This window comes from Vitis vinifera, chromosome 14 (assembly GCF_030704535.1).
Source record: "Vitis vinifera cultivar Pinot Noir 40024 chromosome 14, ASM3070453v1".
Lineage (NCBI taxonomy): Eukaryota > Viridiplantae > Streptophyta > Magnoliopsida > Vitales > Vitaceae > Vitis > Vitis vinifera.
The window spans coordinates 26,687,815-26,755,724 of record NC_081818.1 but is presented as its reverse complement, the minus strand read 5'-3'; the positions used below and the strand labels follow the sequence as shown (position 1 = coordinate 26,755,724).

Sequence of the window (67,910 nt, the reverse complement as noted above, 5' to 3'; positions counted from 1 at the left end):
CATGCGTGCATGCTCAATTGCCATGCCAAGGTGCCTTCTTGGTGCGGTCAAGGCTCGCTCTAGGCGCGGTCAAGGCTCGCTCTTGGTGCTCATCCCCCTTGAGACACCCACCCCCCCCTTAAAGAGCAATACGGGCCGTTTTCAAAGTTTCTGGAGGAGACATCAATATGTCTGAGGAGACATAATGAAATATTTAAATAAATACAAATTAATTTAAATTCCCAAAATATCCCTCTGCACCACTCCTTAGCCCAAGTGCCTTCAAGGTGCGCATGGTGCCTGTCTGGCTTGCCCTTGGTGCGCGCCTGGCTCATCCGTGGTGCGCGCGCGGTGCGTGTCTGGCTCGCCCACGGTGCGCGCGCGGTGCTCGCCTGGCTCGCTCACGGTGCGCGCGCGGTGCGCGTCTGGCTCGCCCACGGTGCGCGCGCGGTGCTCGTGTGGCTCGCCCGCGGTGCGCGTGTGGCTCGCCCGCGGTGCGCGCGCGGTGCGCGTCTGGCTCGCCCGCGGTGCGCGCGCGGTGCTTGTCTGGCTCGCCCGCGGTGCGCGCCTGGCTCGTCCGCGGTGCGCGTCTGACTCCTTTGTGATTCTCACACTAAGCTTCAAGGATTCGAACCACCAACCCTCTAGGCTTCCCTTGCTTTCAACCCAGGTTCTCATGGGTGCAAGGCCTACCCATGAGGCCTGTTCATCCCGGTCTAGATCAAGTGGCTAAGGGGCTGACAAACCCACCCCCACCTGCTGAAGTCGACGCCCTCGTCGACTTAGACCGCCAATAAGCCTGGACCTCCTTCTCAAATTGCCACAATGTAACATCTCTTTCCCATGAAGCTTCAGCTTCTGAAATCCCCTTCCACTGAACCAAGAAATCAGTTCGCCGGTTCTTTTTGCTATGTCCCATGGTCCTATGATCCAATATCTTTTCTAACTCTCTATCAAATTGTTTCATGACCAAGGGAGGTGCTCGCTTTGTCTGCACCCTCTCTGCATCCAGATCCTCATGGTATGGCTTCAGAAAGCTCACATGGAAGGTCGGGTGAAGCTTGAGCCTCTCGGGCAGCTTCAACATATAGGCCACCTGGCCAATCCGCTTTATCACCTCAAAGGGTCCATCATATTTGGGAATAAGGCCCCTCTGCCTTGTCTTACTGCTGATCTTCTTCCATATCTGGGGAGTCAATTTCAGGAGGACCCTGTCCCCAACCTGAAATTCTAAGGATCTTCTATCCCGGTCTGCATACTTCTTCATGCGTCTGGCTGCCTTCTCAAGGCTGTCCCGAGCTTCATCAAGCATCTCTTGCCGGGACTGCGCCATTTTATAAGCTGCAGGGCTGTTACCTCCTACCTTCTGCTTTGCCACTTCTAGAGGCATCCGAGGTTGTACCCCAATGGCTAACTCAAAGGGACTCATCCCTGTTGCTGAGCTTCTCTGCAAGTTGTAACACAACTGTGCAGTGTCCATCAAGTCCACCCAATTCTTCTGAGTTGCAGTGACATAGTGCCTGAGGTATTCCTCTAGTAATGCATTGATCCTTTCTGTCTGCCCATCTGTCTGAGGGTGGTTGGCTGTGGAGAACTTTAACTCTGAGCCTAAGAGTTTGAACAGCTCAACCCAGAACTTTCCGGTGAATCTTGCATCACGATCACTTACTATATCCCGCGGTAACCCAAAGTGTTTAACAACATTGCTGAAAAACAACTTAGCTGCTTCCTCCGCCGGGCAAGTATCAGGAGCAGGGATAAAAACAGCATATTTTGAAAATCTATCCACAACAACAAAGACAGATTTAAAGTCACGAACCTTTGGAAATCCAGAAATAAAGTCCATAGAGATACTCTCCCAAGGTTTCTCTGGAATGGGGAGGGGCTGCAGCAGCCCAGCAGCCTTCTTCCTTTCAGTCTTGTCCATCTGACAAACTAGGCAAGTCTTTACATAGGCTTGCACTTCCTCACCCATCTTAGGCCAATAATAGGATCTGGCTAGTAGTGCCAGTGTCCTTTCTTCTCCGGGATGGCCTGCCCACTTCGCATCATGAGTCTCCCGTAGTAGTTCCTTTCTCAAGCCGCCTGCAGGTACATACCACCTTCCTCCTTTTGCCACAAGGAGGTCACCTTCTAGCCAATATCTCCTGATCACACCCTCCTTTACTTGCTGCCTCAGCCTGCCATATGCAGCGTCCTGCTCTGCAGCATGTTTGATCCTCTCATTGAAGTCAGAGATGACTTCTGAGAGGGCTGTGATGTAAGTGATCAATTCCTTCCTACTCAAGACATCAGCCACAGTGTTATGTCTCCCTGGTCGATGCAGCCATTCAAAATTGAAGTCAGCCAGGAACTCCTGCCACCGTGCTTGTCTAGGGCTCAGCTTCTTCTGGGTTTTGAAGAAAGTGTTGGCCACATTGTCAGTGACCACAGTGAAGATGCTCCCCAGCAAGTAGTGTCTCCACTGCCGCAGGCAATGCACCACAGCAGTCATCTCCTTCTCGTGAGTGGAGTATCTTTGCTCAGCATTGTTCAACTTCCTGCTCTCAAATGCCACGGGGTGCCCTTCCTGCACCAAGACTCCACCCAAGGCTCTATCAGAGGCATCCGTTTGGACTTCAAAGGGTAAGTCCAAATCTGGCAACCGCAGCACAGGCTCAGTGGACATGGCTTCCTTCAGGCTTTCAAAAGCCATCTGACACTGTCTGCTCCAATCCCACTGGTTGTCCTTCTTCAATAGGTCAGTAAGGGGAGACACCGTCTTTGAATATCCCTTGATGAACCTTCTGTAATAGTTGGCCAAGCCAAGGAATGACCGCAGTTCTGTCACTTTGGAAGGCACTGTCCACTCCATGATGGCCTGCACCTTACCCTTATCCATTCTGATCAGGCCTGCACTGATCTTGTGTCCTAGAAATGTGATCTCCTCCTGAGCAAATTCACATTTCTCTGGCTTTACATAAAGCCTATTCTCCCTCAATCTCTGGAACACCAATCTCAGGTGTTTCTCATGTTCTGTTAGTGTCTTGCTATAAACAACAATGTCATCTAGATACACTACTACAAACGTATCCAAATAATCAAACAGAACATCATTCATTAAGTTGCAGAATGTAGCAGGGGCATTGGTTAATCCAAAAGGCATTACCAGAAACTCGTATGAGCCATACCGAGTTACACAAGTTGTTTTCCCCTCATCTCCTGCTGCAACCCGTACTTGCCAATAGCCCGATCTCAGATCCAACTTGGTGAAGTAAGAAGCCTTTGATAGTCGGTCAAAGAGCTCTGCAGCCAAGGGGATCGGATACTTGTTTTTGATGGTCACCTTGTTGAGTGCTCTATAGTCCACGCACATGCGGAGAGAGCCATCATGCTTCTTTTGGAAGAGCACTGGTGCACCATATGGAGCCCTTGAGGGCTGGATCAGGCCTGCATCCAACAACTCCTTCAGTTGCTTACGCAATTCCAGCAACTCTGCAGGGGACATTCTGTAAGGAGCTTGTGCAGGGGCCTTTGTTCCAGGTAGCAATTCTATCTTGTGATCAATAGGTCGCCGGGGTGGCAGCTCCTTGGGGAGTTCTGCAGGCATAACATCACTGAACTCCTTAAGGATTTTGACCACAGAATCAGGGACCTCCATAGTCTGTCCCTCCTTGATCTCGATCAAGGCTGCAACGTAAGTCTCCTGGCCCCTCTTCAATCCCTTCTTCAATTGGATGGCAGACAACATCTCTGGTTGGCCCTTGCCACCATCCTTTGCCCTCAATGCTTGCACAAAGCAGGGCTGCTTTTCTTCCAACACCATCAACCCACCAAGGTGGGGAATCAGGGCCACCTTAGCCCTCAGGAGGAAATCCACACCCAAGATCAAATCAAAATCATCTAAAGGTACGCAAAGTAGGCTACACATACCTTCCCAGTCACCAATTTTCATGGGGACATTCTTGGCTACCCCTTGGATTTTCTGAGCTTTACTGTTCACAGCTTTGATCCTGCTAGTGTCCTCTTCCAACCTTAGTCCCAACCTAGCTGCTTCCTTGGTGGCCACGAAATTATGAGTGGCACCACTATCCACCAATGCCTTCACTTTCACACCGTTCACAATTGCATGTATATGCATTAAGGACTTCTGGACAGGGGTCTCACCATGAATCACGTTCAGAAGTTGCAGGGGGTTGACTCTGGGAGGAGTCTCTGGGTCAGAATCTCCCTTGTCCTCTGCAGTCACCAAGGCTGAGAGCTTCTCTCTTTTGGGGCAGTCCTTGGCTCGATGAGGGCCATTGCAGATGAAGCATCCCATCATCCGGGTGGTCTGTTGCACAACCTTTGTGGTTTTCTCCACTGGTTTTCCTCCTACAGCGGGCTTTTTGCCCTGTTTCTTCCACCCCGACTTCTGAGAAGTCTTGCCCTCAAACTTAGCCTTCTTGCCTCCTTCGGACTTGGGTCTCTGTGTGGTGGAGCTGGCGCCACCCATCTTGTAGTCCACCAAGCAATCTGCTGCAGCCATGGCGGCAGGGAGATCACGAACTCCTTGTCTCCTGAGTTCCGTCTGAGCCCACCCTTGCAATCCCGACATGAAGTTGAACAGCTTGTCCTCCTCTGACATATTCTTAATATCCAGCATCAAGGAACTGAACTCCTTGACATATTCCCTCACAGATCCGGTGTGCCTGAGTCTTTTTAGTGCCTCCCTGGCCACCCATGCCGTGTTGGTGGGGAGGAACTGATCCTTCAGTTCCTTCTTCAGAGTCTCCCAAGTGGTGATTTGGGGCCTTCCAGACTCTGCATCATCTTCCATCCTCGTTCGCCACCACAGTTTGGCATCACCAGTCAAATACATACTGGTGATGGAAACCTTCTCGCCATCAGGAACATGAGCAGCCTTAAAGAACTGCTCGATGTCCCATAAGAAGTTTTCCAATTCCTTCGCGTTTCTGTTGCCGTTGAAGCCTTTGGGCTCAGGGACTCGAACTTTGGAAGGGGCTTTAGGGCCTGAGGTAGATCCCTGCAACACCGCCTTCTTCAGAACAGCGATGTCTTCCCCATAGGTCTGCAGGGTCACCTTGAACTCATCAATCCGAGACTGCATCTCGGTTTTGAATTCAGCCATTTTCTCCTCAACGAAATTGTCATGGGACTCCAACATGTTCCTCTGTAATTGGATTTCTCCCATGGTGTTTTCTGCCCATGAAGCCACAGTGCCATCATCACGTGGCCATTCTCCCAGCGCCTCCTCTAATTGAGTCATCCTCTCCCGTAAGGCCTCCATTGCACTGCCACCAGCCATCTCTGGTGCTTGCTCTGATACCAACTGTCACACCCTCGAAAATCACCCTAAATTTTTCACCTGGTGTGCGGTGCTAAGGACCCCTCCTTAGCCAACCTTCCTTCCCAGTCTTCACAACACTCACACACACAAGCAACAGCAAACCAAAGAGAGACAAGGACACACGAGGTTACAGGAATGTCTTCCCAACTTGTATTAGTTCTCAACCTACAAGATACAAAATTGTTCCTTGAGCCAGAGGATGATGCTTACAACCCAAGCATTCAGAGATCCTCTTCCTCTCCTTCCTCTCTCTCCTCTCAAGGCTGCAGGAGTCCTATTTAAAAGACTAGCCCTGCAGTTTCTCCTCAGGTGGTGGTGCAACTGCTCAGAACCGCTCTGAACTGCTGGTATAACCACCCACCACCCAGATGGTGGCCTGCTGAGAAACCACCCACTTGCATCAGCATTGCCTCAGCCCCCTGTCAGTCTATGCAGCTCCTTGACTTGCTCACTAGCTGTCCAAGCTGTATCAGTGTGCCTCCCCCACACTGATGAGTGAGCCCAAGCCATGTCGAGGTGCCCATGGTCTGGGCCTGTTGCTTTCCCTTCCTGTGTCAGGTTGCGCTTCAACGAGCCATGGCATTGCGCCCATGGCTGTTCCCTCTTGGTGCACAGGGCATTGCGCCCCTGTGCTGTGCATAGGCACTCGGGTGCTAGTCGGTTGTTTGTCTGATGCCCCATCTGGCCATGGCATTGCGCCCATGGTCTTCTTGGCTGGTTCGCTTGCACAAGGTTTAGGCGCCCTCGTGCTGGCGCGGGGAGGGGCTAGGCCGCATCATGCCCCGTGCTGCTGCAGCCACGGGTTGCATGCCACACATGTCGTGGAGCCCATGCGTGCATGCTCAATTGCCATGCCAAGGTGCCTTCTTGGTGCGGTCAAGGCTCGCTCTAGGCGCGGTCAAGGCTCGCTCTTGGTGCTCATCCCCCTTGAGACACCCACCCCCCCCTTAAAGAGCAATACGGGCCGTTTTCAAAGTTTCTGGAGGAGACATCAATATGTCTGAGGAGACATAATGAAATATTTAAATAAATACAAATTAATTTAAATTCCCAAAATATCCCTCTGCACCACTCCTTAGCCCAAGTGCCTTCAAGGTGCGCATGGTGCCTGTCTGGCTTGCCCTTGGTGCGCGCCTGGCTCATCCGTGGTGCGCGCGCGGTGCGTGTCTGGCTCGCCCACGGTGCGCGCGCGGTGCTCGCCTGGCTCGCTCACGGTGCGCGCGCGGTGCGCGTCTGGCTCGCCCACGGTGCGCGCGCGGTGCTCGTCTGGCTCGCCCGCGGTGCGCGTGTGGCTCGCCCGCGGTGCGCGCGCGGTGCGCGTCTGGCTCACCCGCGGTGCGCGCGCGGTGCTTGTCTGGCTCGCCCGCGGTGCGCGCCTGGCTCGTCCGCGGTGCGCGTCTGACTCCTTTGTGATTCTCACACTAAGCTTCAAGGATTCGAACCACCAACCCTCTAAGCTTCCCTTGCTTTCAACCCAGGTTCTCATGGGTGCAAGGCCTACCCATGAGGCCTGTTCATCCCGGTCTAGATCAAGTGGCTAAGGGGCTGACACTAGTCCTCTTCTTGTTCGTCAACGGGTGCACTTGTAATATCCCCCATTGGGAGAAAAAGTTTTTAAAACTAGGTGTAAGTATTGGTCCCTCTTAATCTTGTATATGCGTTTTAAAACTGTGAAAGCCTCTTTGAGTTCAGAGCAAATGATATCTACACGATTGGGGGTTTGTCAAGTCCTGTGAAGAGTATTTGTCTGTTTGGTTCAGTAATTGCATTAGACACAATGAGAACATTGTATCACCATAGGGATGTTTGTGATATTCATATTGGATAAAGGAGAAAGTTTTTTGGGCTCAAAGAATAATATTTATATGATTGGATGTGGGTTATTAAAACACTCGACATATCAAAGAGGACTAGGAAGTGTGAATTTTACAAAGAATTTAAAGGTCCTAATTTTTTCCTTTGTACAATAATTAGGAAGATAAAATATAGATAGACTGATTTGGTTTGATTTTGGTAAATCTATTTTACAGCCATCATTTTATTCATTTTATTTTCTCTAATTTTACAAGGTAGTAGTCAATTATTTTCTGAAGTAAAGACTTCATCAGTTTAATGGTTGCTTCTACCTTCTACTACCAAATAGTATTAGTGGTGGCAAGTTTTGTCTTTTGTCTTTCCTTCAGTCTTTATTTCTCTATTTTCCTTTTGAAATTTCAAGAATTTGGATTGCCTTCTTTTGCTTTGGATTTTTCTTAGAAAAGCAACTAATTTTTGTGTCTTTAGTTATAAATAGCAATACCTCACGTTTTGCATTTGGGTGAAGGCAAATGGGAATCATGGCATTGTGGAGCTTCTCTTATATGGAGAGTGTTTTCCTTGCGTTGGTATAACCTTTCTATCCTTCTTGAAAACAGAACATATATGAGCACTAATTAAGGAGCTTGGACCGGAAGCACCTTAATTCAGTAGGATTTTTTACAGGCAGCTAAGAGATTTCAATCTAATTTTTATGGTCTTTTATGAGGGACATGAAGTAAAGATTAGTGGCTGCTTGAAGCTATTGAACAAAGTTGGGTGCAGCAGTCCTAGGATCCTATTTTTGGAGAGAGGGTAGCATTGAGCTCAAGAAAGGATAGCGAATTGTGAAGGCTGGCATCCTGAGGGGAGTGGTAATAGTAGGAAAAGCAGGTTACCAGAGGGGGGAGAAAGAAAAACCCACTAAACGAAGTAGGGAAAAACTTCAAAAACTGGAAAGAATCCCGTGAAGGTGAAGGAAGTGTTAGCCAGAAGGACCCTAAAACCACCTTTCTCATTCAAGAAAGCATGAGATAGAAATGAAAACTTGTCGGATTTCATAACTACAATGGAGTATATGGAAGAAAACTTATGCGAAGAAGGAGACAATGGAAGCTTTTGAATGGCGGTGGCAGCATTGAATGGCGACAACAGCACTGAATGTGGTACAATCAAGAGTTTTTTCAATTTTGGGAGATAGGGCTTTTTACTCTATTGAAGAATGGAAAACCAGAAGGAGTTTTTTTTTTTTTTTTTTTTTGTTTCAAGCTCGGGTTACCAAGGCATTGGACCAAGCCCAACCCAAATTTAAATCTGATTGAAAAAAATGAACCCAAGCCCAATCTCAATTACATAAAAGGGAACCCAAATCCGCTCAAACATTTAGTTGAATTCGGGTTAAGTCAGTTAGCCCACCCAAATTACAGCCCTACCCGTCATAAGAAGTGCATAAAGAAAGAATAAAAGACTGGGATCAACAATCCGAAAGAACTTCAAATCATATAGAAGCTAGAAGTATGAAGCAAGATATGTTTTCCTCTTCATATTTTAAAACTATATTTGGTTCATAAGGTATCAAGAAAAAAGAAAAAAGAAAAAAAAAATCATTTTCTTATATTTGATTTTATTATAAAAAATACAAAATAAAACAAAATAATTAAAATTAATTAATAATTTATTTATTTTTAAATTATTTTATCTTTAAATAATAGAGAGAAATAAGTTAAATATGTTTGAAGAAACATATAAAAATAATCTACTGACTTTAAACATATTTTTTATTTTTTTATTTTATTTTTCGTTTATATTTTATTTCCTTCATATTTTTAAAATCGAACTGATCATTGAATCGAAAAAGTTATCGATTTATTGTTCACTAGTAAGATCAACGATCGAACCGTGACATCTTAAATATATAATTTATATATTATTAAAATTAAAAATAATTAATTTTAAAATTTTATTTGAAAATCATAAAATTAGTTTCAAATTACAAATTTAAATTAAAATCAAAATTTTAAATTTATTTTTAAATCAAAAACTTATTTTAAAATCAGAAATTTATTTAAAATTATAATGTTTTCATTAATTTAAATTAAAAGCAGAAGTTTTAAAAATCATAAAGTGAAAAAAATAAAAAATAAATAATAATGGATATAAACTAATAAGGTAAATAGGAGGCATAGGCCGGCAGCAGAAGAAGGATGGGGAGGGGCCCGGCTGAGGCAGGAGGCGCATGCTGGGAGCAGCATAAGGGTCGCGGCGGCTAAGGCCGAGCTGGAAGTGGGGGAAGGATATGGTGGTTTTTGAACCATTTGGTTCACCCGAAACCGGCTCAGGTCAGTCGGTTCATCGATCCAATTGTCAATTCCAACGGTTCGATTCATAACCGATCAGCGGTCGAATACATTGGACCGATCCAGTTTGATTTTTAAAACACAGCATTTTTCCTCTAATTTTTTAATTTTTCAAAAACAAAACATAATTTAAATGTTATTTTTCAAAAGTTTGATATTAAATACCAAATGAAATATTTTTCAACATAAACATAAATATAAGATTTTAAAAAATTGTTTTCCATTTTTAAAATTGCATAAATAAACTCTTTTGTCCAAACATGTTTTTTGTTTTTATTTTTGAAACTTTTTTTAAAAATAACTTGTCAAGATCCTTATTTTTCAAGAATAATATAAAACCAATTTTTGTTTTCTATCTTAAATACATTTATTTAAAAAATGACCAAACATGCCCTTAGTTTGTTGAGTGTTTGTACTTGGGTGGTGCCCCACCTTCGTAGTTTTCAACTGTGGGCCCATCAAGTGGGTTTGACCCAACTGAGTTTGAACTCAAATGAGGTTCAAACTGGCCCAATTACATATATGGGCTAATTCCTTTAACATTTAAAATCTTTATTTTGTAAGTATTAAAAAAAGAAAGAAACACTTCATTGAATCACTTTCAAACTAGAGAGCCCGGGCTGCTTGGATCAGCAGTGAAACGGTTGCATTTTGATGGAATAATAAATAGCCTGAAGAGTCATTTATGGTTCTCTGCTCCCGGAGTCCTTTTCTACTGGGAGACCCTCTATGGCTTCTGTTGTCCAGAAACTTGTAAGAAAATCATTGCCCACAAGAGTTATCACCGCATTAAATAACAAGCCACAAGCATCAAATCTCTTGATTCATCATCCCCATGTTGGCGAAACCAAGGTAAACTTTCTCACTCCCTACACAATCAATCAAATCCCCTTCTCCGGTTCACCTAAAGCATCCGATGCCGTGCATATATACCTAAGTTTTCCATTTGGGTTTTGTTTAAACCCAATTTCATTAACTGGGTTGGTTCAATCTGAACCGAACGACGTCACATTGGGTGATTCCCAGACGGTTTGGGCTGATAGTGTAAAGAAAAAGCGGAAGAGGAAAATGAACAAGCACAAGTACAAGAAGCTGAGGAAGCGTCTTCAAAGACAGACCTAGATTCATTAGGTGAGAATCGATGTATTCCGGAAGGCATTAAACTTGTTGATTCTTCTAATTTTACATTTATATCTTGTGGAATGGAAATTCCCGCTTTTATTACTCTCAACTGCCAAAAGATGGTGGAAGTGATTGCCCAAGGGCTAACTGTTTGTGTTCACAGCTACTGTTTGTGATCCCGCATGTTCTTTTTTCCTTCTCTGTTTTATGCAATCATGCAGGGACATGGGCGCCAACCTCGCACATGCCCCCTCCACCAGTGGGGCTGTTAAGGTGACTCCAACATTATCCACTCCTTTTAGGGTCCCTATGATTTTAAAAAGTAGTTGAAAGTGGCTTATACCCTCCTCAAGTCGCCAAGTGAAGCGGTAATTAGTTAAAGAAGGGGAGTCAGGGGGCCTCCCATGAGGGAAGTTCTAGTTTTTCAAAAGAAAAAAAACTGTTGGCTTCTTTTAAGGAGTGAGGGAATAGGAGCCCTGAACAGGTTCTTTTTTAATCCCCTGAAAGTTAATAAAGGTCTGCTTTAGCTGATTGTAATGTTTTATTTTTGTTTAATGCACTCTACTGGATACGAGTGGAATTTTGATGAGATCATACAAATGCTATGCTATGTGGATAAACTTGTCCCGGAGCCCTGTTTATTCCCTTGATATGAGAAAGACGTCTTAGTTATATGGGAAATTTATTGACACATAGCTTATGGAAGAAATAACATAAATTAAAGGTTTCATATTTCAACTGATGTCAATTCTGTTGATAGGAAAAAAGTCCATTACCATATGTGGAAGATCAAAATCTTGATGTCAAACAATGTTTGCTCTTGAAGATGGTGAGTTCATCTGCAATTTCATTGCCTAAAGAGAAACAAGCAGTGATAGATTTTTCCTTATTATAGGTTTACCTGATGAACCTAGAGTATGCATGAACTCTGAGCTAAGAATGTGGAGAGATGCTTCTGAATCTGAAGCTTTTCTGAGAAATTGCTCCGTATGAAATACAGCTTTTGTAAAACTAGAAGTAGATTGACCTTCTTTTATCTTGAGTACATGATCAATAAGGAGGGCAAAACTGAAGACAATGTTGCCCAAAGGATTGTAGTGGGATGGATGAAGAGGGAAAGTGCTTCTAGAGTATTTGTGGTCATGTATAACCTAAAAAAAAAAAAAGTCATGGACAAGGTGTGTGATGAGGATGAATCTTCAAGATATATATCAAGAAAGGGAATTAGTATTAGTTGTAATTAAAGTAGGATTAATATTACTTGGAATTAAATTAAGATTAATATTTTTTGGAATCAAATTAGGATTGACTAGTTAAGTTATAATATAATTAGAATTTGAGTCATTATTAGAGTCCTAGTAGACTTTGGATGTTATAATTAGAATTAGAATCATAATAGGTTATTAAAGTCTTAGAATTTGAGCCTTATTAAAGTCTTTTCTTCATTGTTTCTTCTTTCTCTCTATTTCTTATCTTATAAGTTTCTCTACCATAAAATTTATTCCTTGTTCCTCTCCTTACACCCTAAAAATAAAACCCCAGTCCACCTACCCTTGAGTGTAGGCAACCATCTTAGGGTTGTCCTGCATCAGTGTGTATCACATCAGAACACCAGAGGGAGTGACCCCTTGTACATTGAAAGTATTCAAGTTACTCCATCCTTGGGGACAGAAAAAAGGGCAAAAACAAAGGGACATGTAAGAAAAATATCAATCCCTCAGACCCATGCACATACCATGTTATAAATGAAGTCTAAGAAAGTCTTCCTATCACTAGATGATCCTCTGTCCATGGGTACAAAGATTGCAGGAAAATATCTTTGCACGATCTTTTTAAGTTCTCCACTTAAAAACTCTCCTATTGTGTTCCTTCTAGATGCACCTGGTGAAATAAAGAAAAGGGGCAGTTTTCCATATCTTCCAAATGAAAAGGAAAATTTTATAAGATGGTTGTAAAGTAACTATAATTCATGTCATGAAACATCTGGTAGGCAAGCATCAACTTGCCCTTAAAATGAACATTCCAGAAATACGAATGTTGAGATGGATGAGTGGGGCTATGAAATGGATAAAATAAGAAATAAAAGCATTATTGAGAAGTTAGACAAGCACATGCAGGACAAGGTATGAAAAAGTCATTTCGGATGGTTAGGGCATGTGAGTAATGCACCAGCAAGATGGGGGATTTGATTCAACTTCAAGGTTAAGATGAAGGAGAAGAACAATGTGATTAAGGAAAAGCAGAAAGCCATGATATCACATATTTAAGGGAAAAAAAGGTATTCCCAGGATAAAGCTTTATGGTGAAAAGGTTTATGTGTAGCCAACCCTAAATGGTTTGGGTGGAGGGTTTTGCAAAGCCAAGCTACTCTAAAAATTATTCACTTATTCCATGTCTGAGAGATAAGGAAGAGTGGCAAATTTGTCGGATATAGCCGATGATCTAGTGGTGAATAGTGAAATTCCCCTGTGACACAGTATTCTTGACTTGGCTTAATTTAGTGTATGCATCATTCGGTTGAATAGAAAGTGTTGCTCTAGAAAGTGTATTTAATTAATTTGAGAATGTTACCCTAGAAATGGTTAGATGGCAGAAAAGAAATTGTTAGCCAATCCATTCAGGATAAAGGCTCCATTGAGATGAATAAAACCCATTGTAGAATCTCAGTTTTATGTATCTCAAGTTCCATGTGGTCCAACATTTTGGGTTTTTCATTCTAGAGAATTCAGTTTTACTTTCTACGAAGTTTTAACTCCAGGGGCAGCATTAGATGACTTTTCTCCAATTGAACAACACTATGTGAATGTCAGCTTGAGAGTCCCTTGTGGTAAAAAAATAAATGCAGCAAGAAGGCTGTGGTAAAACGACAAATGTCAAAGAACTTCTCATTCATGATTTTCTCTCCTTTTTTATGGGTTGAAAATTGTAGGAAGATCATTTAAAATGGAAACAATCACTTAGAGATGTTTTTGAAATGAAATCAGCAATGCCTAAGGCTTTATACTTTAAACTTCTAGGTCTACTCATGGATTCCAGGTTTTGTATGTATAATTTTTCTTTCTCATCCTGGAATTGCATTTTACTCCATACGAGACCTTGCATTCAGGAGCAGATCATTTGTAACTCAGAGGTCATAATTCAATTGTTATGGCTTGGTATGGGTAACCGCATCTCTAACTACTTGCATAAGTTTGAAGTGATGCCCTTCATCATGCTAATGCCCCTGGGATGGGGAAAAACTTAGTCAAGTTAGGCATTTACTTTCAACAAGCCCAATATTTTAAACTTCATCAGTTCTTGAAGATGGGGATAGTTTGAATCTTTTCTTTCTTTTGTGTATTGTGTTTTGTGTTGGGATTGGGATGGTGTTTGGTTGGCTGGGTGTTTGTTTGGTTTGGTTATAGATTGAAGGGTTGTTCTATTGTTCCAATGATTGCATTGTGCTGAAATTATACCCTTGGATTTTTTTTCCTCTTGATATTTGAGGTTTTCTTTTGCCTTTCCACATGCAGCCTACATAGTTACTTAGCATGATGCAATACATTCCTTGAGTTTTACATTTTGAATGAATTCAGTACACCCTATGCATACCATCATTAGCTACTAGTGGAGATAATAGGAAGTTTCTTTTTTAACTTGCATCATGTCATTGTGCCTATAAATATGTATCATTGGAGTCAGGTGGGGTTGAAGAGAATCACCTATCAGAGATGTTGCTTAGGGTGTATCACTATGCCAGTTGTGGTTGACCAGGGGTCAAATGTTTTATTCAATCTCAACCCAGTGTATGTACTTTTGTATCTTAAACAATGGAACATTAGCACTGGGACACCTACTGTTGTTGGACAAGCCGTCCTAGTGATTCAAGATACAACCTTCTAGTATTTGAATAGCACCACTGCTCTAAAAGAATTGGGTGGTTCCCACTGTTTCTTGTAAAGGGGACAACCCGTCTTGGTGAGTTGAATTGCCTCTCTTGTATTGATCAACAAGACACTACAATCATAGAAGAATTGGATGACACCCACTGGTCCTGATGAAGGATACGTAAAATAACATTCTCTTAGTTTTTTATCAAAATACGGATAGCAGTTGCCCACTCAAAAAATTGGCTATTGTAGTCATTCCAACTAGACATGTGACAAAAAAAAAGTGAAATCCTGTACTTTTTCCATGCTTTAGACCATGTTATCTGGGGTTGTGACGAACATGGATATATTTCTCCAGATGCCATTAGGCAAAAAAGAGGGGAAGGCACCTCATGGGCTTCTAGGCTGTGGTTGCCTTAGCCTATCCTTGTTTGATTTCTCATGTTAGAACCATAGGGACCAACAAAAATGTAAGAATAAAACCCATGTGAGCATCTTCAACGTCTCTACCCACAGACATGTCTCATCATCCCCTCGCAATAATAGGAAGATGCAGTCAAAATGTGAGTGAGACCCACCACTTCTTTTTTCTTTCTCCTCTTATCCTTATGGTCCTCATGATGACACAAACATTCATTTATTTTGTCATTGTTCTTTCCTTCTTAACCTCTAATTATATTAGTTGGTGCCTAAGTCATTTCCCCCTCCTTTCTTGTGACCTTGATTCCAGGCTTAGCCCTCTAATTTGGCCCCATAATGCCATGGCTTACACATTAGCTGTTGTATAGTAGAGCAGGGCCTACCACTTGACAGGTCCACCCTACAGAATATCTGAACCCTGGAAATCAATATGATCATATTTGACCAGATGAACTTGTATATCATGTACCATCTGATTTTTCAAAGATTTCTCCTAACTTTTTCTCAGGGAGTGTCGGGGGATCTTCTACGAGATGAGCAGTGAATAATCAAAGGAACCAAGGTCAAGGGCATGGCAGAAACTGAAAAATAAAAATGATTCTTTGTTTGTTTGGAATCGTTGTTTGATGGTGAACTGGGTCTTGGGTCTCTGTACTGTACTTAAGTGTATTTGATAGTAAGTAAATTTGGATTGTGAATTCCAACATGGGGTTACAATCCACAAAAGGAACTTTGCCCACCACATCTTTTCCTTGAGACCTTAGCTTTGATGCTTCTTTCCCTTTCAATCCTTTTCGAAAACATCTGTGTCATTGGTCATTACAAGCAACCTTTGAAACTTCAAACTTTCACATTAATGTTCAGATAAGTAGTGCCCAGACCTTGAATTTATTGTGTAGAGTCTCTGCCTGCCAAATAGACGTAGGGGATTCTGAACCACAGGGGAAAAAAAATGGTTTTCCCAAATTGGGGCCCAAGGAAATCAGGCCTATCAAACATCCGTCATGCTGTGGGTGTTTTAAATGAGCAGCAGTGGTTTGTTTGGAAATTATCAGGAAAAGATGATATGGTTGTTTGAACGTGGTTAGCCAAGTTATTGATTCCAGCTGGCTGTGGCTGCCCAGGCTTAAGAGGGAACCTATTTGGATTGCCTAATTTGAGGCTCAGGCCCCCCAACTGTTCCACACGTTTCCTGGGAAAATTTAATTAAAGAAAAAAAAAAACACAGCAATGAAGGAGGATTGTGCCAAAAACTACAAAAGCCCATCCACTTCACTCTCATTGTATTTATCAATTTGATGCCAAAATCGGATTCAACTAGGTCAATTTAACCCCTTGCTGTTGAGGTATGATCTTGAATGTTTTGGACAAAAAATAATAATAACAATAATAATAATAATAAGAAAAGATGGAAAATGTATATAAAAAAAAAAAATATTTCACTCCAAGTTTTGGAAAATATACTTGTGAACAATTTTTTATTTAATTTTACATTTAATATATTTCATTTAGTACTTTTGTACTTTATGAAAATATATGCCTTTTAAAGTCAAATTTCCAAATATGCAACAAATTCAAATATTGGGTTATTTTGTTTAAGAAAAAAAATATAAATAAATAAATAAATAGATCACTTTCCTTGGAATGGGGATTTCAAATATTCTGAAAACAAAAAATCAATCATTTTCAGTTGGTAAGAGGCTAGAGGAGGAGAAATGAAAAAGGAAAAAAGAAAAAAAGAAAAAGAAAAAGAAAAGAAAAAAACTAGGGGCACAGTGTCTGTTTCACATGATCCCAAAAATAATGGAAGGTCCATGCCTTGCTACTTAGCTACTCCAAGAAAAGTGATAGTAAAGCTCTCCCCTCCATCTTAGTCTCCAAAAGCACCTTCTGGAAAATCAAAGAAAAAGAAGGAAAGAGAGAATGTCTATCTGATTTTAGTTCAGATAGAGATAGAGGGAGTGTTGAGAGTCTTGAGAGACAGAGAGAAAGGTGGAGTTTAGAGAGAGGAGTTGAAAACTTTGAGAGAGGTGGAGATGGGTGGAGTTACTTCATCCATGGCTGCCAAGTTCGCCTTCTTTCCACCCAACCCACCATCTTACAAGCTCATCAGGGACGACCTCACTGGGCTGTTGCTTCTCAGTCCCTTCCCGCACCGTGAAAACGTGGAGGTGCTCAAATTGCCCACTCGTCGGGGCACCGAGATTGTGGCGGTGTATGTTCGGCACCCCATGGCGACCTCAACCCTTCTCTACTCTCATGGCAACGCCGCCGATCTGGGCCAGATGTATGAGCTCTTCATCGAATTGAGCATCCACTTGAGAGTTAATCTCATGGGGTACTGTCTTCTTCTTCTTAATGCAATATTCAGCTTCTCTTTCTTTTGTCTCTTACTGTTTTGTGAGTTTTTGGATCTGGGTTTTGATACTGCAGCTGATTTGTGTAGGAAGAAAAGGGAAAAAAAAAAATAGAGAGTTCCGGCATCGGGGATTTTGGTTTCACAGTGGTTTGTGTCAAGAGAGACTTTTGGCGTCTGGGTTTTTTAGATGTATTTAGTTGTGCTCGCTTCCATTTTTTTGATGATTTTGTTTATTTATTTCCTTTTTATTTAAAAGAAATGGAAAATTTAGAGTGCTGAGCCGGGATTCTCGGAAATTTGCTGAACATGGAGATTTGGCTGGTTATAGTGAGAATTTTAGTTTGGATCCCTCTTTGCATTTGGGTTTAATTGGAAGTTATTAGATATTGGGGGCGTTAAATGATGTAATTCAAGCCATAGTTTGCTGAAAGGTGGTTTAATTTCCTAGAGGTGGTGTTCAGTCTCTGTCAATTGATCCATATTTTTCTTCTGTTAGGCATAGAGTATAAGAGTTTATGACCCCTTTGCCTATTTAGCACACCTTTCCTAGAATTGATCAATTGATCTCCATTAGAAGACCAATGCCATTTTGAGGATTGATCCAAGATCAGTTGTTAATGATTGTTTGTTAGATCCATAAATAATCAAATTAAAGAGGTTTCCATAGAAGAGTTGAAAATTGCCAATTTGGCACATAGCTTAATTTTCTTTCTTGAAATGGTGTAGTACTGTAGTGATCTTCTTTCTAGTTGTTATCGCATGTTCCTTTTTGTAGAGGTTGATTCATAACCGAATTCTATTCGATGAGATGAGAAAAAACACTGTTGCTACCAGTGTATCTCACTGTGGATATTATGGGGTATTTTTTCATTCTTCCTTTTTTTTATGACTTAATGGGGATTTTATCAGCTAATGTTTATGTTTTGAATTTGATTTTTAATTTGAAGGTTTCAATTGCACACTTGATTCAAATTTTAGAACTACACTAATAACATGTGTATTAACCATTAAGTACTGAGTGCAGAAGCTCTATACTTGTCCATCAATAACATGCCTTGGTGACTGGTTTTTAGGAAATTCTTGTGACTGTTAAACTTTTGAAATCCAGTCAAAGATCCCCAAGGACTTATCAATATTATACTTTGGTGACTGGATTTTTGTTTGAGGAAATACTTTCTGGTTAACTTTTTAATGGGGTTTTGCTAGGTGCCTTATTAATATGTATTGTTAATTTGCTTAGAAAAAATTGTAGTCGGGTATCACATAGTTTATTACAAGGTAAAACTCTATTTAAACTTTATAAAAAAATTTAATAGTAAAGAACTAAATAGGTTGCTAAGGTTCAAACAGATTTAGTTGAAATAATAATGAGACATTGTTCTAGAATTGCTCTCAAGGAACCGTTGGTTGGCAACTTTCAGTCTGCTTGAAGTTTTCATGAGGCAAATTTGGAAGTTACTCCTGTATCTTATCTTCAGAAATGATGCGTGGTATTAGGAGTTTTCAATAATAAATATGTTAGGAAAACTTACCTGTACCTTGGGTCTGTACATTACCACCTTTATTTTATTCCCTTGTTACCGTTTGTTTTAGTTTCAAATTTTGACATCATTTAGTTTAGTTACAAAAACACTAGACCGGTACAGAGGATCATTTTGGAGAATGTGCTTGCTTTGGGCAGCATCTGTGTCATGTGTCATGTGTCATGTGTCATGTTTATATTCAATTTCACGTTCTTAAAGCTCCCAGCTTTTCTACTTTTAAATGAATTACCAAATGCTGATGCCAGCTCTATGTATAATGATTTCACAATCTATTCCTTGGACACAACATTATTCCTTGGACACAACATTAAATTTTTCTTTCTTTCCTTAATTGGCAACCTTTTAAATGGTCACAAAACCATTTCAGATGACTCTCAAAAATATAGCCATGCTTACAAGACTAGCACTCACATGCAAAACATTCTTGTAATAAAAAATAAAAGTGAAAGCCATATATTAGTTATTCTGCATGTGATCACAATATGAGAAAAAAGTGAATTGATGTTGGTTGGGACAATGATGCATGACCTTAGAATTCTTCAATATTTTGTTTCTCTCTGATTGATACATTGTCTTGTGCTGAGGCCTAGTTAGTAATAATAACTCCAGGGGCAATGATATACAATCTGATGATGCAAATCAAAATAAAATTCATATGTTGTTGTTTTCCACTGTACCCTAGAGTTATTATTACTAACTAGGTCTCAGCACAAGACAATGTATCAATCAGAGAGATACAAAATATTGAAGAATTCTAAGGCCATGTATCATTGCCCCAACCAACATCAATTCACTTTTTTCTTACCATGTGATCACATGCAGAATAACTAATATATATGGCTTTCAAATTACTACATGATTGCTATAACTTTATCACATGCCTCATTATAGGGTGCAAAGTTAACTTCCATATATAATCTGATGAAGCAAATCAAAATAAAATTCATATGTTGTTGTTTTCCATTGTGCCCTAGAGTTGTTATTACTAACTAGGCCTCAGCACAAGACAATATATCAATCAGAGAGATACAGAATATTGAAGAATTCTAAGGTCATGCATCATTGCCCCAACCAACATCAATTCACTTTTTTCTTACCTTGTGATCACATGCAGAATAACTAATATATGGCTTTCAAATTACTACATGATTACTCTCTTACTTTATCACATGCCTCATTATAGGTTGCAAAGTTAACTTCCTTCATTGCTTGCTTGTGTCTCTGTTTCCAGAGGAGTATGCTATCCACATTAGTGGGACTAAATACCATAAGCTAAATGAGACAAGCATTCTTATTATTCCCACTTGTATCTTCAAAGTGGAGAAATATTCTTAAATATGCATTAGTTGACAATTAAGCATGGGAATACACTTTTCTCACTCACATCTGTAACTATATGCAGGTACGATTATTCTGGGTACGGGCAATCATCTGGGAAGGTTTGTTGCTTTCTTTTCTATTCATGATAAAAAGATTTCAGTTATGTTTGCTAATGGCAGTACAATAGTAGCTGAAATTGTCATCTAAAACCCATATGTTGCCTGTATTGTAGCCAAGTGAGCAGAATACATATGCAGATATTGAAGCTGTATACAAGTGTCTTGAAGAGAGTTATGGTGCAAAGCAGGAAGATATCATCCTTTATGGCCAATCTGTTGGGAGCGGCCCAACACTGGATCTTGCTGCTAGGCTGCCTCAGTTAAGAGCTGTTGTTTTGCATAGTCCTATACTTTCAGGTTTAAGAGTTATGTATCCTGTAAAGCGAACATACTGGTTTGACATTTATAAGGTATCTTCTTCAAAATATCTAGCATTACTTTATATATATATATATATATATATTAATTGAAAAATAATTGCATTTATTTTTTATGGAATTGAGTGCTGGTTTCTGTTGATTGTGTGCAGAACATTGACAAAATTCCACTGGTTAATTGTCCTGTGCTCATCATTCATGTAAGTATGTCATGTCAAACATTCTTAATCTTCTTTTTCCCGAATAAGAAGAATTGAGTGTGGTGGTTGTAAAATCATGCCCGTATTCTTTCTAGATGTATACTTTATTGTGTGACTGGCATGAAGATGATTAGATTTGTTTCTTCTTTGTTTGAATATAATTTTGGGTTAATGATGGAATTTAACAATTTCTAGTTTATTCTGGAGGCTTTTCTAGTTTCAATTTTACTAAGTGGCCAAGAAATCACATGCTAGTACTTCTTTTACATTACACTAGTACTACTTTTACATCTATTTAACTCTCAAATAAGTTATTTGTTAAAGCATGGTTTTTGTGTTGTAATTGAAGGTTGGACTGAGGACTTAAAGAACATATTGGTATTCTCAACAATATATCGATGTTGTAAACTTTTTCAGCCATAACCATAAACCTACATCATTCATTACTTTAATTGTTGTTTTTTAACCTTCATAATTTTTCCATGTCTCAAGTTTTATGGTAGTTTGAGACAATGATTAGTATGTATTAATTGAGATTGATGTCACTTCATTGTCTGTCTTTTTGAATTTTTTTATCTGCATTTTGCACCTTCATCCTTCACGACTGATGCACCATGCATGTTTGACCATTTGTCAGTTTGGTTCTAATCCTATTCTTTTCAACTGTCAGTCAATTCTAGGCTTTGTTGGTCTTTGGGTCTATGCAAGGACCATAAACCAAACAAGCTGTCATTTTAGTGAGCAATATATGGCCACTTTTGATGATTGACAAGCAGACACAATAAATTCACTCAGGGTAAAAGAAATAGATCCACTCAAGTCCTATCAAAATTAATAAATAAATAACTTCACTTAAGGTAAAAGAAATATAACAGTTCCTATCTGGTTAATCTCTTTTTTTTTTTTTCTTTTATAGGCAAACAGGTAAGTATGTATTAAAAGCGCTTAAGAGGAGGCGTAGTACAGTATGCACGAAGTATACAAAAAACGTCCAATGGCAACAAATGAAATAAACAGAAAAACCCCTCTCCTTACTTTAAGCTCAACCAATCTACAAAATCTATCATTGACATTGTGTGATCCTCTATATACAGCCCAATTCCCAAAAGTATACAAAAAAAACAGATTTGACTGTTTGGTTGGATTGCTCAACAGCATTAAAAGCCCTTTTGTTCCTCTCCTTCCAAACCAACAAGTTTCCTCTAACTAAATAATGCATAACCCACTCCACTCCAAAAAGAGAAAAAATCAAGTGTCACACCATTCTTGCTTTGGAACAATGTAGAAGCAAGTGGTCTGCCGTTTCCTCCGCTCCTTTGCACAAGTAACATCTACTTGGAAGAGTCCAACCCCTCCTTTTGAGCTGGTTAATCTCTATGAGAAGGAAATATTGCTGCATCTGGATCTCAACTGATGGAAAAGGGGGATAATGGCCATCACTGTAGGAGATATTCTAGAACCATTTTAAAGTTGATTTTTTACCATTACACATTCAGTAATCTTTGGATAACCATCTCCTCACCCATGGATGGTGTATATAGGCTCCCAATTTCTCTTGCAATGCATAGATGAAGAAAGGCAGGTTGAGTTTCAGAAGTTGTTTTTCCGAGATAAGAGAGTGATGGTGGTGATCATGAATATAGGTGTTCAATGAAAGAAGGATCCAGGTAACCTAAGTCGGGCCCTATTAGTTATCCAATCACGACTCATATTCCCTGTCGTATTCACAAAAACACTGGTGTTTGCTGACATCATGAACTTTTCTGTAAGACTGATATACAGGTGGCTTGGTCTGCAACTGAGCAGAGCTTGTCTTGTATGCTTTCTTGACCAAACTGATTTCTAAGTCATGGAGAGTTCTCCTATTTTAATATAATACCTCTAGTCCTTTCAAAATTTCTGTTTATATGCTTCAATTTACTAACTCAACGCAGATTTTGTGAAGAAGAGTGTACTGTTGCTGTTGGATGCAGTGCTCATCTTTTTTTTATCTATATGCTTGTGTTCTATGTTGCTTGAAATATTTGCATAAGCAGAGCTGAATAAGATAAAAAGACATCCAGCTTTCTGATTCTTGTCAATGTTTATAATTCGATCTCATGTCTTCTCAAAAATTTGGGAAAAATATCATAAGAATTCTAACCCTTGACAAGCCTTCAACCGTAACAATTTCTGTAGTGTCATTCATTAATCAGTAACTCTTAGTATCAAGAAGATTATGAGAGCTACATCTATTAACATAAAGTTGGGACTATCTCAGATGTTATTTTTATTTAAACCTCTTTTATTTTGATTATTTTATATCTTTTTGTGTAGGGAACTTCAGATGAAGTAGTTGATTGTTCCCATGGCAAGCAACTCTGGGAACTGTGTAAAGAGAAGTATGAACCTCTATGGCTTAAAGGAGGGAACCACTGTGATTTAGAGCTCTATCCTGAGTATATCAGGCATCTCAAGAAATTTGTATCAACTGTGGAGAAATCGCCTTCCCAGAGGAACAGTTCTAGGAGAAGCACAGATCAGTTTGAGCAGTCTCGGAGGAGTACTGATGTTTTCGAGGTTTCAAGGAAAAGCACCGACCGGAGAGAGAAACCAAGGCAGAGCACTGACAGGCTTGAAAAACAGAAAAACCTGTCCAATAATGCTGATAAGCTAGAAAAGTTAAGAATGTCTTTTGACCAAATGGAAAGGTCTCGGAGAAGTGTTGATTGCCATGAGAAGTCCCGGAAAAGCATTGACCACCAACTGGAAAGAGCTCGGAAGAGTGTGGACCGATTGGAACGAATACGAACTGGGTAATTCTAAAACGAAAAATTCAGGTGCTGGTTTGCTCCTGTGGGGAAAAATTATTTGTTTGTTTTTTCTTATTTATGGTTTATCGGCTGTGTAGTTGGCTTGTGGAAGTTCTATAACAACTCTAGAATGAAATGAGAAAGGGTTTGGTGTTATGATGGGATCACTCTATTTGATTCTGGTCCTGTGTCTGTTTAGTTTCTGCCATGTTAGGTACGGAAGGAAGGTTTTCCTCCCTTCTTTTGAGTTCCAATATGTAGAAAACACCACTTCTGGAGAAGATTTCCTTCTCTAATCAGATCATCGGCAATACCTAAAGGCTGATCTGAGATGGATAAGAAAATCCTCGTTCAGGCACAAGTACCTTCCAGCTCCGACCATGCTATTCCAAACGTCACCCAGAAAAGGAAACAATAACGAAAATATAGGAACCTTCACAGACTATCTACACAGCAGAAGTTGCCGATTATGAAATGTATGACAAAACTTCTACAAAAATGTACAGCATGGGGATATGGGTAATCATCATATGGGGATTCCAGGTCCATCATATACAATTTTATGGGAACAGCTTGCAGGTGGGGTTCATACCTTGATCTTGGTTCATCATGGTTGGTAGTGGTTCTCAAGCACTGTAGATCTTCATGCCAGAAAGTTGGCAAACTGGAATCCGCCCAACAATGATCCACTTATAAGACCGTACTTTTGATGGATTATGGTAGGTTTGAGAGATCCATCAATAGTTTTCCCCGCTGTTCAAGCCTAGGGTTGTAGGGTCTGAACCTTGCAAACTCTCAGATGCCAGTGGATAAGTAGGTAACTTCACCAACATCTGATGAAGACTCCTATTTTATAGCAATTTTTCTGAGGTCTACGTGCTTTGAACCAACATGTATATCGATAAAAAAGTGTGCCTTCTAGATGCTTTTGAGGGTTCTTCAATTTAAAATATATTTCTAAGCATTCTTTCCCTTTAAAATGTATTTCAGAAACTTAGGCTACTAATTTTACCCATGGCTTAGAATGAGGTGTTAACAGCAACTGTTCACTTGAATTTAAAAATTAAGGGGTCAAATTTAGGTCCTTAGATTAATGGACCTTGCTTAAGACCAGATGATCCTCAGTTCCATACACGTAAGGTATATGTTAGGGAATTACTAAGGAATTTGCATGACTTTATCAGATTCATAAGTTCATCAACAAATGGAATACTTCAGATGTCTGAAATAGAGGAAGAACATGGAATGCAGGAACTTCTAAGAAGAGTTAATTTCATCTTCCTTCTACAGAGGGAACAAGCCTGAAGCCTCCCTTGTCCTTACATGCTGCATTTGTAACTGTGTTTGTCATATTGCAGAAAGATGTGAATTAACAGTTGAAAGTTTCGGTTGAGTCTTATGTTTCATGCTAGTTTCACAAACAACTACTACTTTTATCTTTGGAATGGAGGGAAACATTGGTTTATTCCTGGAAGAGTCAACAGTACTGAGCAGAGCCTTCCAACACGTTGAGTCTGGGTGTGTGCTCACTATATTCAACTATAGCCGAGGGTGGAAGACGCCCTGTGCTGATTTCATGCACTGCAGTGAAAAGCGGGAATAGTTCGAGCCATCCACGGTGACTTAAAACCTCATAAACCTCTCTTGCTGTCGAAACACCCTTAAGAAAAACAAGGAAAATAACGATAAGCAGAGTGTCGAAAACACTTACATTCAATAGCTAATGCTGCAAGTGTTTGAAATCTAAACAATAGTAGTCCTCAAAATGCTATGGTTTATGGGATAGTTATGAATTGCTGTTATGCTTGGAATACATGATATGCATGCTACTGTGATTACTATGATTAGTTCTAGCATGGTAGATACCTGTAGCTTCTGACCTTGCAACATCTCTGCTTCAAGCTCATCAAAAGACCTGCATGTAAGAATCACCAAGGTTACAAACAATGGGCCTCTGGGCTATACTTGGAATAAGTTTTGGGCACCAGAAATATCTATCATAGAGTAACCTTTTCCCTCCATTCCTTGCAAAAGCCTCTGCAACTTTCCTGTTTCTTCCTCCCACTGCCATGGACAACAATATGGTTATTTTTTAAGGAAAAGCTTTAAAAATTAATCTATCTGCTTCCTTACAGCATGTAGTGATGAGATCAGCTATGCCACAGCTCTCAAAGAAGGTACTGTCTCTAACAGATGAGAACAGCAACTTGGAGAAAGCCTTCATCTCCCTTAGACCAATTCTCATAATCGCAGCCTAGAATATCACAAACAGTTGAGATCATACCATTGTACCCAGAATTTTGCATGGAGTGACGAGTCTAAACCATGCCCAGTATTTGCACTTACCTTGGTGTTATTTCCCATCTCCAACCCATCCACAAAACCTGTTATATTTAAGAGAAATTCAGATCAATTCCTCCATTTACTCATCAAATTTTGTGAGGAAAACAGAGAACTAGAAAAAAAAAAAAAAAAACACCAAACAAACAAACAAACCTGCTGCAATGGCCACAACATTCTTCAGGGTTCCACATAGTTCAACGCCTTCCACATCCTGGACCTGTTCTTTCATTAAAAAAGAGGTTCAAATAAGTCATGACTTCAATTTTCACCATATTTGTAATATAGTAGAAGCCCAAGGTATTAGTTGTAGTAATGCTTCTGCATAGCAATGTATCATGTTCTGATCAAACCTAAAATGATTCCTTTGATTCTTATTAGATGATTGTGGGTAATCATATGTTTTTCATAAGTTGGATGGTGTTTATTATTAGATGAATGAGGGTATCAGACTCACAGCTGAAACCATGAAATATGGAGTACTAAACAGTCGAACCCATCTCTCTGCAATATCTCTGTTCTCTCTGTATCCAACTGTTGCTTCACTAAACTTCTCCACAGCGATCTGCATATCAAGTCTCAAATGTTGAGTAGGGCCAACTGTGGAATGGGATGGTGTAGGAATTGATCATATGAACAAAGCGGAATTACCTCATTAGCAATGTTGGCACCCATTAGAACACAACAATTGATTCCTAGCAAGTCAGTAATGAGAGTGGAGATCATGCATGGGCCTTCCATTTTGACCTCCATTCCTTTGATGAGGGAAATAGCCTCCGCATCTCCCCTTATCTTCCCAACAAGCCTCTTGCATATACCCTCCATGAATTGGTGTGGGGTCACAAACACCAACATGGTTGCATCCTTCACTGCACAATTTTTCGCCAATCAGAACCACAAGCCAAAGCAAACGCATATCCACCACACAATAAACAAATGACTCATAATCCAAGTCAAAATTCTCAGAAGATCTTCGAATTTTGTTACCTGCGTGTTCAAGGTCTGGGTCCGCAACAACATTTTTGCCAAGCTTTATACCAGGAAGGTATTTAACATTTTCCTGAGAAATTATATGAAATGTTTCAAGAATTGGAACACACTTCTGAAAAGAAAGTATAACAAAGGCGCAAGTAGGCTTTACATTGTTTTGGTTGATGACTTCTGAGAGTTTCTCACCGCTTGGTAATATCTCCTCGTACACCCACATCCTCACTTCATCTGAATTTCATATCAAAACGTAAAATTCAAACTGGGTTTGGGTTCAACATTGTGTTCCACAATTGGGAACAAGAATATATCCGGGTCTAATCACCGACACATGTTTGCATGCAAAAGTAGAATTAATTAAAGACTGAACTAACCATGGAATGAGCTAAGCTTGAGAGTATTGGAGGCAATGAGCTTTGCAGCCACACTGCCCCAATTTCCACTACCCACCACGGTGACCTTAGATTTATGAAGCTGCTCAACATCTGAGAAGTTGGTCTCTGATGCGGTTTCATCTTCAAAAGCTGGAGCCATGTAGAGGGGGAGAGAGATCGAGAGAGAGAGAGAGAGAGAGAGAGAGAGAGAGAGAGAGAGAGAGAAATGTGTGGACAAGAGCAGGAGGAGGAGGAGAGAAAGGGAAGAGGAACACGAGGAGAGTGAGGAGAGAGGGAATATAAGGGAAGATGAAGGTTCAGAGGAGACGGAGAAGCCAGACACGTATCGAGAGAAACAATGTGTATTTATGTTCCTTTTCAAACCTGACGATCTCCCCTATGCTTATACCAAAAAGTCGCTACCCTTCCTCGCTTGCCTCTTTTGTCGCCACAGTGTGAACCCATTTGCCTTTTGCATCTTCCTCACCGACCACCCTAATTGCACCGCGGCTCTGCCCTCCCATATCTCCATGGGAAAAATGTTTCTTTCTTTGGAAAACTTGTTTCCAACTCCTGCAAATTCAATGGGATATCATTTTATTTTATTTTTTATTTTAAAAAAATAAAAAATAAAAAGATCATCAATATTATGTTAAAATGGAATAGATACTGGATGATTGAAGCGAACATCCTTGATAGTTTTTCCTTAAAAATACATCCTTCAATGTCATCAGGTTATTTAATGGAAACTCCGAGCTTTTAACATCTCCAAGTCGGGCCCCTATGCCTTTCAATTCATGCAAGCTCCCAGACTGCCCATGCAGGAAAAAATACCTATATGCTAAAGAAGGTGCTAAATCAACAAGGATGGCAAAATTGCTCATCCGATCTCGCCCCCACAGGGATCCGCTCTTAATGTGATGGTGACAAAGAGTGATAATCAGGGTCGACATTGAAAATGGGGAAAATTTTCTAAACCGGGGACGGAGGTCCTACTCCTCACCTTGAACCTGTCTTCGTCCCTGCTCAATTATATTATATACAAAAAAATAAACATTTATATTTATTAAGATTTTTGAGATTAGGAATAATTATCATTTTCTTTACCTTTATAATGGTTTTTTTTTTCTCATGTTTACCTTTGAAAGAAAGAGTCTTCCTTACCTCTTAAAGTGATCCAAAAAATTCAATCTCTTTTTGTTATTTTTCTTCTTTTCTTACACAATGAGTTCTTAATGGTTTAATCAATCTTCCTTTCAACGTGCTCATAAATAAAACATTGCCGAGAGTTATTAGGGTTGTATCTTAAAGCAACTATCAATCAATAATACTTGCATATCGTAGGCATAGTAACTTTAGGATATTGTGTCTACACGCATATCTCCAAATCGGAGCAAGTTTTATTTATCTTTTTTTAGTTTGTTTGTTTAAGTGTTGATCTATTATATAATTTATGTGTTAAAATTTATAAGTTTTCTGTCAAAATATATATATATATATATATATATATTCCTCATAAGGAATGGGGAATTTGTTCCACCAAAGGGGATTTTCGTTACTATTCCACCTAGTGTAAGCTAAAATGTTGAATGAGGGCTGAATCCAAGTACAATTTCAACCCATTTTCGGCTGGGAAGTACAAAAGAGTACCAATTCCGACTAGCTATTTACCATCCAAGCATGAAGACAATGCTTCCAGTGAATCTGATGAGGCGCTGGGCCGCTGGCTCCATGGCTCCTCACAAGTCACAACCCATTGAATTAATGTGCATCTCCAGGAATCCCCCAAGCCCAGCGTGCTTGTACAAGGCCTGTTACAATTTCCAATCAGGCTAAGCCCACGGGGAGAATGAGTGCTTTTATTTATTATTTTCGAGGTTCGTGCATTACATATTTCTTTTAACATATTTTTTTTTGCATAATTTTCCTTCTCTAAAATAATCCTACATATATTAATTTTTTAATATATTATTCATTTCATATTTATTTAATCTGTTATTTTGATATGTGAAAGAGTGAATATTCAACAAAATATATTAAGGTTATGTTTGGTTTCTGAAAAATATTAAGAAAAAAAAAATGTAAAAAAAAATAATTTTTTCATGTTTAGTTGTTTTATAAAAAAAATTAAAGAAAAACAAATATAATTAAAACTAATTAAAAACTTACTAATTTTTAATTATTTAATATTTATATCGATGAATTAAAATAAATAAAATGAGTTTGAAGTAACAAAAAAAATAATTTATCAACTTTTAATCTATTTTTTTATTTTTCTTTACCTTTTAGTTTCTTTCAAATTTTTTGAACCAAACATAGCCTAAATAAAAATAAAAAAAGAAGTTGTAGACTATAATACATAATAGTAAAAAATATTTGTAAATAAATAAATATATATATATATATATATAAATTAAAAAAATAAAAATAAAGCTTTAGAGTGAAAATTATTTAATTTTTTTAAATGAATAAAATATTTTAAAAAATGGAAAGAGAATGTTTAAAGAAATATGATAACATTCTTATTATTACAAAGAAATTAATTTCTTATATGAAAATTATGCTTGTAATTTTCATTTGCATCCGCTATATATTCATTTTTTAGGTTTTTGTTGGTACCCGAGCTCTAAGTTCTAAGTTCCAGTTAGCAAGAAATTAGTTCCAACAACGATCTTCCCCTGGTAATGGTGACCAATTGAGTCATCTCCCTCCAGTTTATTCCAAACACTAGCATAAAGGTGCAATCGAAGCGAAACCCGACTATATCCCTCTACAATCAAGTTATGCTAATTTATACAAGGAATTGATATGAAAAGATTGGCTTTGAGTTATGGCTATAGACAGAGGGATGCAAGAAAGAATGGACTGGATTCTTCCATTGACAAGGACATATCCCCTTCCATGTGGAGATTAGCCTACTTAAATAGCTTTATGTTGGTGCACTATCATTGGCTAGGTGATAGTCATAGTAAACCCTCAGTTCATAAATAGAGCTCAACTGCATGCCATTGAACGTTCCCCATGGGCGACGCTTAGGAGTCCATGCTTAGCTCGTGATTAGTTGTCGACAGACAATCTAGAATGCTTATCTTGTTGGAATAGGTCGTTGACCAAGCACAGTCTTATCATGTTGAGCCAGGCATCGTTTTGTGCTCTACCATCCTATACCTAACATTTGCATAGTAGCCACCTATTTAGCAATATAGGATGCCTTTGCTTGCTTCTAAACACGACAAAATGGTCTCTTAGCACACCATTAGATAGAAGTGGTCAATTGATCGAATTTGAGAACTCAGTCTGGTGAAGTCTTTATCGCGTGAACCCTTTAAAAGTCGAGAGGGGACCAAATAGAGCTACTTGGGTGATTAGGAATTTACTAGAGGACAACTAGTAATCATTTGATTTTTTTGGTCAGTTTCTATTTCTTTGTCTTCCTTTTTATTGTACTTTATTTAGTTAGTTTTATTTATTATCCTTTTGTTTTAATTATATATTGTAAATAAATGTTTTTCTAGAATTTGTAAAGTGTCATGTTAAATTCGTCATTTTTATATAAATATTTTAATTCTTGTAGTTATGTCTTTTTATTTTATAATATTGTGATATTTGAATTGTTAATTTATGTACTGTTTTTTCTTTTGATATAATATATTTAATTTTTTTTATGGGGTCAATTTATTAGAATGTATAGCCTCTCTCTTATTATGTAACATTGCACTTAAAACTTTTAATTTAATAATTTTAGTTTGAACTAATAAAAGTATATATATATATATAAAGAGAGAGAGAGAAATGCATTATAGTGAAGATATTAGAGTCAAATCCAATCTAATTAAACTTATAGCTTTTAGCAAAGCCAAATTTCTATTGAGAATCTTTTACAAAGTATACATGCTTATTCTAGGCTATGATAAAGGTGAATTCATAATCAAAAGAAAAAAATTGGTAATGAAAGACCCTTACAACTACTACACAATCTCTTATTGACAGCTCACATCAATACTCCCCTCAAGTTGGCGTATAGATGTCTCTAATGTCTAACTTGTCTAGTGAGTTATAGAATGCTTTGTTGGATTGTGTTTTATATGATCATATTTAACTAGATTGTATGAAATATCTATTGTCATCTTATTATGGAAAAATAGATTCATTGCATAATTGAACAAATATTCAATTTCTTTCAACAACTTCTTTAGTTAAAGAAACTCACAAAGTCCTTTAGTCATAGATTTCCATTTTTTGTTTTTTACTTCTCCATCTATGTCTTATTTAGTTGTCAAATATTCCTGCAATCTAGAAATGTTCTCCTTATTGTTTCTTTTAATAATCATGTCATCAACATAGATTATTAAATTTGTTACCTTCCCTTATTGATGTTACAAGAATAAGGTATAATACTAATTACTTTGTTTGAAACCATACTTCCTCATAGCTAAAGTAAAACGTCCAAACCAAGTTTAAGGTAATTGCTTCAAACCATACAATGCCTTTTTTTAACTTGCATACAACCTCAGTTTGTGATAGAGTCATATAGTCAACTAGAATATTCATGTATACTGATTACTACTCAAAAAGTGCTATTTGATAGCCTGTAATTAATCCTTTTAAACACTTTTGAGTAGTAGTTTAGGTCTTTTAACTCAATTGGCATGTTAAGGATCCTTTAAAGCAATTTTGATCACTTTGTGTAAGTTTTGGTGTTTTTGTTAGTATTTTGATCACCAAAGCAAGTCAAGACTGAGGAGAGCTATGAGGAATCTTGGGCAAAGCTTAGAAGTCATTTTCCAAGAGTGAATCCGGATTGCAAGGAGAAAAAGCAAAGAGAATCTGCCATGAAGCCTATTCTTGATGACAGTCGTAGCAGCCACTTTTGGAGCACTTTCTGAAGTTCAAATGATGCATGCTATATACCATTTCAAAGCTCAGGAATTCAACAATCCAATGCTTCAAACGGTGTGCAATTCGGAGTTGAAACGAGGAAGTTGCAGCCATTACAAGCCAATCACTCTGAGCTGAAGGAAGCATTTTGCAAAGTGTTGCGAAATCACCCTTTTGTTGCGAAGTGATTTCGCAGCATTTTTGTACAGTAAGGTGTTTCTCCTTTTGACGATGCACGATTTATGCCGCGAGAAGGAAACTTGGAACCTCAAAGTGGAAGCCAACTTCGCAGCCCTGTGAAGATAGCTCAGTGTTGCGAAATAATTTCGCAGCCCTCTTGGGTGTCTGCGAAATCTCGCAGACACCATTTTTCTCCTGCGAAATGGTTCCTGAAGCCTCCCGAAGTTTGCTACCGACATTGGGAGATATTTTCCATTAGATTTTTGTTGTCTAAATCCCAAAATACTCCTTGTAAACCACCAATTACATGATTCCTTAGTTTTTAAGTTAGTAAAAAGACTAAATATCTTTGTAACAATTAGTTTTATATTATGTTGATATATATACCTCTCGGGAGCCTGTTCTCGGAGAGGAGTTCCTTCTGTAAACGTTTGGGTAAGCAAGTAAAGTCTATTTTCTTTCTACTGCCTTACCTTCTCACTTTGTATTTTCATTTTATTTCTAAGTTATGAATTCTCTGAGGAGTTTTCCCCAGAGAATGAGTAACTAAACCTCTAATTCCTTGGAGCTAAGGTTGCCGGGGAAGGTTCCAAATACAAGAATGCAAAGCTCTGTGGTTTTAACTAATAATGAAGAGGAAGTGAAATCCTTTAGTGATTTCTATGTTTTTAGTTAACTTAAAACACCTTGGAGTTACCTGGGCCAACACTTGGTAAGGCAAGTGATTTCCCACCATGGAAATGCACTAGTTTACCCCTTGCGAGCCTCTGGGAGGTGACTTCAGGGTAGGATTTTCTAGAATAGCCAACACTTGGTAAGCTTTTGGACTCCTAGGAGGCATCCATTAGTTATCTCTTGCGAGCTTTTGACGGGTAATCCAAGGTTAAAGATCACCTTGAATGGTTAAGGCTTAGTGAGAGGCTTAAACCATTGCAAAGTGCATCAGTGAGAGAATTAAAGTGAAATCTAATTGAAGGAGTCTTTGTACATCACCGGTTAGAGAATTGACTATATGTTGAATCTCTAATGCGAGGAAATGAACCTTCTGACCAAAGCCGTGTCTTTTGCATGAGGAACCACCCCAGTGAACCTAAATCTCCAAGGAATGCTTTTCTTCCTAAATTATTCCAAACTTCTGTTAAGTTAGTTAGTTTAAGTCTCAACTTTTACCAATCAAAGTTTGTGTTTTACTTCTTAAGCTAACCATGAAATGAAACAAGACCAATTCACTTGGAATTGGTATCATTGATTGCTTGTTAATCATTCCCAGTGAACAACCCTAGAGCCATTATACTATAGTAGCTTTTTCTTTGCTACCCTAGTGTATGGTGTTATAGGTAATAAATTTTGTTGATTACTTCCTCAATCAAGAAGCACAAGCTGAACACGAATCAGTTGAGACACCAGTTGGGCACAAATCATATACTTCTTCCTTAAGATCCCCATAAGGGAAGACATTCTTTACATTAAAGTGATGCAACAGCCAATCTAAGTTTACCACATGAGATAACAATACTTTAACAATATTCAACTTTTCCATTAGTGAAAAAGTCTTCTGATAATCTATACTGTATGTCTAGATATATCCTTTTACCACAAGTTTTGTTTTGTATCTTTCTATCAATTCATCGGTCTTATGTTTGATGGAAACACCCATTTACACCTCATCACTTTCTTTCCTCTTGGCAATGGTACAAAAGTCCATATATCATTCTTCTGTAGTGCTTTCATTTCTTCTATTATTGTTTGAATCTACTTGGGATCACTCAACTTCTTCCACTTTTCTAGGAACATGATCAAAAGACAACTTGTGCACAAAGGTTTTGTGGGGTTTGAATAATCTTTGGGTTGAGACATGATTAGCAATTAGGTATTTTGATATTCTTTTTTCATAGTCAGGTAAGTAATAGTTGGGTAGTTTCCCATAATTATGCCTGAACAGTAATTTATAGATAATAAAGTCATTTAAAACACCAATAGAAGATAGCTTATAAATTTTCCTTAGGAATTTTCTTAGGAGATTTGTTTTTTGGTACTAAAGAGTGAGAGAAAGACTTCTCATTTTTTGTCTTAGCTTCTTTAGCTTCTTCTCTTTGTTCCATAGCTATCACCATTGGTTCATTAGTCAACACACATGGCTGAACTTCAACTAAGGTTGGTCAACCTTCATTGTTTTTAACCAAGTTACCACACAAAATAGTCACTTCTAAAATGTTAGCTAAAATTTCCACGTCTTTAAAAACTAACCAATTTTCCCAATTTTGTTTTTCTTTTTACTTGGTATCTCCTCCTAAAAAGAGAAATGAGAGACTAGTTTTGGAAAAAATGGCTCAGATTGAAGAAAAGTAACATCCATGGTGATGTAAAAATGCTTGGTAGTAGGATCAGAACACTGATAACCCTTTTTCTGTAATGCATACTTCAAAAAAATACAACGAACAACACATAATCAAGTTTTGTTTGCTGATTTTTTATGGAGATGAATATAAGCAACACTTCCAAATGTTCAAGGATGAAACATTAAAATAAAGGGATCCATATGTTGTTCATTGTAATTTTCTAGGAGATGAACATAAACAACACAAACAAATGTTCAAGAAGAAAGCATTGAAATAGAAGGCAAAGGTCTATGATAGGTGAGACCTTGAAATGGAGTTTTAAACTTCAATGCTCTAAAAGGCATTCAATTCAATAAATATATGACAATAACAACTATGCCAATCTAATAACCTTAAGGAACATGAGTCGTGTAGTTAAAAGAGCTTAAGATGTTTGAAAATGTGTCTGTTTTTTCTCTCAACGGTACCGTTTTGTTGCAGTGTTTGAGAACAAGTGCTTTTCATGATAAAGATTATGTGCCTTGAAGTATTCTTAAAATTCATGATTGAAACATTTTCCACCATTATCATAGCAAAGAATCTGAAGGTTTGTTGAGAATTGAGTTTTGATCATAGTATGAAAAAATCGAAATATACTAAATACATTATGTTTATTTTTCATCAAGTAAAGCCAAGTCATGTGTTTATAATCATTAACAAAGGTCACAAATTAACTAATACCTAAAGAGATAGAAATAAGAGCAAGCCCCTAGACATTAGGAATGGATTAAAGTAAATGGAGTCTCGCATTTATTCAATCTTGTTGGATAAGGTACACGATGGCTCTTAGCAAGAATGCAAGTTTCACACTTAAAATCTGAATCATGCAAATTTGAAAATGAATCTAGAATTAAGTGTTTCAAATAACTAAAGGATGGAGGCCCCAACTAGTGGTGCCACAATCAAATATGTTGTTCTTTGATATTAGACTAATGCACATTATTTGTTTTGTTTAGACTAAAATCATCTATATAATAAAGTCTTCTCTTTTAGTCCCATAACCAATAATCACCTTGGTGAGAATATCCTGAAAAGGACAAAAACCAAGATAGATTATGCTTAATAGTTTAGTTCCCACATAGCCTGAAATTTTCTCATTTTTCACATGCATTTCCACTCTTGGCTTGCAAATAATAATTTACTTCAGAGAAATGGAACTAATAGGATATTTGATAGAGAAAAAATGAAGGATAACCGAGGCTCAACATTCATCAAGGGTGCATTAACAATAGCATCATGTTTTTTCTTGGCTTTAAGCTCATTCCACCACTCTGGATACCCATGTAACTTGAAACAAGTTTCATAAGGATGTTCTAGATTTCCATAATATGTGATGTTTTAGATTTCCATAGTGTGTACACCCTCCACCTTCTAAATGTGATTTTTCCTTTGTAGTCATATTGGGATTTCTGCCTCTTGTGTGTGAAGGCCCACTCTTAGGCCTAACTTTGGTAAAATCTCCACCCATCCCACTAGAAAGTATTTGGAGAGAAATTTGTTGTTGTGGTATATGGTTTATTGATTTATGTCGTTTAAAGAGAATGGTGTCACCAAATGTAGTATATTCTTTGTCACTTACCTCAAGTCTTCTCTATAAACATAGGCACACGCTTGTTCCACCATATGAAATGGCCTTGTTTGGAGCACATCTCCCCAGATTTTGTTAAAACAATCATCTAGTCCGTTTAGAAAGATATGAACTTTATCTTGTAAGATTGAATTATATTTTTGTATATCAATTTCACATTCCATCAGATTTAGACAACAAAAGTCAACTTATCTCCACAATCCTTGAAAGTTGTTGTGGTATGTTTCAATAGGTCTCTCTCCTTATTTTAGTATCATCACCTACCTCTTGAGATCATAGATTTAAGAGGTGTCAATGTCATCAAAATAAGTCATAGCAACGGTATCCCATACAACCTTTGTCATTGGAAACCTGATGAAATTACTAATCAAACTCGAGTCTATGGAATTGATTAGCCACCCTTTCACAATTGCATTTTCAATTCTTCATTTCCTTAAAATTGGGATCTATTGGTTGGATTTGGGAAAATCCCTATTTATATATCCCAATTTGTCTTTGCCCAAGATATACATCTCTACAACTTGGGACCATAGCACATAGCTGGTGTCGTCTAAATTGATGCTAATCTGTATGACGGAAGAATCATGGTTTGATGTTTGAAGAGAGGCTTGGGTCTAGGTCAATACTTGGGTCATTCTAGATGTTAGGTCTTCAAGGATTGAGTTAGCAGAAGAATCTCCATGAGTTTGTTCTATCAAGGCTTCCCTCCGTTACTCTTAATATCCTAGTTTTTCCATTCTCACAAGTTTCTCTCATAATTGGATTGAAATAGACATCCTAAAAGTCCTAGAATATATGTTCTAATATATACCATATTGAGAAACAGTTCTATTCACCATCTCTTACATAATATTCATGCTATATATATATATATATATATATTCTAAGAAAAATTAAACAGTTCTTCACTATTCTAAGCCAAGATCCTAGTGGATCCATAAGCATAGGAATAAATTTGGTAATCAAAGATCCCTACAATTACTGCACACAATCTCCTGTGGACAGCTTACGTCAACAATTTCAATCCCATTCTATATAGTTTTATACCCATCAACTTGTTTTCTAATTGTTTTTTAACTTTGTAATACCTTATATATATTAAGATTGGTTGCCTAAAAGCTTTCCAATTGCAAAAACAACTTTACCATGATGTGTCATTAGACTTATTACAAATAGTTTTGAAATCCAAAACCTCTTTCAAAAAAATCAGGAATGAGACACCTCTGTATTGGAAATTTTTTTTCTAAACTCCCTAGTTGCTCAACTGCATCATGAATGGCTTTGAAGAGCAAGATATATGTATATTTCAAGTCCAAGGGCCACCTTTAGTGACAGATAAGGTAAAATACTCTAGCTAGCATCATGAGTTGCGATCCCTTGTTCGGGCTATTAAAGAATGAAGCAAAAAGATATATTATTGGAGGAGAAAGCGTAGCATCCCATAACCAAGAGGAGAACCCATGCAGAGCAGATAGCTCAAAAGTAGCTTTTATATAATATGATGATCATACCAGTACTGGCATTATCTTTATAAGCATCACTCCCAGTGGCCAAATTTGTGGCCTTGATGGTTCCGAGAACACGCATGCGTGCCCGGTCACCGAGACCTCTTTAATTAGCAGTGCCAAGTGCCAACCAAAAGAAAATTCATATCGTGGTTCATCATTGTTACTACAATACTAGACAAAACCGTAGACACCCAGCTCTGCCCATAACTGCACCCTCTAGTGCCCACAAAAACGTACAAGAACAAGAAAGGAGCCATAGTGGAATTGCCATGGGATTCAAAATGGTGGCTCCTTGTCGGTATTCGTCTCCTAAATATAAGTTCTCCTAATCTCTCCTTGTCGGCCTCAAATGTACTAAACCATTCATCTCTAACATGAATCCCAGTTCCCCTTTGAATTAGAGCTTGGCATGGAGCTCTGAGATATATATTCTCATCTCAGTATCCCTTGATATTTGTGTTACTGAAAATGTATATATAAATGTATGAGATATTGGTGTATTTCTTGGAAAAGCAATACTGTGGAAAATTTGCAGAAAAAGGAGTGAAGCGTAATCAGTGTCTATTCGTGTAACACTAACACATACTGATACATTCAAGAGGTGGCGTCACCTTTTTTTTTTTTAATCTTTGGTATGGCATGAACAGGAAACTGATGTGAGGAAGATGCTCTATTATTTGTACTTTATTGTTTGACTGCGGGCTCAAAAAAAGAAGACAAGGGCCCTTTTCAGGAAAACAGATGGAGGGACCTCCACTCCACCATCAATAAATAGATCATATAGAGGATCACTGATGAGATGGTGCAACAAAGCATACAAAATGATGCCTTCCATGAGTGATGACCATGACTTAGCCCAGAAGGCCACTGTGCATATGATTTGACAAACATTACCCAAATGCACCAAGAGCAGCTGGACGTGGACTCCACCTAAACTATATTTGCACTGCACATGTTGGCCCTACAAAGCTGGCTGGTCTTCACCTTTTTATATACTTTCCGTTTGGGCTGCAAATTGCATTATCATTGCTCGGCATGGCTATAGCTATCAATCTGATTCCCTCCCCACAAATACGAGGTTTCAACAGCCCCCTATCTGCTAAAAGAAATGAAAATTTTGATCATCTTTTTCACCCTGCAGGGAATTGTAATGCTAATTTTTCTTTTAGGAGTAAGTCCTTGGTAGTCTTGCTTTAGGTCTTGAAGAAAAGCGTCTCACCTTCCTTTCTTATTATCTTTAATAACCAAATAATTAATTTCTTAAATGAAATATCCTTGTTTAATTAAAAAATAAACATATGAAGAGATCTTAATCTCCTTTATCAATAGAAAAAATTGTTCTTCCATTTGGTCCCTTGACTTATAAACTTTTAAGTCAAATCATGTCAACTGTTTTATTTTCGTCTTTCCATTATTGTTTTTTATGGTGATTTCAAGCGTTACCTGAAAATTTACTAGAAGCAAACAAGAAAAAAACATACAAAATGCAAAATACAAAATACAAAATAAAGAGATCTTATCTTACACGATTAGAAGCCATAACCAAGAAAGCATTCGATTGTTGAGAGAGTAACAGCTCAGAGATCCAATGCCGGCACTTGTGCCCAACATTAATGACCTATTGTATGACCAAGTAAGTGCAGTAGAGCATGTAATTGAGGTCAATCTGAGATGGGAATTGGCTTCACTATTCATCATCATGTTTGCTGCTGGGATTTGAGCTACAATCACCATTATCACCATTAACTTCCTCAACCATTTCCCCATCAACCTTCTCCTCATGTCTTCCATGGCTGATGCCAGAGATGGAGCAGCCAACCACAGGCACTGGCTCGGACATTTGCTTGCCGTCTCGGGGTGGAGAAAACATGACTGGAAGGTAGTCGTCCACCATGCATGCAAATTTTGAGTTCTTGAAGTGCTGCTTCAGAGCTTCCAAACCCTAATTACACCCACCCCACCCAAAAAAATCGAAAATTAAAAGAACATTTGAAGAAAACAATTACACTAAGCTGAGAGAAAGAAGGGAGAGAGAGAGAAAGAGAGAAAGAGAGAATACCTGCAAGCGAGCATAAGTGACTTCACAAATTTTTCTGGAGTTAAAGACCTCCCACTGTTGCAAATGGAAAGCCTTATAGAGTCTCCATGCAGCTTGGGGAGACGTAAGATTCACAAATCCATATCCCACATTGCATTTGTTACTGTTGTGGCATGTCACATGTTAAAAAAACATCAGCGGGTAGAATTAAAACTTAAAAAAGTATATGCATGACACAAAATCTGTGACAAAGAAAATTCTGAATCAAAATATATAGATATATATTACTGGAAATCAATAGGAAGATAGACGAAGTCGTAGGAAGACAAGGGCTCATCATCTCCTGTAATCTTCTCATTAGAGAGGATGCAGTGATTGTCTAGCATATTCAAAAGCAGTTTCTGACTGCGAAACAAAGATCACATATAAATTCAGTAATATATAAAACCCATTACCAGAACAAACTAGGGTTAAAGCCCAGAAGAATAATATACATAAGAAAGGTTTATAATGAGTATGGATGCTAAGAAAGTTACCTGTACTTGTTGGGTATGTTCTTGATCATCACAGTGGTCCGGGTGTCTCTCGAATTGGACTCAGCTATAGCATCAACATTGATCAAAAAGTGAGAATCCGGGTTCTTTTGCCCCCTCTTCCTGGGTTGCTTGACTGTGGGTACCTTTTGATGGCTGTAATTCACTTTTCTCAAGAATTTCCCACTGGATTTGGTACATTCACTCCCATCTTCACCCAAGGACAATGAGGAAATTGGAGCTATTGATCCACAATTTGACCTTCCAATGCCCTTCCTACTACTGTTCTCTGTCCTGAAGGTGGGTCTTTTTGTAGGCAGTAAGGCTTGAGAAAGGTGTACTGAAGCAGAAGGAGCAACTGAGCTTGAGCGACAACTTTGTAATATACCTCCAGTAACATGTGGCGAGCATAGGGCTGTTCTTGAATGAATAATTTTTCTTGAGTTAATGTCATTGTAACTGGTGGTGGCCGTCGCAGCTGCAGTACTGGACTTTATTCTGCCATAGCCACCTGAGCAGCTGAATTTAATTATAAGTTTTTTGTCATAAATTTCCTTTCCATCCAGCTCTGAAAAAGCTCTAGCAGCGTCTCTGGTATCAAAGAACTCTACAAACCACTTCTGCTGTTTGGGTGTCATTTCTCTGAATTCCTTCACATGCCCTGAATTAGATGATTTTATGTATTTTCATGTTTATTGCCAAAGCCAAGATTAGTTATGGAGTAAACCCACAAAAATACAAATAGTTATCAGTTAGCACCCTAAGAAAGCAACAATATGGAGGAAGAAAGGACAGAATAGAGAGGCAAAAGGTGGAAAAGGTGGAAAAGGCCAAGTCGTGATAAATCATTATAAAGTATGAACAGCAAAAGGGAAGCAAATATGTGGAACTGATGGAAATTGCCTAAGATGGACCCCTACTCCTAGAGTAATATAGCATTTTTCAAAAGGAAAATGCCTGTGTAGTACTCATTGACACGGGAGTGTCCTACATGGTCCAAGAATCAAAGTCTAAGGGGCTACAGATTCTCACTTTAATTTCCTAAGCTTTACCCAAATTAGAACCAGATTTTGAAACATCTTTTGGAAGAAAGTTGGTGTTTATCTGGCAGGTTTTTTTTTTCTTTTTTCTTTTTTCTTTTTTTTGGTAAGAGGGGACTCACCTGGGAATTCCTAATTTTACCTCCTTTTCTTACTTCCCTCAATTTCCTAGGTGAAGTTTCAGTTCTTCTGTAAGTCCCTAAGGTGTCATTTATTTTTCAGTTAGAAAACTTCTTGGAATTCACTTAGTTTGGTATTGAAAATATAAGTTAGGTGCTTTGGAATCCTATTCTTGGAGGGTTGTTCCAAGTGTAAGCTATATAAGCCTTTTGAATAATATGGGGGGAAGTTTTTGGGTACTTGAAAAGAAGACATCTTCAATTCAATAGAGAGTACTTTTTTTTTCAAAGAACTTTGTATCTCTTTGGTGGATTCCATTGAGTGGTGAGTTCCAAGTTTCCAGCGGACTCAAAGGGTGGTGATTTCTGCATCCCTTGAGAGTTCGTTGTATTTTATCCTCTGTTTTCTCCAGATTTCCGGTATGAGTTTGGTATCAGAACATAGGTCCTAAGTTCTCATGGCTGGTTGTTGTCATCGCACACAAAATGTTGAAGAAGAATGCCCTGCTGATGAAAGAGATGTTTGTGACATTGAGGTGGAAGAATTAAGAAGTCAAGTGCAGCAGCTGCAACAACGTTTAGAATGTTATGAGACTCTGGGGCACAATGAACCCATCATGATATAGAGCATGAGGCTCTAGTAGTGAAAATGAAGACCTCAATCCTTTTCACGGAGATCCAAGCCAACATTCAAGAGAAGTCTCTCCTCCTCATGTACAAAGGAATCACAATGTTCTAAGAGATTTCGATGTTAAAGTTGATATCTCAGAATTTGAAGGCAGAACGCAGCCAGATGAGTTTATTGACTGGCTTCACACTTTGGAACAGGTGGTCGACCACAAAGAAGTTTCAGAAGTGAACAGGTGGTCGACCACAAAAGAAGTTTCAGAAGTTCTTGGGGTGAAACTTGTTGCAATCAGGTTGAGAAAGTATGCCTCTTCATGGTGGGAAAATCTTAAAAAGCAAAGGGCTCACGAAGGAAGGGGAAGAATAATGATTTAGGAAAAGATGAAAAGGGAACTTAAGAGAAAATATTTGCCAGACATGTATTGGCAAGATGTTTTCCTTAAGCTTCACAACTTCAAACAAAAGGAGCTGTCTGCAGAAGAACATACAGCGGAATTTGACCACCTCATGATGAAATGTGATCTTGTTGAACCTGAAGAACAAACCATAGCTCATTTTCTTGGAGGTTTGAAGCTTGAAATTGGCAGTGCCATCCAATTACAGCCTTTGGACTTGTGGTGATGTGTGCAAGCTTGCCCTTAAAGTAAAAAAGCAATACAAGGAAGTAAAAGGTAGTGGGTTTTGACTTATGCCTCGAGATAGAGATGGACCTTCTAGCCGGGGACATATCTCTAATGCAAAGGCCAATCCCACTGTAAAACCCACATCCAAAATAGCTTCCAAGGGTGATGATGGAGCTGGTTATAACGGGCGGATAAGCTCATTGAAAACTAGTTCCGACGATATTTTCTGTGTCATGGATATGGACATATGGCTTCAGAATGCCCTAATCGCAGAATTGTCAGCATGCCGGAAGAAGACAGCGATGAGGAGGTCATAAAAAACTCTCAAAATGACTCTGCCATTCTGAGTGAAGAAGAGGAAGTTACTTATGCTGATGAAGGGGAATCTCTTATCATGCAAAGTAATCTAACTAATGGCCATGAAGGCGAAGAAGATTGGTTGCGAAAGAGTATTTTTCATACAAGATGCACCTCCCATGGCAAGGTGTGTAATGTTATTATTGATGATGGCAGCTTTGAGAATGTGGTGTCTACTCAAATGGTGGAGAGGTTATGCCTTTTAGCAGAGCCACATCAAATGTTGGACCCCCACTCCTAGAGTAATCTAGCATTTTTCAGAAGGAAAATGCCTGTGTAGTACTCATACATTTGGTTCTTTATCAAAAGCAAAATAGAAAAGAAAAGCTAAGAGAAAATTTCAGCTACAATAGACAGCAAGATATACAATTGAATTTTGAAGAAAAGAAAGAAAATTTGACAAGGAACTGATAAAAGTTTTCATATTTTTATGACATACATACCAAAGTTTTGGACGATTTCCTTGAGCTTGCTTTCAGAGAGCTTAGAATCCAAGTTGGAAATGACAAGTGTCCCCTGATTATGCCCATCAGGAGTGGGGGTGGTGGACTCCGGCGCCGAGAACTGAGCCCAGACAGCCCTGCCGGCGATGAGTCCACGTGCTGGAAAAGCAACCGGAACAACTAAGCTCTGCCTCTCCAACCCCAGATGGCCAAACAACATGGCGTCGTATTCATAAAACCTCCTCAACCTGCTCTGCTGCTGCATGTACTGCTCTTGAATCTCCATCACCGCTTCCTCCGCATGCCTCAAGTCATAGAAATGAACGATCACGATTCCATCTCTCAACCTCTCCATCTCAACAGCCCCCACCTCTCCAAACCCCTCCATCTCCATCCTCACCGCCGCTTCACTCACATCGGTCGGCACACAACTCAGTAGCACCACCCTGGTGGGCCCCGGAGCCGCCGGAGGCAGCGGGGTTCCGGCGGCGAGACTAGGCTGCGACATGACCGGAGTAGATACATAGGAAAAAGGATAGGCATAGCAAATATGGGGTTGAAAAGGGGTACCAATCTGGTTATTGGATGAAGGGTTTCTTGGTCGGAACTCTTGGGCTTGTGGGTCCAAGTTTTTCTGAAACTTGGCAACTTCTCCTGCTTCTTTCATGGCTTCTCGGCCACATAAACGTTGGGCCTCCGGCCAAAACGAGTGGAGGGGGAGAAGTAAAAACTAAAAACTCTAGAGCAACAGCTATGGTAAGAGCGCAGAGAGGTGACAGCTTTAGGATTGTATCAGTTTTGGCAAATTGGGAGAGGCCCTAGGAGTTTAATTTAGAGTCCATTACAGGCATATTATATTAAACAAACTGGAAACACACTTTTCCCCATATTATATTAAACAATGCCTGTACTACTCTTTCTCTTTCCATGTATAAATTGACTGCCTCGATTCTCCCTTTATGACCTGTGTAGGACCTAATATCTTTGATGGTTCGGGCGAGCTATGAAGTATGGCCGTACGGTCAGCCGCATGTGACCAGTGTCTTGAGTTTTGACCATTAATAATCCTTTTTCAATTCCATACGCATTCTCCACTCTACCATCTTTCAACGAAGCTTCCACCAGAGTCGGTCATTGAGCTTAAAAAAACTTAACTTTCAATTTTTAATCGCCAATTACGATTTTAAGTCTAAATTTTTTATAAGTTTTTTCTTTTGAAATTTGTTTAATTTCCTTAAAAAAATATTGGTATAATTTTCTCAAAACTTGTAGGTATTCAAGTTGTTGAATATGATATTCATCGAATATATATATATATAAACGGTTTTTGAGAAATTAAAAATGTTAAAAGAATTTAAAATAATCAAAACCCATAAAAATTTTATATATATATTTAAAATAATCACATAAATTTATTAACCACTTACACAATAATAATAGAAAATAAAAATAATATAATTAAAATTATAATAATAAATTTATTTATTTTTAAATAAACTAAAATATTTCAAATAAAACAACAAAATTTTATGTATATGAAAAAAATTAATTAAATTCAAAATCATAGTGAATAATTATAATTTTAAATTTAAGTTTAAAATCAATAGTTACAGATTTGATCATTTAAAAAAATAATTAAATAAATTATAGTTACCAATTATGGTTCTACGACGATAATTAATAAACTAAAATATTTTAAATAAAACAACAAAATTTTATATGTATGAAAAAAATTAATTAAATTCAAAATCATAGTAAATAACTATAATTTTAAATTTAAGTTTAAAATCAATGATTACAGATTTGATCATTTAAAAAAATAATTAAATAAATTATAGTCAGGTTCTATGACGAGAATGCTTCTGCAACGAGAATTGTTTTGCTGTTTTTAAAAATGGATTGGTTTTATATATATATTTTTTTTTTATAGAAAAATTACCTTTTTTGGGGGGCGGAGGAAAATACCATGTAAGCTCAGCAATAAAACCACTGTACAACTCACAAGTCTAGTTGAATCATAGGGCCTTTGGGGGGCACCCTTCTTTGCCCACCGTCTTGATTCATGAATTTTTCTGTAATGCAGGTCTAATCAACGGACACATTGGCTCACCTTCTAGCCAAAAGTCAAATTTAAAAGAAATCTAGCCATGATGGAGAAGTAGCTTTCTTCACTGACTCCACTTTATTGCGTTTGGGAAATGACCTGATTAATAATTTAGGAGGAGTTTAATTGGTTTACTTTTCAACATTACTAATATGAATTCTTGGACTTGGATTTTCTTTTCATTTTTTTTTTTACTTTTTCCCCATCATAACCCTCAAAATCCTACACTATCGAAAAAGTATCAAATCAAGTTTTATACCATATTCATTATTGTTTATAAAGGTAATTTTTTGCTTTTGACTTTCACTAAAAAGTGAAATTATAGTCAAAATTACAATTTTTAAAAATTAATATCGGTCTTATAAAATTTTTAGTATAGATAGAAGAACTTCTTACATATTTGAAAATAGAATTTCTACAAAAAGCAACATTTTTCTACTTTATGTTTTTTAAGTCATAATGTCATGGACTTATATTTCTCCTAATCTCATGGGGTTGCTGTACGGCACAAGTTATACGTTACGTCGAAACTCCAAGCACGTGACAATAAACTTTATAAATAAAATTAGTTAAATAAATATAAAACATTTTATTCAAGTTTAGAAGAAAACTTGGGCCTTCGTATATTAATCAGGTAAATTTTTTTTTCCATTTTGATCGCCTTTTTCATAACATTTTTTACATCCTTATTTTACATATGATGATAATTTTGAAGTTTTTTATGTTACTTTTTTAATTTAATTTTGGGTTATTCTTTTCTATTCAATTAGACGGTGAAGAAGAAGCCATAAGCAATCTCGAAAGGTAACCCTGCCACTAAATATGGATTCTCAATGTGGCTTGGAATCTCAATATTCCCATTGTTCCCTGTTTTAAAATGAAAAATTAATTGAACTTTTGCTCATTTGTGACGAAAAGCCGCAGCCACTTAATTGAGACAGACAAAACACATGGCAGAAACAGTGCCATACTTGAACTAATATAATAGCCTTCATTAATATAAGGAATGGAGCTAGACAAAAGGACCAGGGGACCATCCTCTTTGTTCTCCCCATGTTATAAGGATGTCGCCCTCCCATTTCTTAGTGTTGCCCACTCTTTCTCTATCCACAGCCACCTCCTCGATCCTCCTCTGTTTTTTATTACCTGGTGCTCAGTCAGATTACCAACAAAACATTCGACCATCATGATTGGTTAATAATTTTGGCTAATCATACACACATGCTTGTAAGCACTTTGCAATTTTAGCCTCTTTTTTTTTTCCCTTTTTTCCAATCAAATACCATTCTTGGTTGAAAATATGGCATGAGGAAGATAATACCGATATTTGAGATTGCAATTCATATCGATAGGTCGTATTCGTATTATGTCAAAGCTTAGATATTGTATTCTATAGATCAATTTAATTTGTTACGAATAATAATCGTGTCAAAAACATATTAAACATATTGGAGTGCATTCTTGTAGGAATCAACAGTGTAAGTGGAAGTATGATGCAAGGAAAATGTAGTAGTAACATATTTGGGTGGAATGATCCAATTGCAGGATCAATGGAACCAGCCCAACAGGCATTTTGAGGAGTGTAAGAAAGGCCTAGTGCACCCTTTCGACGTTTGATTGTGTTACTTAAAGCTTAATGGGCCTAAATATTTTCTACACAAAGCCCATGGAATCACTACAGATGTGTTAGTATTTAACTATTTATTAATAAATTGATTTTTAATTGAAAATATAATTTTACTTTTTCTGAATAATTGCCAACATCCTTCCATGTGGAAGACCAAAATAATTTCAAGAAACATATGAGACCAAAAAAAAAAAATGCAAAAGAAAATTGAAGGGTAGTAAAAATAAATTTAAAATAAATAAATTAATATTTTATACTATAAACTCATTTCAACTTTTTTTTGGGAGAATTACCCAAATAGGTGGGTTGGAAAAAATAATGGCTATGAATGCTCACTCTTTTAGAGGACAAATTTACCCTTGAATATGTTTTCTATATTATTTATAAATAAATTAAAATTGTCAATTATGTGGGGTCCATACATGATGATAAGTACAAGTTGATAAATGATGTGGGACCCATACATGATGATAAGTACAAGTTGATAAGCAATCAACGGTACATTTCTCAGTTTGAAAAAATTGATGTCACTTTTGAATAATTGACTGTTCAAAAATTTGCTGTTTTTTTTTTCAAAAAAATTGAGATTTTTTAAAGAACCTTGTAAAAAAAATAATTTTTAATATCTCATAAATAAAAACTATATCCTAAATTTATTATATCATTTTATATATAAAACATATAATTAAAAACTTTGTTATTATAATATAATGAATAATTATTTTTTACGAGCACTCATCAATTGAATAATATATAAATATTCAATTGACTAACACATACCTATTAAATAGAATAACTCACAATTATTCATTGGGTAATATAGCACGTGAAAAAATTAAATAAAAATAAATTAAATTATGTTGTAATATATTGTAATGATAGTGTATTTATATTATAAATATAATGCATTTATGTCGTACCTATATTTCATTACAAAGTAATAATTCTAAAAATGTTTATTCATACCCTATTGGTATTAACACATCGTATTAATATATTAACAATATTTATTTAGTGTTTTGAAATTATTTAATAATTTTTGTATATATATATATATATAAACTACGTGAATTCAAATTAGTATTTCATTTGATTTTATAAATTATTTATGATATAGATATGTTGTGAAATATTGTATGATCATACAAAATTACCATTTTTATAAAAAAAAATCATAAATTTCTTAATTAGGTTTTATTGTAATGTAAGTGTATTTATATTGTAATTATAACATATTTTTGTTGTGCCTGTATTTTATAATAAAAGTAATAATATTGAGGATCACCTTTTATACCTTATTAATATTCGACATATCAAATATATTAACATCATCCACTCGACGCATTGAGAAAAAAAATTATATGAAAATTTAAAAAGAAAAAAACACTATACAAAGGGAAAAAAATCATATAATTTTTTTAAAATTATTTTATTATAAAAATAAAAAATGATTAAACATTCTCTATCATTTTCTTATTCTTTTTAGATAATCTGAATAAAAAATTAAACATTTTATCTTCCTTAAATTTAATACAAAAACATAATTTATCAATTTAAAATTAATATATATATATATATATATATATATATATATATATATATATATATGAAAAAATCATCATTTTCATTATATAATTATAAAACTTATTTTTTTCTTCATAAAATTAAAAATTAGAATAAAAATAAAAAAAGGTAAAAAAAACAATAAATGATATTTTGAAAATATTTTTTAAAAGTATTTTTGTTTTAAATAGTAAATTTAAATAACAAATTATATATAATTGTAAGGGTTAAACCCAAAATTTTGATTTAAAATTTAAATATCAATAACTACAATAAATATGGGACCCATGTATCATAAATGTATTGACAAATCAAGTAAAGTGTTTTAAATGTTTTGAATTTTAAAAGTTTTAGTTAAATGATAGTTTTAGAATATCAAGCCTATTAAAGTCTTCCTCAAGAATTATTAAAAGATACCACCCTTTTTAGTAATTGTTCTGCCCAACCCACCATTTTGGGTAATTTTTTTTAACCATTTTATATAAAAAATAAATAATTTAAATATACATAAATTAGTATTTATTTTAGATATACCTCTAATTTTTATTTTTATATAAAAATAGAATCTTTTGTAACAGAGGAAAAGAAAAACACCTTTAAATATTTTAATTCATGATAAGTCAATTTTTTTTTAAAACAATTCTTAAAATCATTACTTTTTTAATTCAATATAAAAGTTATTTTATTATTTTTCTTATTTAAAAACAAAAACAGGAAATACATCCAATACTACACTTATTAACAAATTTTAATTATATATATATATATATATATATATATATATATATATATATATATTTTATAATAAAATCAAACCTGGATATTTTTCTTAGATAAATAGATCATTTTAACATATATATATTTTTTTTATTCGTACTTTTCTGAAACCAAAGAAAGCAAAATAGGGTTATAGGCATATAGCAACCCAAACCGAAGATGAATCGGTGGCAGATCCGAGTATTGCAAGTCTGGCCTATCCCTCCTCAATGGCATATTTAGGCAGAAAGAAGCTGGAAGCAGAATAAAACTTGGGAGCAGAATTTAGCGGTTGAACGTAACAGGCAAAAAAGAGTGAGAAGGAGAATGATGCAGAGAGATATTAACGACAATTAAAGTGAACAACATTTAAATAATTAAAGGTAACCAAGTTGGAATCTGTTATTTGCCTTTTAGAACATGGAAAGTACAACTGTTCATGCACGCCCCACCTAACTTATAAACCCTTCGCGCGGGATTAAGTAATTAAAATTCCTCTTTCGGCATCTGATGTTAGAGAAAGCAGATGGATAATCTAAAAAATAAGGGTGTACGAGTGCAACAATGGGGGAGTAACAGGATGCTGCTGGTGCTCTGCCTACTGCTAACATGGGATTACTGTGCAGTGGATGTGTATTCAATTCTACTTAACAATGAAATCCACAAAAGAATGAAAGAAAATCAGTATAAAATTACCTTGAGTGAGATGTGGGGAGAGCCTAGAGACCAACTGGCCGTGATATGTTGAATTTTGGTTCCAACTTCACTCTGATGTCTCATGGAACAACATCAAATTTTCGGCATACCATCAGACAAAGCAGCTATGTTTACTGTGATTAAATTGGTGTAATGTCCAACTAAAATATTAGGTATTCATCTCATCAAACAAGTGGGAGAACTCAAATTACCCAGGCAAATATTAAGTTTTCTACGTATCATCAAACAAAGAAGCTAAGAGCTCGTTTGACCTGTGATTCTAGGAAGCGTTGCTAGCCTTTTTTAGCACTTGAAAACAACTCTTTTGATAAAAAAAAGTTTCTAGTAATAGAAAAGTTGGAAGTGTTTCCTAGAATCACTACACTACCAAACAGATTCTAAGTCGCTATCAAATATAAACATATAATTGTGCTGCCAAGAGATTATGTTTGCACATCATCAAACAAGAGGGGGGAGGGGGGCAGAGACAGGGAGAACTCAATTATCCAGGTAAAACATCAAGTTTTCTGCATGTCATCAAACAAAGCAGCTAAGTCACTACCAACTGGAAACATATAATTGTCCTTCCGAGACATTTTGATTGCATATCATCAAACAAAAGACAGGGAGAGATGCAGCAGTCAGGGGTCTAACTTATTATTCACAGGTTGTCGCCTCCGAGCCTGAGTATAATCCTCTGACCACCACCAAGGCACAGGCAGTTGATCTTTCACCAGTCTCCTTATTTGCTTGGGCGGATCTTGTAACCCCATCAAACCTGCAAACTAAGGCATTTAATGCGAAGTCCTAGAAACACACCTTAAGCAAAAACCTATCTTCACAAAGAGACAACCTGAGAAATGTGGTCTAGCAGCAAGTGTTTGCGATTGACTGAGCAAGGAGAGGCAAATCATCATCTTAAGCACCAACAACTCCATATTGATTCTTCTATATACTCTCACCTCTCTCCAACTCTGTCCATATATGGCATCCTTGCTGGACTTTTCTAAGTGCAAGATATCAAGTGGTCAAACTAAAAGGGGACCCAGAGCGGAAAAATTCACTTAAATAGTGGGAACACATATAATAGATGAATCTAGCTATAGCAGAAAGTTAAGAGGCAGAATCCTATACATTTATGTGCTTACCATGTTGGGGTTTCTTTTTGTTCCTTCTCCGGTACTAAAGTATCATTTTTAAACTAAAAAAAGAGAGAACCTTCCCTCAATGTCTCTATCAGGTCCCTACTTGTCCAATGAACCCTACCCATTAAATCCTACATATCCAGGCTCCTACAATGAGCCAAGAAGGTTCAATTGGTAAGCTCATTCATAGAGCATGGCACACAAGAAGATGACACATGCAACCATGTAAAACCATCATGTCTATGCAAATTTTGGTTGTTTAGCATCTTTGTGCTAGAAGTTTTGCATTTTGATATATGTAGGTGCTTGTTGACCTGGGTGATAATTGGGTGCAAATATGTTGAGATTGCATGAACTCTAACCTAGAGAACTCTTTTTTTTTTTTTTTTGATGGGTACCAGTCTAACCTAGAGAACTCATATGGTCGATAGGTCTGAAGTTATGCCTCGATTTTTGGGCTCATCAAAATCCGGATTTGCCCCCCTTTATCTCTCATGAAGCATGCTATTCAGGACATGACACAATGAAAGTTTCAATTTTCAGGCACAAGAACTATTATATTTCATCAAAAGCAAACTGAATGATGCCCACTGGCGATACAAATTCCATCCATCTCATATCACTTGAACAATAATAGCATACCATCATCGCCTTCATAATGGTAAGTGACTAATGAAACAGAACTGAAACTCTCAACTTTCTTTTCCTTTCAAACCAAAAAGAAGGAATTCTCCTTCAAATGTGACATCAGAGATAACATTAATTGTCATGTACAATCACTATGACGCATAAGAATGGTAAGATCCTTTCTTTGTGCAGTTGTAGAGTAATGACAAAATGAAGGAAAACCCCAGAAAAAAGTGAGGAGAGAAAATGAACTCTATTGAACTGCATTGTGTATGACCCAGAGACTAGATGTGGCAGGAACAAATTATTATTGCTTTAAAAGCAAGTAATCAATGTGAATCAATACCGTTCAGAAATCTGGGCAACAGCTAGTTTGGCAATGACAAGTAGTGATTACCATCTTCAAGGAGCTCTGTCAAAGGGCTTTGTATCATTGTAACATACATCCCAGACAGCCTCCATGGCATCCTTTGCAGCTGCTTCTGAGCAGTGAGGATTAGCTGTGACCGACTTCATAACTCTTCTTCTCACACACTCCTACAAATGGCAGAAGAACCCCACATATTAAAATACGTTAAAACTGAGGGCACACTTAAATAAACTAGAGGAAAATAGAGTACTGAATGAGAACATGTATTAAAAAATAGAATGAGATATAAAGTTTATGACATCAATCTGAGACATTAAATAAGAGAAGTTTTTTCTATTAAAATACATTGGTAAGCCCCATTTGGTGAAGTCATGTTTGGGCATCAAAAAGTAATGCTATGTAACAGTGCAAAAATTGAATATCATACACCAAGGGCATGTGTGTGAATATGAGCATGTATGTGTGGGAGAGAGATCTATTTTCAATGTACAATTAGTAAGAAATACCATCATAACATAAGGTCCACTTTCAATGATAATAGGTACCAGTAATATCACCATTTTTTGTGCAAAAAGAGAAGTGTATTAATAATGGCACCCGACAATGGGATGCAAACAAGTGCTTGCAATAGTAGCAACATTATTTTTTTTTTGCTTTTAATAAAAATCTCTTCTTTGCCGACCAAAATCACATCACCCTTACTCCACAAACTTGGATTCCAGTTTGTCCTTCAGAACAAAACTTTGGAAGTTAACATTCAATTCATTCAAGAAAATTGGAGAAGGATCTGCCTTCATTATTGTTGGAAGAAGAGTGACCTCATGAGAGTTAAGACATTGGAGTACAACAGAACTTTGGGCTCCATTTCAACTGGTGTACAATCATTAAGTAGGGATACAGGGTAGCATGTATAGCTCAATGTAATTTTGAGAATCTTCAAACATCTCTATCATAAATGGAGATAATCCCAGCAAAGATAAAAAAAAATACAATACAGCTAATCAAAATATAATATAATATAATTATATTCTTATTTTATCAAAACCTCATCACTGATTGCCATTTATACAAACAATTCAAGTGTATAAAATAGGTAGATTGATATGTAATCAACAGGAAACCTGTTACAGTAAATCGATGAAAAAACACACAAAACTCACTTGTTAATGCCATGCAGGTTTAAAATATTGATAATTGCATGCAAAATAATCATTGCACACTATAATTGCACAAAGAGGGGCAAAATGAGATATGAAATCAGTCCATATGGATTTCTAAGAAGAAAAAACTCACTTGTCCGTGCCCCCGAACCTTCAAATAACCCCTCAGCAATTCCCGCTTGAAGTGACAATCACCACTTAGATGACCAGAACGAATCTGTTTTGCATAAGTACAAAACAACAAAAGTCGACTTACAAATAAACAAGTCACACAAACTCAATGTTGAAAGCTAGCTAGTAGTCTCAGAGATACACACCTCACTACAAGCATGATGAGCACAATTAGTCCAATCCAAGTTTGCTGCACGACAATCATCATATGCGTGAATCAGCTCATGGATTACAACTTGATTGACCTCATCTTGAATGTTCATGTGATTACTACATACCACTATCTGAAATACACATAAAATTTTTGTCATTTCATGGACTAGAAACCCCAGTATCATGTATTGCTGAATTTATTGGAACTCACAAAATGAAAAGTACGTATTTACTTAGGACTGAATAAAGAAACAAATAGATAAATATATGGTAATACAGATGACATTCAAACCCATTGACAGATTTGAGTCGATAATCACTCTAAAATGTGGTTGATTTCACATAAGAAACAGAACCTAATTCGCAAATTGAAATCTCAAGTCACTGGAAGTATTAGATTTCAAAATTTGCACAATCTGAATACTTCAAAGCAAATTCATTTGATAGAAAAAACAAATCCTTACCCCTTCGCCACGAGCGTAACCGCCACTGACCTTCGTGTTGCAATAAATGGCCTTGATGAACTTGTCACCAATCGCGCATCCAGATTTCTCCAAATTTTCCCTCAGAAATTTGACCATGGGAGCTAAAAATTGAAAAAAGAAAAAAAAATGCAAGAACTGAGAAACCCTAAAACCCTAAATCCGGACAGAGAGATAGGCAAAAATATATTTGAATACTTCGAAGGCTTTTCTGGATCATCTGTTCACATTCCTTTACCGTCATGCCACCATTGACGCCCGATGAAACGTCTGCCGCGGGGATTGTTGGAGCGGAGTCGCCTTCCATTCTCTGTCCCGTTCGGTCTCTGCCACGGCGACTGTAACAGTTTGAGGTGGACTTGACCTGCAGCTGTTTCTTTGGGCCGCCTTGTGGGCCTTAGCTCTATCAGCAGTACCCTACAACCCGAGGCCCATTTGATCATCACCTCCCAAAGGGGCTGGTAACTTGGTCAAGAAGTAGGCCCACATCAAGTCAAAACAATTTAGAAAAATTAGGATTGGGTGAAATGGAATGGAAATATTTGAAGAAAAATGTAATTAATTATTTTTATTTTTTCAATTAAAAAATATTTTAATGAAAAGGCATAATTAATAATAATAATAAATAAATAAATAAACCACAGAAAGTTATAGAAGATGAAGACATAAGAGTCCAACTATTTAAAGGCTATTTCATTGTTAAGGGAGACCAGGTCAACCAATTTCATTCCGATAAGTCAATAACTGACAAACTAACCGTTTGAATCAAAGGCTGTGCTGTGGCATGTACGCAAGACCGTAGGCATGTTCCTCCGTACATTGCCGCCAAATCCTCCCATGCGCCTGCACCTCCGCCCTATAAAGGCACACCATCTTCCTCCAGAATGCCTTGTAGCAGTGTTTCTCTAAATATCATTTTTAGAGAAAGTACTGCTTTGCCTTCTCAGCAATCCAGCTGCTGCCGCACCCTCGATATGGCACGTCAACTTGTGGCCCTCGCCTTCATCTTTCTGGCTGTTGCTGGCTTGGTATCCGCCCAGTCACCCAAAGCCACCGCCCCCACCGCCTCATCCCCCACCGCCTCTAAAATTTCCCCTTCACCTTCACCGTCATCCACCACCTCCGACACCCACCCACTTGCTCCATCTCCTACCTCACCCTCCCATGCCACCGCCCCAGTTGCCTCAGCTCCAACTCCCTCCGCCTCCACCCCCGCTGAGGTTCCAGTCTCTTCCGCCCCTACACCGTCGGCCACCTCCCCAGCGGCCTTCGCCCCTGAGCCATCGGCCGTCTCTCCTGACACTTCCGACGCAATAGCCGATTCCCCGGAGGACTTCATCTCCGCCGTTCCAGCTTCAGCTCCTGGCAACGTCTTCTCACCACCTGCACCCGACGAGGAATTCTATTCCACAGAGGGACCCGCCGCAGGACCCATGGCCTATGGCGCAGGAGATGCACCAGCTCAATCTCCAGAAGCCAGCCATAAAGATACCGCTACCGCCCTGGAGGTGTCTGCTACCGTGGGTGTTGCTGCCGTGGCCAGTTTATTATTGTTCTAAAGAAATCTAAAAGAAAGTCCCATGCAAGTTGTGTAGACGTTAAAATTTCAAACTAAAGGATTAAATGATTGGGTGAGCCATACTACTATATGAGTTTGTGTTCAATGGTTAGAATGAGTCCTAGACGTCCATGCTAATTGTATCTCACATCTTAGAGGAATTGCTTGCTCTCGAGCTTTAATTTGACTACGTATGCATTCTAAATAAATTATTATGCAATTCATGGATCCAACGTCTTGTGTTTTCAATTTTTATTTTTCCACACACTTTTATAATCAAAATTCTCCCCTCTCATTTTATGTTCAAATATTTTGACTCAAAATGAGTAGGTAAAATATTAGTTGTTTTTTTACGGCTATTATCTTTCCCAAACGTTTTTATCAAAAATTTTCCGATACCAAACATAATTTTAATGGTTTGTTGTAATTTTCTATTAAATTCAGATGAGAAAATTATCAATGATAAGGATGTGAATTAATGAGAATTGTGAGGGAAATTACAAAATCCAAATCTTATGATCACTACATTGAGTAAAACGTTCAACAATATTGGAGAATTATTCATGATATATAATTTCTTCTTTTGTTTCTCCCTTTTAGGGGGGATTTAGTAAAACTCTAGTGGTATTTGTTTTTTAACTTAATCGAAAAAAGATAAAATATTTAGTTTTTTTCTATTCAATTAAAAGTAATCTATTAATATTAACCAATCTAATTAAAATAAACTTGCATCCATAAATTAATTTAGTTATAATAATTAATATCAACGGGTAATTTTTAGTTGAATAGAAAAAATCAAATATTTTGATTTTTTTCTATTAAAAAAACATACATTATCTTAATATATTACTTAATGATATAAGTTGACTTTAAGTTAAATTATATTTAAGTTATAAACTTAAAACTTATTATTTAATTCTTATTTTAAATATTAAAGTTATTTGATAAAATTAACTTAAAATTTATTTTAAATTATCAAATTAACCTATTTACCCTCATAAATTATAATTAGGGCAAATGAAGTTGATCATAGAAGTAACTAGAGCTAATAAGAATAAAAATGTAAAATAAAGAAGTAAATTTAAAAATTAATTAATTATTTTTACTTGTTACTTAAATTTATTTTTAACTTTAAGTCATATCATTAAGTTATTTTATCAAATATACTTAATTTATTTAATGATTTAAATTAAATTATTAAATCACTTTAAGTTATTAAATTTGTTTTTCAAACAACCATTAAACATCTATTTAAATAATAAATAATACACGTCATGTCCTTCCAAAATTTAGTTTGACTTCACATCTACGTTAGCTATGACTATTGGGTGCCAAGAAAATGAAAATTTTTGTTACAAAACACATGGGAATTAAATAAAATTTTGGAAACGTCAAAACTGCGTCATGCATGTTCATCTCTAAGAACAAATGGGAATAATGTAAAATAAAAAATGCATGGGCTCGATCGGAATTAGACCTATCTCCTCTGCATGCACGTGCCTTGGATTCCTTTTGTTGACAATTGGACATCCCACTACGTGACGCAGCCGCGTTAGAAATGGGAAAATATGCAAACCATTGAACCGGTTTCATACTGACGCGTCAATTTGGGTTTAACAATTGAATAATAATTGAGCATTTAAGTTTTTAATTTCAAGCATAGTTATATGAAGTATTTAAATTCATGCATATCATACTCTTAATATAACATAAGAACACCCAAAAATTTTTTGTAAGTAATGAAGCTTGCCATGACATCCCATTTGATTAATGAATTCTCACATGATCAATCAATCTCTATGCTCAAAAAGAGTACAGTGCATGTTGGCCAAGGCAAGTTGGAGTGATAATGAGGGTTGGTGACGGAATGAATGGCAGCAAGGAGATGTCGGGGAAAGCGGAAGAAAAAATAAGCGCACGTAAACCAACCATAAGATCACGACATGACATGAGGATCTAGCGGAATGAGTGCGCGTATATGTGCATGTGAACGGTGACCCTGGCTAGCTAGCTCCCGCGCTCCCTCCATGTATCAATCATCGATGTGGGACTCCTAAGCTTGAAGTTGGAGCGGTGTTTTCCCTTGATTGACGGCCTAAATTTGGCCCTACTGGGGCACGCATAATTGAAATTCTCGCACATAAACGTGCTACATGCCATTTTCCCTGGAAGAAGTTGATGTTTTTGGACCTTTTGTGGTCGGTCCTGATCATATATACTGACCTTAATCAAAGAAATAATTGACCATTTCCCTGTTTTTTGTTGGGTCGTTACAATGTGTAAAGAGTTGTGCAAATCCATTGTTGTTCTCGGAGACAATGGAATAATGGCTATTCTTGAAATAATTTTCGCAAGGCTGCCCTCGTTTGCCAGTTTATGTATATATAGCTAGCTACAACATGGGGATGTGTTTAGACTAACATATATAGGTGCTTAAATTTCATTTTCATTAAGTGGTATTGCAACTTAACTGCCTCCCAGGCGAACTCAACATGCTTCTCCAAGCATCAGACCCAGGTGGATAATCAGTTAAGTGAGCACTAGAAAGAAAGATAAACCCTAATCGAACCTATAATTTTTGGATAATGATAATAGTAATACTTGTTATGGGTACATCCCTTCATTTAATTAGCAACGAGACCCCTTCCTGCAGCCGAGTGCGCCAGAACCCAAGGTGATTGAACCCACCAGAGAAGATGGTCTGGCACTCAAGCTGGAAGCTCTGGCGTAGCTGGAAGAAGCGCCTGCCGCCGACTGCAGGAAGAAGGCACCATTCAACATCAGGTCCCCTTCAGATCTCCAGTTCCAATGCCTCCACTCACTTTCTGGTGCATCCTCATGCTTTGTCACAGCTTTCTTAAATCTATCATTGGGTGCTAGGAATCTGTTGCCCTGGCTGTTGATGGTAGGGTCAGCACTTCCACCAATGGCATACATTTCCCAGTGGGTGTAGTCGTTGTTCACCACATGAAAATACCCATGCCTACATCTGCAATGGTAAAGATGCAACACACTCATTAGTTTGTGTCCAATTAAGTCTAATATGGCATTAAAAAACTATCTCCAAGTCGAAAATCTTACCTGGGCATTCTCTGCACGAGCCCCTCTCCGAAATGGTTGAAGGCAATGGTGACTTGCATGTTCTTGTCTTCTGTATAAGAATCGCTGTGGCCCAGGAGCATGACCTTGTCATGGTGAGTCATGAAATTGTTAGAGATGGTTATGGCGGTGGATCCATGGATGGCATCAATGAGGCCGTCATGGCAGTTGGACAAAGAGCAATGGTCAACCCATATATGCCTCCCACCGAAGATGGACACCCCATCACCATCAGATACTGTCCACCAGCCGGAGTGGTGAGGAGAGTTTCTGATGTTGGCATTCCCTCCTTGCTTACAGTCATGGATATGGAGACCATGTATGATGATGTTACTGGCGTAATGGATGGTAATGCATGGCCCTCCAGCAATGTGAACGCTAGCACCCCTACCATCAATGGTCTTGAACGAGTTCATCACCAGCTCTTGCTTCAGCTTGATGACCATGTCACGCTTGAAGATGATCCACAATGGCTCATCTTGGATCACAGCATGCCGGAGAGTCCCTGGCCTTGGATTGACAGGGTCATCGTCCTCGGAGTCGGTGACCACGTAAATTCTACCATTCTTTCCGCCCATTGCATCCTTGCCAAACCCAATAGCGCAGTCGGCTAACCGCTGGCGGTTCTTGTCCCAGTTGGCGTCGCACCTCCAGCAATCGTCGATAGGGTTGCCTGTTCCACAAGAGAAATAGCCCAAGTTCCTCCTAGAGGCATTGATGCTCCTGTAAAAAAACGAAAACATTTTTAGCTTAGTAGTTGATAACACCATTTCCAAATTGTATAGTATTCTTCCGGATCAACAATGGAATATTCACCTGTGCACCTCTTGCACAACTACTTCAGGGTCTTGGACTGGTGCGGAGGAACCAAGAATTGGAGGAAGAAGAGAGAACAAGAAGAGAAGAGACATTGCAAAGGTGGCCATTTTTGTTGTTGCGGAGAAAGTTGGAGGCAGAGATGGCTAGGGGTTGAGTGGGGTTATAAAGGAGATAAAGCCGAAAGAGATGGCGTGATATCTTAAAAAGAGTAGGGCCGCCACCTCCGCTAATTACAGATTTGGTAATCTTGAAGAAAAATTGAACCCTTTTATCTTCCCTTTTCCGTCGCCTATTTTTGAGAATCCAAACGGTGTGTTCAGATGTCTGGTCTAATTTATGGGGAATTAATTTGTTTCTTCTCGGATGTGGAATGTTTTACAAAATCAACCTAATTAAGACATTTGTATACTGAAATGGAGATCATTCAAGTTTGTATTTATTCAGCTTTTGATCAAGGCGCCTTCACGTCAGGTGAAAACTGAAAAGAAGCGTTAAGACGTCTAACTGATCCGAACTGTACTTCATATTACACAATGATGGCTTTGGTTGACATTTTGTCAAAGGCAACTTTTTCGAAAGTAGAAATTGAGACCTCTACTGTTGAATTGAGTTGTAAGTGTACCAGAAAGACGGAAAAGCTAACGTTACGTGGTTAAATATTTTCAACTTCATCAAAAGTGATGCTGACCCACCTTCAATCCACTCATCCCCTTAATTTGCCTCCACTGACTGCGGAGCAATCTTTTGACCCTACACACCCCAGCAGTCAATCACTGCACTATGACCCACCACTATCACCCGTCAATTGTCCTCCCACCCATTAATTCCTTCCCTGGAGACTTAATGGAAAACGGAAACAATGGTTTGCTGATTTTCGACTTGAAAGTAGGATGATAACCGAGCGGGTTCGGGATTACAACTCAGGTTTGAAATCTATGCCGTTTATTTAAATCAATTCTCGTCTCCGTCAGCAAAATAAACTTAAGTAAGGTGGATATAAGAAATTCTCATATCTACCTCATCCCGTTCTTTTTATTTTTAAAATATTATTTTTTTTTAAAAATAAGCATAATTTATAATTAAATAAATATTATATACATTAAAAAAGTTGAAAATAAAAAAATAATTAAAATAATTTTTTATTTAATATTATATATAATCAAATGAGACAGGGTGAAACAATATCATATCTGAACCCGTAAATTAATCCCATTTATATTTATATCAATCGTGTCTTATTAGGACCCGAAAAACAGTGCCATGGTCCCGACTTGAAATTTTCAGTAATGGTGGTGAGGAAAGAATGTGAAGAAGAGCGTGGAGGATGGGTGCAATGATAAAGAGGAAGGCTTTTATTTCTTGTGTGATAATTATATGGGGGATTAGGGTTTGTTGAGTGACCCAAACTGCGTAATCATTTCGAGTTTTAATTTTGCTGCTGCTTTTCTTTCCTCCAAATGATGTTGACATTGGCTTATATTTTACGCTCCAACGCTCTGAATTCCCATTAAAGCCAAGAAATTATGGTTGACTAGCATTTCTGTCAACTGCATCAATTACAGGTTCATACCGTTATCATATGATTCATTTGTAGCATTTCACGTTTCTTTTCTTTTATCATTATTATTATTTTTACCATGTGGGTCAGATCTACCTTCATGGGGAAATAAATAATTTTTTTTTTCATTTTATATAAATTTTTTGTATCTTTGGAACATTTTCCAAAATAGGTTTTTATGTTTTTTAGAAACAAAAATTTGCTCGAGAATTTGTAATATTTTATATTCAATCATTCTTGAATTAAAATATATTTTCAAAAAATATATTATTTGTAGATAAGTTCCTAAAAACTATCTCTTATTAAAAAAAATTAATAAACATATTTTAAAAATTGGAAAACATTTTTCTATTTTTAAAAACAAAAACCTATGTTTTAAAACAGTTTTCAAACAAGTTTTAGAGTTCTAAGGAGTTTAATGTAACCAAATATGTGTGTAATGCATAAATTTATCACAAAATCCATAAAAGTAAAAAATTGGAGCTTTAAGATGTGATTTTTTAGTTTAGAAATTCTAACTTTACATATGTCTTTACATGCGCAATTAATGTGTGTGCTTTTAATTGTCATTTTCAAAGTTTCAACTTTTCATATTTGACATTATCGTTTTCACACTAATAAACAAATCCAAAATAAAAATAAAAATAATATACTAAATTAAAAGTTTTATTCACCCATCAACATCGTATTTTAATATGAACTTTTAAGTCATTCAAGTAAAAATTCCTCAATATTTATTTTTAAATAAATTTGTTTGACTTGAAGTACTATTTTTGTATCTCCTTGACCAAATTCATCCGATTACTCATCACCCTTGAAGTTTTGGTCCCGAAGAGATAATATCAACCACTTGGTATATGATAATAAGAATATAAATTTTTATATAAGATTATGTAACCTCTTTCTTCAAATGTACTTTTGAAATAATTAAAATAATATTTATGTTGAGAAAAAAATTTGAATTTATTTTTTAAAATTATGAAAAATAGTTAAAGGTACGTATATTGCATTATTGTATCAGGTATAGTATTATGTACTCGTATGTAGATTATAAGATATGATTAAAATAAAATATTAACTAACGACAATGATGATAAGTGACAAGGGTTGGGCCCCCGGTATGAAAAGCTCATCTTTTAGAGTTGGATTGGGCCCAAATCTTTTATGCATCAATCTCACTATTTTAGGAGGCACCTAGAGATTTTGTATTGGTACAGGCAATAAGTGAAGCCCATTACATTAGTGGACGTGGGCCTGAGTGAAGGCCCAACAATTGGAGAGTTTTGGGCTATATCTTTAGTATCCTTCGCAATGACTTCTACTTGGGCCCCTCAAATTCACATATGGACCTGTCCGGTCTAACTGTATCTGGGCCATTCGATCAGTGGGCTTGGCAAATAATATGTTTTTTCTCACCACGGGGCACGGGCACTGCATTGCACCACTTGCACCTCACCGATATCCACAGTGAGTGGTGGGCCCCTGGAGTCCACTTCATCATTTCTCTATCATCTGCACTCCAAATTTTTCATCATTCTTGTCACAAATGATGATTTCAATTGCATTGCTGAAAAAAAAAATTAATTTGAATAAAAGATTTTGTATGGGATTATTATGGGGGAGCTTGGAATTGCTAGAAAAAGGCAATTAAGTGTGATGGAGATGGGAGATGAATGTGGTGTCAATTGGGAAATGGGCACTATAGTTGGATCATGAACTGACATCCTTGATGGTTCATATCTTCCTTCATATTTCTCAATCATTTACCCATCTCATATTGTGTTAAAATTGTCAATTTTTTTTTATACCTATTTTGTGTGTGTGTGTGCGCTTTTTTTTTTTCTTAATAAGAATGATTAAAAAAATAAATAAATTATGTTATCTTTATTCAAGAAAAAAATATTAAGGGTCTATTTGGAAACTGTTTTTGAGAATAATTTTTAATTTTTTAAAATAAAAAAATATGAAAAACATGAAAACTGTTTTCCAAAAATATATTTTAATTGTTTTCACTTTTTTAGGACTATTTTAAGAAATAATTATAAAAACATGTAAAATGATTAAAAATAAAATACTAGATATAAAAATTATTTTTAAAATATATTTAAAAATATTAAAAATATGTTTACAAATATTTTTAATTTCTAAATAGATTTTTGTCATATAGAAAATTAAAAAACAATTTTCAAAAACCATTCTAAAAAACTATTTTTCAGATTTGTTTTAAAAAATAGATACCAAACAAGCCCGAATGTTATATTTTTTATTCCCAAAAGGTGCTCGGTCAATCCATCCTGTTGTCATCCTTAATTTTGATAGAGGATAAAGTAAAAGAAAATAAGAATCAAAACTATATTTTCAAATTAATAACTGTTAAAAAATGTTAATTTATTAGAAACTACAACTCTTGGAAAAAAAATAATAAAGTTATTTATATATTGTGTGTTAAATAATAAGAACAATAGTTATCCACCATTAATTTATCCTGACTTGGGGTCGCAATCGAGGGTGTCGGGCTGTTCTCGTGGGGGGGCCTGAGGCGACGTGACGCGCGCGACTCCGAGCTGTGCTCTCCCCCCCCCTCCTCCTCTTCACTGATGCTTAGATTAAAATAAAAAAATATCTCAAAGAAAGGTAGAAGGCTCCTGCAAACATGGAGTATTGTCCACGTGTAAGAATTGGCCTTCACACGGAAGCCCTAAAAGCGAAACAAAAGCGTTAATATTGGGCCCATGGTTTCACTTTCTCCTGCTGTTTAAGTTATTTGGCTGGATTCATGTGGGCCCCTCATCTCCATATATTTTCCTTCTTCTTTTCTTTGCTGCCAAACAGATTGAAGCCCCGTATAGCCCCATGTCTCCATATTGATGGGGATGGGTCCTTATAAAGACCCACGTTGAAAAGTAAGTGTGGTTGAATAGCTCATCTCTTATCCGTGCTCCTCAATTATTATCACATCTCCTCCACTCATATCCTTTTCTCTTAACAATGAATAGATTAACTTCATTGACTTATGCAAAATTTAACCCAAATTTCTTGACGTTCAAATCCTAATTAAAACAAACCCCATCTACCTTCTATTAGGTAGCTGTTTGAATGTGATTTTAGAAAGTGCTTTAAATATTTTAAATACTTGAAAAATAAAACTTTTTAAGAATATGTTTGATAATAATTATAAAAAATGTTTTCAAATTTTTTAATATTTGAAAAATAAAAATTTTCAAATATTGGTTTAATCGTCTTCTTGTTTGCTCAATGGTTGTGACAAAAGATCAAGCCTTGGAGGAAGGTATTAGTTTTGCTGCTTGTTGTCGTAACTAGTTATGTCTCTACCAACTTTATTTGTTAGAAATTTTCGCTTTTTAAGATGCAGATTTTGACAAATCTCTTAGGCATGGGATTTGCTCTTCCATTTCGATCAGAAAGACGCAAATAATGCTATCTTGACCAATCATTCCATTTCCTTGTGCGTCTTCTTATTACAAAAGTTTCAAGTGTTAAAAAAATTAAGAACATTTTTTAAAATTATTATTTTATATATTCTTAATCAATTTTTTCTTTATAAAATTACAGGAATGTGCAATATGATTTTGTTTGAAAATAATAAAAAATTTGTGAATTTTATATATTTAAATCTAAGTTTAATTAACATTAAAAAGAATTTAATAATTATATTGTTTAGCATTATTATGAAATTTCTTTGAAGGGCAGCAAAGGGCGCGTGAAGGGCATTATACCTGAAAGGAGCGGAGGGGAAATTAACAATGATGGGTGAGGATTGAAAATTTTAATTTAAACACCAGGGCGTAGGATAGCAGTGCCCACCGTACTGAGCACATTACTGATTACCCAACCCGTCGTCATCACCATCATCATCCTTATACATAAGGAAATCTAGATAACAACACAATCCGCAGCCTTAGCCAATCCCTTCGTTCCACGTATCGATAAAAATGGCCACACCTCACCATGATCTCTTGGGAACGGCGTCGTTTTGGATCCACTCCTCTCTCTCTCCCTAAGAGTCAAGTTTTTGAGTCCTCCCTCACAAAAAGGCTCTCACTTTTTGTAAACAGCCCACTTTTTTGTTGCCTTTTTCTCCCTTTTGCAGGGGAGATCGAAGAGAGAGAGAGAGAGAGGGAGGGAGAATGTGTAATAACAAGAATAGTCCTCCGACTATTCCCGATCTTGAAGGCAGCTCCATGATCAGCAAAGAATCAAGTACTGTGGTGTCACTCAAACCGGCTCGGAAGATCAGGACCAAGACTAGGAAACCCAAGTTTCTCAGTCTACGGCTGGAGCTCTCCTCTGATAACTCACAAGAATCCGGCGAAACCATGACTCGCAACCACCATCATCAGCTCAACTTGTTCCCGCTGCACCCTGAAAACTTGGTGGAAGACAAGGACATGCACGACGAGAACATGGCTTACTTCTTTGCAGCCTCAGACGGTGGCGCCAACCTCAACGGCCTCCTGGGCGGAGACACCGGCGCCGCAGTTCCATCAGGGGACTCCCTATCGCCATCTCTAACATACGCGTATGGTGGGCAGGACAGCGAAGAGGGTGCAAGTACGTTGGTACGGGCGGCGCTGAGGAACAGAGAGAGAGACGCCAGTGAGGAGAAGTGGGTGTCCTACTCAGAAGTGGTGGAGAAGAAGGAAGAGGAAGTGACCAGCTGCGCCGCTGACCTATGGTATAAAAATCATACACAACGACTGTCATTGAAGCTTGATTATCAGGAGATCTTAAACGCTTGGTCCGGCAAAGGCCCACTCTTCATTGAAGGAGAGTCTCCACAGACTGTACCAGACCTTGCTCATGACGCCGCCAATGTGAGCCTCCTTCTTCCTCTTCCATTTTATTGGCTTACTTCAAAACACCTTTTTCCCAGAACGTATTTTGGGGTTTTGGGTATTCACCGAATTAAATTACCGATCTGGTAGCATCAGAGTGGTGCAGTACTGTGTGTCACTGTAGCCATTGAATGTTTTGTTGGAGGTCACTGGAATCTTTCCAGCTATCGCTTTTTGCTTTTTTTCAATAGGGCCCCATGCACGTGAGCCACTTGTGTCATTTAGCGCAAGTAAGCAGCATTAGTTAGCCCCAAAAGTTGGAGAACAAGATGCAAAATTATTGATGGCATTAATCCAATTACTGATATACTGTGATTAGCAAATTTGAATTTTATTCTGATCAATGAGTTGCAATATTGCGTGATAATGGAAAATTTTTTGTATTGGGCAGGCGATGGGGGATGGTTGGAGTGGGGTGTGGAAGGTTCCAGAAATGGGAGGAAGTCGAAGCAGCATGAAAATGGAGGAAGTTGGGGGAGGAGAGGGGTCCAAAAAGGGGCAAAGGCAAGCCAGTGTGTTGAGATACAAGGAGAAGAGGCAAAGCAGGCTCTTCTCTAAGCGGATTCGATATGAGGTTCGAAAGCTCAATGCTGAGAAGCGCCCTCGTATGAAGGTAACACTTTTCTGGAATCCGTTATTAAGAATAGCAATTAGATCTTAAAACTGCATTTGGATGGTTTTTTGGAGGAGTGAATATGATCTTAGACCACTGAATTCAGCCACTGTATTTAGAAAGTGAAGCATTATAGTTTTATCATTTTATTTTCTCAAGTAAATGGGAATCTGATTATGGTCTGACTTTGTTTTTGCAGGGTAGATTTGTGAAGAGAAGTTGAAGGGTATTGAACTTAATTTTTGGGGGGCATATGATGTAGCTTATAAAGAGTGTGGCCCTTTTAGAGTGTATTGTTATGAATGTTAATTACATAGCTGAGACACTGATAAAATGCTAAGGAATGCCATAACTGAAAAATGAAAAAAAAAAAAAAAACCAGTGGAATCGAAAGGATTGAACTTGCAAAACATTAATACTTTACTGTTACATATGGTTATTGTTTTCTTTGCTTTTCTTTTTTAGGGGTTTGTTTGTTTTGTTTTGTTTTTTTTTTAGTGTGATGTATTTAAGGAGTGAATGCAGAATTAATGCAAGGTAATAGCAAGGACAATCTAAGTAGACCTATCATGGTTGATCAATTTCCTTAAATCCTTCACTTCTAAGTTAGAAAAACTAATCATTAAAAAAGTGGGATAATGATCAAGCACCTTGGTCCCTTGTGATTTTGGAGTATTGATAAGAAATGATTGAACGATCTTAGTCATTTTCCTTAATCATCTATGTGAAAAGAAGAGAATGATCATAATGTCAAACTAGCATGATTATTCATAGTCCTACACAATTCTTAATTATTATGGGTAATGTTTCAAAGACTTCGGTCAAAATGAGAAAGAGAACTATTAGACATCTTTCTTGAAGATATTCACTAAGCAATATTTGTAGAAAATGATAAAGTAAAGAAATTGGTTGAACTTGCAAAAAATTAATATTTTACTCTTACATATGCTTATTGTTTGCTTTGTTTTTCTTTTTTTGGGGTTTGTTTGTTTGTTTTTTTAGTGTGATGTATTTAAGGA

At 37.2% G+C, this 67,910-nt stretch overlaps 7 protein-coding genes and 1 long non-coding RNA gene across 9 annotated transcripts; 4 read left to right on the top strand and 4 right to left on the bottom strand.

The window, feature by feature from the left end:
- The first annotated feature begins 10,059 nt into the window (after positions 1 to 10,059).
- On the top strand, positions 10,060 to 15,611 carry LOC104881662 (uncharacterized). The gene is made up of 2 exons (XR_787614.2): positions 10,060 to 10,590; positions 15,379 to 15,611. It is a non-coding gene; the product is annotated as an uncharacterized LOC104881662 (long non-coding RNA).
- An 878-nt stretch (positions 15,612 to 16,489) lies between these two features.
- Positions 16,490 to 23,677, top strand: LOC100259513 (uncharacterized). The gene is made up of 5 exons (XM_002269238.4): positions 16,490 to 17,208; positions 20,176 to 20,212; positions 20,326 to 20,562; positions 20,682 to 20,729; positions 23,046 to 23,677. The coding sequence occupies exons 1-5, from the start codon at positions 16,907 to 16,909 to the stop codon at positions 23,526 to 23,528; spliced, it is 1,107 nt and encodes a 368-aa protein (XP_002269274.1). The 5' UTR covers positions 16,490 to 16,906; the 3' UTR covers positions 23,529 to 23,677.
- A 1,099-nt stretch (positions 23,678 to 24,776) lies between these two features.
- LOC100261224 (glycerol-3-phosphate dehydrogenase [NAD(+)]) lies at positions 24,777 to 27,715 on the bottom strand. The gene is made up of 11 exons (XM_002271381.4): positions 27,223 to 27,715; positions 27,003 to 27,079; positions 26,849 to 26,921; positions 26,513 to 26,730; positions 26,319 to 26,426; positions 26,018 to 26,081; positions 25,868 to 25,905; positions 25,655 to 25,775; positions 25,531 to 25,585; positions 25,388 to 25,436; positions 24,777 to 25,181 (listed from the first exon to the last, which is right to left on the bottom strand). Exons 1-11 carry the CDS (start codon positions 27,380 to 27,382, stop codon positions 24,999 to 25,001), a joined length of 1,146 nt encoding a protein of 381 aa, XP_002271417.1. The 5' UTR covers positions 27,383 to 27,715; the 3' UTR covers positions 24,777 to 24,998.
- An 11,538-nt stretch (positions 27,716 to 39,253) lies between these two features.
- LOC100266431 (uncharacterized) lies at positions 39,254 to 44,403 on the bottom strand. Its single transcript, XM_002271350.5, has 5 exons — positions 43,535 to 44,403; positions 40,329 to 40,986; positions 40,081 to 40,197; positions 39,814 to 39,955; positions 39,254 to 39,696 (listed from the first exon to the last, which is right to left on the bottom strand). Exons 1-5 carry the CDS (start codon positions 44,199 to 44,201, stop codon positions 39,442 to 39,444), a joined length of 1,839 nt encoding a protein of 612 aa, XP_002271386.1. The 5' UTR covers positions 44,202 to 44,403; the 3' UTR covers positions 39,254 to 39,441.
- Positions 44,404 to 52,105: 7,702 nt separating this feature from the next.
- On the bottom strand, positions 52,106 to 54,859 carry LOC100244091 (mitochondrial inner membrane protease ATP23). 2 transcript variants are annotated; one of them, XM_019224680.2, is made up of 5 exons: positions 54,627 to 54,859; positions 54,371 to 54,492; positions 53,900 to 54,037; positions 53,716 to 53,799; positions 52,106 to 52,589 (listed from the first exon to the last, which is right to left on the bottom strand). In XM_019224680.2, the coding sequence occupies exons 1-5, from the start codon at positions 54,829 to 54,831 to the stop codon at positions 52,455 to 52,457; spliced, it is 684 nt and encodes a 227-aa protein (XP_019080225.1). In that variant the 5' UTR covers positions 54,832 to 54,859; the 3' UTR covers positions 52,106 to 52,454. The 2 variants fall into 2 exon arrangements, with proteins under 2 accessions (XP_019080225.1, XP_002269112.1); XM_002269076.4 differs by having other exon boundaries at positions 54,587 to 54,801.
- Positions 54,860 to 55,362: 503 nt separating this feature from the next.
- Positions 55,363 to 55,947, top strand: LOC104881664 (classical arabinogalactan protein 11). Its single transcript, XM_010662528.1, has one exon. The coding sequence runs from the start codon at positions 55,363 to 55,365 to the stop codon at positions 55,945 to 55,947; it is 585 nt and encodes a 194-aa protein (XP_010660830.1).
- Positions 55,948 to 58,374: 2,427 nt separating this feature from the next.
- PEL (pectate lyase) lies at positions 58,375 to 59,975 on the bottom strand. The gene is given in 3 exon segments (NM_001281122.1): positions 58,375 to 58,935; positions 59,028 to 59,768; positions 59,862 to 59,975. Coding segments are annotated over 3 exon segments (1,197 nt in total). The 5' UTR covers positions 59,957 to 59,975; the 3' UTR covers positions 58,375 to 58,574.
- A 5,228-nt stretch (positions 59,976 to 65,203) lies between these two features.
- LOC100254358 (uncharacterized) lies at positions 65,204 to 67,338 on the top strand. The gene is made up of 3 exons (XM_002268893.4): positions 65,204 to 66,257; positions 66,670 to 66,891; positions 67,091 to 67,338. Exons 1-3 carry the CDS (start codon positions 65,571 to 65,573, stop codon positions 67,112 to 67,114), a joined length of 933 nt encoding a protein of 310 aa, XP_002268929.1. The 5' UTR covers positions 65,204 to 65,570; the 3' UTR covers positions 67,115 to 67,338.
- The last annotated feature ends 572 nt before the right edge of the window (positions 67,339 to 67,910 follow it).

What these genes read in the sequence shown, in the direction of transcription:
- LOC100259513 (XM_002269238.4), top strand. Translation starts at nt 16,907, where the DNA reads ATGGGTGGAGTTACTTCATCCATGGCTGCCAAGTTCGCCTTCTTTCCA. An exon ending in ACGGGCAATCATCTGGGAAG is followed by an intron (nt 20,213 to 20,325) that starts GTTTGTTGCTTT and finishes CCTGTATTGTAG; the next exon opens with CCAAGTGAGCAGAATACATA. An exon ending in ACTGGTTTGACATTTATAAG is followed by an intron (nt 20,563 to 20,681) that starts GTATCTTCTTCA and finishes GATTGTGTGCAG; the next exon opens with AACATTGACAAAATTCCACT.
- LOC100261224 (XM_002271381.4), bottom strand. Translation starts at nt 27,382, where the DNA reads ATGGCTCCAGCTTTTGAAGATGAAACCGCATCAGAGACCAACTTCTCA. An exon ending in CAAGCTTAGCTCATTCCATG is followed by an intron (nt 27,080 to 27,222) that starts GTTAGTTCAGTC and finishes TATGAAATTCAG; the next exon opens with ATGAAGTGAGGATGTGGGTG. An exon ending in GCAAGGAATGGAGGGAAAAG is followed by an intron (nt 25,437 to 25,530) that starts GTTACTCTATGA and finishes TCTTACATGCAG; the next exon opens with GTCTTTTGATGAGCTTGAAG.
- LOC100266431 (XM_002271350.5), bottom strand. Translation starts at nt 44,201, where the DNA reads ATGAAAGAAGCAGGAGAAGTTGCCAAGTTTCAGAAAAACTTGGACCCA. An exon ending in GGAAATCGTCCAAAACTTTG is followed by an intron (nt 40,987 to 43,534) that starts GTATGTATGTCA and finishes CATCTAATTCAG; the next exon opens with GGCATGTGAAGGAATTCAGA. An exon ending in TATCTTCCTATTGATTTCCA is followed by an intron (nt 39,956 to 40,080) that starts GTAATATATATC and finishes ATGCCACAACAG; the next exon opens with TAACAAATGCAATGTGGGAT.
- LOC100244091 (XM_019224680.2), bottom strand. Translation starts at nt 54,831, where the DNA reads ATGATCAAATGGGCCTCGGGTTGTAGGGTACTGCTGATAGAGCTAAGG. An exon ending in CTCATCATGCTTGTAGTGAG is followed by an intron (nt 53,800 to 53,899) that starts GTGTGTATCTCT and finishes TATGCAAAACAG; the next exon opens with ATTCGTTCTGGTCATCTAAG. An exon ending in AGGTTCGGGGGCACGGACAA is followed by an intron (nt 52,590 to 53,715) that starts GTGAGTTTTTTC and finishes TGCCATTTGTAG; the next exon opens with GAGTGTGTGAGAAGAAGAGT.
- LOC104881664 (XM_010662528.1), top strand. Translation starts at nt 55,363, where the DNA reads ATGGCACGTCAACTTGTGGCCCTCGCCTTCATCTTTCTGGCTGTTGCT.
- LOC100254358 (XM_002268893.4), top strand. Translation starts at nt 65,571, where the DNA reads ATGTGTAATAACAAGAATAGTCCTCCGACTATTCCCGATCTTGAAGGC. An exon ending in TTGCTCATGACGCCGCCAAT is followed by an intron (nt 66,258 to 66,669) that starts GTGAGCCTCCTT and finishes TGTATTGGGCAG; the next exon opens with GCGATGGGGGATGGTTGGAG. An exon ending in AGAAGCGCCCTCGTATGAAG is followed by an intron (nt 66,892 to 67,090) that starts GTAACACTTTTC and finishes TTGTTTTTGCAG; the next exon opens with GGTAGATTTGTGAAGAGAAG.